General features: G+C 39.7%; 1 protein-coding gene, 1 long non-coding RNA gene and 1 pseudogene across 7 annotated transcripts; 1 reads left to right on the top strand and 2 right to left on the bottom strand.

The window, feature by feature from the left end:
• Window positions 1-36,876: 36,876 nt before the first annotated feature.
• On the top strand, window positions 36,877-58,092 carry LOC6539170 (protein gustavus). Of its 5 annotated transcripts, none has more exons than XR_005560004.2 (4): window positions 44,000-44,234; window positions 44,560-45,449; window positions 50,743-50,937; window positions 57,682-57,811. XR_005560004.2 is itself a non-coding variant. In XM_015189779.3 (3 exons), coding segments are annotated over exons 1-3 (1,032 nt in total). In that variant the 5' UTR covers window positions 36,877-37,004; the 3' UTR covers window positions 57,822-58,092. The 5 variants fall into 5 exon arrangements, 3 of the variants coding, with proteins under 3 accessions (XP_015045265.1, XP_039226219.1, XP_002086071.1); XR_005560005.1 differs by lacking the exon at window positions 50,743-50,937 and adding an exon at window positions 53,237-53,454 and having other exon boundaries at window positions 44,004-44,234; XM_015189779.3 differs by lacking the exons at window positions 44,000-44,234; window positions 50,743-50,937 and adding an exon at window positions 36,877-37,006 and having other exon boundaries at window positions 57,682-58,092.
• LOC120320513 lies at window positions 39,517-43,875 on the bottom strand. Of its 2 annotated transcripts, XR_005560007.1 has the most exons (3): window positions 41,682-43,875; window positions 41,504-41,607; window positions 39,517-40,982 (listed from the first exon to the last, which is right to left on the bottom strand). It is a non-coding gene; the product is annotated as an uncharacterized LOC120320513 (long non-coding RNA). The 2 variants fall into 2 exon arrangements; XR_005560006.1 differs by lacking the exon at window positions 39,517-40,982 and having other exon boundaries at window positions 41,139-41,607.
• A 486-nt stretch (window positions 58,093-58,578) lies between the features above and the next one.
• Window positions 58,579-63,153, bottom strand: LOC122319460 (annotated as a pseudogene).
• Window positions 63,154-72,089: the final 8,936 nt, after the last annotated feature.

Genomic DNA, 72,089 nt, shown 5'->3' with positions numbered 1-72,089 from the left:
CAACGAAAATCAAAAGCAGCAAACAGTCGAAGGCATGAAAAGCAACAGCAAAGCAGAAAGCGAAAAAACGAAAAACGGCGACTGCTGCTGATTTTTGATATTCGTCGCTGCGGGATTTTTACTTATGCTTTGACTGCGACTTCCCGATTTTTCAGAAGCAGAAGCAATTGTTCGCTTTCTGATATCGCTCGCAGCAGAAGCAGTGAAAAGCAAAAATATTGCGACTTCTGCTAATTCGACTGCAGCTTTTCAAACACTGACTGGGACACCTTTTCCTGGGGAGCTTTTACTTGGTTCCATATGTGAACTGGTCCTCATAAAACAGTGTATGTCCGAAAAACCCCTCCCGCCAGTCGTCGGAAAACCAGGCTGTTTGACCGATACTTGCGGACCCCACAACCTGCTGCTATTTGACTGATACTTTCGGAATCCACCAAATGTTGCGGTAGCTTGACCTATGCGCTTGGAATCCACAACAGTTAGCTAGTACGCTAGCAGCGTAAACCAAAGAAACTAAAATCGCGTCCGCCCCAAATTAGTCATAGAAAGCCGTAAGGACTCGAGCCTCTCAAACGACCTGGCTCCTTAGCCTAGTACGTTGGCAACGTCGATTTTACGCTTTCTGGTCAGTTCCCCCACACCCTCTGTCAAACAAACGATATACACGCAGCGCATCGCTAAATGCGTTACTATTATATTTTCGCTCCTATTTCCTTTGGACTCAACCTTCTCGAACAACATGGCAACTTGGACTAATACGTTGAAAACGTAAGCCACCCACAAATGATATATACGTTACTTAAAAAAAAATATCAATCGGAACTTAGTTGGTTGATATCATAGCAAGGAAATCTCCCATATTTTTGATTAGAACGCACAACTCATTTTCTCGCTTTAATTTATTCGCACTTGACGTTAGTATAATAAGCCTTTGACTGACTCTTTCTCCATTTGCGATCTGCCTCTTTGCATGTTGCTAGAAAGCCGATCTTGCGAAACAAACTTATTTACAATGTTGACATAGCAAACTTATATACATTGTGTGTGCATACTATCTACATATCCTAGTCTACTACAATTCGACCATCCCGACATTTATGATCTTCTGATCTTGTCGAAATTTAAACTTATAGCTATTACATGGTCTCTAGTCGATATTTGGTTTTTTTTTTTTACAATTTTCTTATACTTAATTATACAAATTAATTTTCTACTTCCTATCAAATGTTTAATATTTTGATTACTTCAGACACCTTGATATGGATTACGTGCCTATTGAAAACCTTCAACATCTTTAATCAAAAACCTATAATGTTTTATTACCCTTCCTATTACATATGGACCCTTTTGTTTGGGTATTAGCTTCGTAGCAACTCCTCATGTACTATCGAAATTCTTAACCATAATGTAATATCCAACTTAGTACTGCGTACTTGTTTTCTTCTTACTATTATATCTTTTTTCATTATCACTCCGCTCCTTTCTTTTTTATTTATTTTAAGTCTCTAATTTCACTAAAGTTATCTAACTCTTATTATTTTTGTCTTAGCTCATCAATAACTTTCCCCTTTTACTCAATTCCAAACTACATCTTGCTCGGAGATTGCGCTATACTTTTTTGTTTAATATTTTTCAAAGAAAATTCTACATCTTCAACAACTGCATCCCAATGCAATCCATTTTCAATGTCTGTAAATTTAGCGGTCATAGGCCTTACAATTCTATTGCATCTTTCTACCTGTCCATTGCCCTGGGGTGATTCTGTTGCTATCTTTTTGTGCTTAATATTATATTATTCCATAAACTATTATTCCATAAATCTTCGGATGTAAAACAGCTGCTCCTATCTGATACTATAATTTTCGGCCTACTATCTGATCCTTAATAATCCTTTAATACTACATTTACTTCTTTTGTGTTCGTTGTCTTTGTTGCATATTTTGTGAATTCGTTATCACTACCGTTATCTGCCGGTCCATAATGATCGATGTAGACTATCTCAAACGGACCGTTCCCCTTAGGAATGCTATGCAGCATTCCTTTTTCTTTTGAAGACTTTGGTGAAAACAATTCGTTTATGCCTAACAACTTTTTCGTTAATATTCGAAAACCAATCGGTCTTAACAATAGCATCAATAACCTTATCTCCCCCTAAGTGTCCTAATTGATTGTGATATTTGTATACCTTTTTTTTATTTCTTCTTGCACAAAGTAGTATATCTTCTTGCTATAAAGTACACCATTTCTCATTTAAAACAAGAGAGAACGCTATAGTCGAGTTCCCCGACTATCTGATACCCGTTACTCAGCTAGTGGAAGGGAGAAGGAGAGTCTTAAACACAGTTTTTGCCGGTTTGTAGGCGTTATAGTGGGCGTGGCAGAAAGTTTTTTGGCAAATCGATAGAAGTTTACAAGACCAATACAAAAATGAAAAAATATCAAAACATTTTTCAAAAGTGTGGGCGTGACAGCTTTGGGCGGTTTGTGGGCGTTAGAGTGGGCGTGGCAAAAAGTTTGTTGGCAAATCGATAGAAATTTACAAGACCAATACAAAAATGAAAAAATATCAAAACATTTTTCAAAAGTGTGGGCGTGACAGCTTTGGGCGGTTTGTGGGCGTTAGAGTGGGCGTGGCAAAAAGTTTTTTTGCAAATCGATAGAAATTTACAAGGCCAATACAAAAATGAAAAAATATTAAAACATTTTTCAAAAATGTGGGCGTGGCAGTTTTGGGCGGTTTGTGGGCGTTAGAGTGGGCGTGGCAACCTGAATCGACAAACTTGCGCTGCGTCTATGTCCCTGGAGTCTGTATACTTAATCTCAACTTTCTAGCTTTTGTAGTTCCTGAGATCTCGACGTTCATACGGACAGACGGACAGACGGACAGACGGACGGACAGACGGACATGGCCAGATCGACTCGGCTACTGATCCTGATCAAGAATATATATACTTTATATGGTCGGAAACGCTTCCTTCTGCCTGTTACATACTTTTCAACGAATCTAGTATACCCTTTTACTCTACGAGTAACGGGTATAAAAATGTATCTTCCGTTTTCTCTAACTTTTTCTTAAAATTTTGCAATTTATAATCTTTAACTTGACAAATAACTTATGTATCTTTAAAACTATAAGTTTCTATCACTAATATGTTCGTATTTCTGCTTAATGCATCTACATGCTGCATATGCTTTCCTGCTTTATGAACTACCTAAAAATCGTACTCTAATAGTTCTAATGCCCATCTCGCAATCCGAGGGTTTTATTCCACTCTATTTAACGTTAACGTTAATGCGTTGAAGTCCGTAACCATTTTAAATCTCTTTCCCTGTACATAAATTCTAAATCTTCTTAATGCATACAGGATGGCTAATGTTTCCAGTTCGATACTATAATATTTGGCCTCATACCTCGTCGTGGCTTTCGAGTAATAAACAAGAGAGAACGCTATAGTCGAGTTCCCCGACTATCTGATACCCGTTACTCAGCTAGTGTAAGTGCGAAGGACAGTTTTTGGCGGTTTGTGGGCGTTAGAGTGGGCGTGGCCAAAAGTTTTTTGGCAAATAGATAGAAATTTACAAGACTAATACAAAAATGAAAAAATATCAAAACATTTTTCAAAAGTGTGGGCGTGGCAGCTTTGGGCGGTTTGTGGGCGTTAGAGTGGGCGTGGCCAAAAGTTTTTTAGCAAATAGATAGAAATTTACAAGACTAATACAAATATGAAAAAATATCGAAACATTTTTCAAAAGTGTGGGCGTGGCAGCTTTGGGCGGTTTGTGGGCGTTAGAGTGGGCGTGGCAAAAAGTTTTTTTGCAAATCGATAGAAATTTACAAGGCCAATACAAAAATGAAAAAATATTAAAACATTTTTCAAAAATGTGGGCGTGGCAGTTTTGGGCGGTTTGTGGGCGTTAGAGTGGGCGTGGCAACCTGAATCGACAAACTTGCGCTGCGTCTATGTCCCTGGAGTCTGTATACTTAATCTCAACTTTCTAGCTTTTGTAGTTCCTGAGATCTCGACGTTCATACGGACAGACGGACAGACGGACAGACGGACAGACGGACGGACAGACGGACATGGCCAGATCGACTCGGCTACTGATCCTGATCAAGAATATATATACTTTATATGGTCGGAAACGCTTCCTTCTGCCTGTTACATACTTTTCAACGAATCTAGTATACCCTTTTACTCTACGAGTAACGGGTATAAATATAAGGTGCGATTTCTTATCGTCTTTACTTTGCAATAACACTGCACCAAAACCTTGTGCACTTGCATCTGTATATAACTCTATTTCATCCTTATAATAATATAAACCTAACACTGGAGCTTCCATTAACTTTTTCTTAAATGTCTCAAAGCGTTTTAACCCTTTTTCCTCATGGGTATGTTATTTGTATTTCGTCAATAAGTCATATAAAGGTTTTGCAATAGTTGAAAAACCCCTAATGAATCTTCTGAAATATGCACACAATCCCAAAAACCTTCCGGCACCACGCACCATATCTGGAACTGGAAAATCCATAATTGCTGCGATTCCCTTGTCAGTGGCCCCTATTTTTATTAAAAATCCTAAATATTGCACACTTGAGTGCAAAAAGTCAGACATTCTTAGCTCTAATTTGTTTCTCATTAATCTGTCAAAAACTGCTCCATGTACTTGCATATGTTTCTTAATTCCATTGCTAGCTATCAACATATCATCCATATATATAATAACTTTATCCTGCCTTATCATATCCTCGAAAATTTTATTAATAGATCTTTGAAAAACCGGCGGTGCATTTTTCAACCCATCCCATTTTTAACGGCATCCTTAAAAATTCGAACTGTCCTAAAGGTGTCATCAACGAAGTGCATTTAAATGATTCCTTATTATCTCCGGTTCTTTCGGTGTTACGTTATTAACATAACAACTTTCCACCAACTCAGTGAATTGACATCTCACATTATGATCTATCTGGTCACCTATTTGTAATCAATTGAGTCATATATTTCATTAATTTCAAACAGTTTTCTTTCCAATGTGCCTTTTTCAAAATTTGAATATTTTCCTAATCTTTTTCTACTCATGTTACTTAATCATTTGATAGTATTTATTTAAACGCTAAATCAATTCTCTCTTTGTTCCTGTGGTTGGCTCCTTTGACGCGCTCAACCACCCTTTTAATTGCGCCGTCGATGTACTGTTTATATTCATTTTCAAATGTTTGTCTTTTTGTTTTTATTTTAATATGGTCGTGATCGGCCCACTTCTCATATTGTAGAGATGAGAATATATTATATATATCCCCCCTTGAGTAAAACGCAAACGCACAACTCAGTTTCTCGCTTTAATTTATTCGCACTTCACGTTAGTAGCGAAAGGGTTTGACTGACTCTCTCTCCGTTTGCGGTCTGCCTCTTCGCATGTTGCTAGAGAGCCGATGTTGCAAAACAAACTTATATACAATGTGTAAGCATACTATCTACATAAGCTAGTCTACTAAAAAAAGTGATCTTAAAGTGATCTTCTGAAGCATTTACGCGTGTCAATAGTAAAAGAAATTAATAGGAGCGCGCTGACTCTACTTAAGTCCAATATTCTATAAATAGTCAAATTAATAATGACATTAAAAGACGGAAGTTATACCTATTTAGGTACCCTAATCTCCCAATACATAAATCTACTTTGTTGAACCTAATAACACTATAACATTTAATAAATACGACAAATCCTTTCACTGGCCGCCAATTCTGTTACGTCTGCGTATTAGTTCCCATGTCCTGGGTAAGGACTAAGGCCGAGGGAGGGGCATTCGATGTTCAGGCACCAGGTTGCCAACGTAAGCTCGTCGATTTTGAGTCGTGGGATCTTTGTAAGCCCCTCACCTCTCCAACATAACGACAATAGATATTAGAAGGGCCTGTTAAAGTTCGTACCGTTCGTCAGGGACCAGTCCTCACTGCCTCAGAAGCTAAGCTGTAGCTTGATCGTAAAATGATCGGGCAATGTTTCAGCCACATTCCCTCCTCTTCATGCTTCCGCATACCTGATGGATCGTCGCGGGTCGCGTAAAGTCCGTTAAACGTTATGTCATCGTTTCTGACCTTCTCCACTTCTCGCGTCAGAACAATATTAAACAATATTGAACATTGAACATTTAATGTCTATTAATGGAATATATTGCTTTCGGTTATCATTATTACAAAAATATACATATATTTACCCATGGTATACCCATAAAATTGGCACAAGCATATATGCATATATAAAAAATATAGAAAAACACGGAAACAGCGTTCCGTCAAACTTACCCCGGAGCGATATCTCGACGCGTTTGATCCTGGGTGTTGCTTTATATACTGATGGAATTATACTTACACCAACATGCAATTATACATACACCTACGTGTACCAAATATTACACAAACAAAAAAAGAATATACACTAAGTAAAGATCTAGACATGTATATATATATATATATATATGTATGTTTGTATGAATGTTTTCGGCGGCACGCTGCGGCCGCTGCCCGATGTACTTGTTTGGGAAAGTTATTTTGTCTTTGTTGATATCCACATAAATAAGCACCGGTTCACTTATTCTTTGATTATTTGTTTGTAGTAAGCGTGTGAGTTTTCATTGACGGATTGTTCTGCAATATACACTGCTGATATACGATCCGTTCCACACTGTGGTGGTGATCCCGATCGTTTGAAAATCCTTACTAGCATCAATAGTGCCAGTATCAATAGTGGCTGCTGCTATATATACTGATGGAATTATACATATATATACTTACGTGCACCAATAATTGTAAACCAAACAGTAACGTAATATACACAAAAAAAAAAGAATACACACTAAGTAAAGGTCGTCTTTCTAGATATATATATATATACGTTGGTATGAATGCTTCGGCCGCTACCCGATTCTCAGATTACTTGAATTATGCACTTGTTTGGAACTGCTGTTACTATGTCTTTGGTCATATCCACTTAAAAATATGTACCGGTTCACTTATTCTTTGTTTATTTGTTTTGCCGGCTTTTATGTTACGGACGGTATTAGGAAACTGACGGATTGTTTTCCTAGAATTGCTTTCCGAGAAGTGAACTCCCGAGAATCTCTGAATCTCGAGTATTGACTCTCGATAACTGAATCTTGACTACTTTATCGGTGGGCTACGATTTTTTTATACCGGCTTAGAGCTTTTTCTGAACTACTTCGGGCATCGGTCTTCTATGCCAAGTGCTCCCACCTAGGAGTCATATTTCCAGGTTTCCCCTATTTTGGAAGTCAATACCCTCTCGGTGAACTGTGCCCGTAAATGTTTTTTCTCCGACCTATTGAACTGGTCATCGGACACTCGTTTATGGTCGACTTGCATTTTCTTTGTCGCGTTCCGTCTGACTCAACGAGGTGGTATTACCCCTTTCCCTGCTTTAGATTCTGGTTGTGAATCTTCAAAGTCTTAGGATCTTACAAAAAGAGTGTACGTAACAGGCTCGAACTAATCGATGCGTTTACGCATGGTTTACGCCATTCTTTCAGTTGAAATATCATACCTGTTCTCATCAGGCGCCCATAGACGTGTGGCTGCGACCCACCATACTCTGCTGACTGTGCTAGCCAGGCTATGTGTATTTATGGAAAGACAGACTTAATCGGTCTTGATCTGTTTCCAAGATCTCCGTGTCCACGACATTTTTTTCAAAACCGTCGGTGTTCGCTTATGTTTTCATAAAGTTTTTGTGTTCTGCGAGCGTTCTGCGCGATGTTATTCTCTTCCTCGGCGCTGTTGAAAATGCGCTATCGTGCCAATGCATATAGTGCAAAGAGTTTCTACCACTATGCGCTGTTCTGTGGGACTTGCGGCTGTCTCCCGGCTTGCGTTGGAATTCTTCCACAAGGACACTATCAGGAATTCGTCCTTGCCCGTCTGAGCGTTGGATCTCATTTACTGATGTACTTCGCTTCGGTTTTCCATGGTTTTTTAAACACAGATTTCAAGCTCTGCAGCGATATTATTGGGGACGTCATGTCCTTTTAAAAGCTCTACAAAATCATCCTCGGCGATTTTGTGTTTCAACTTAAAGTGCAAGTTGTGCATGTTGGAACATAATCGCTGAAGGACTCGTTATACCCTTGTTTCCTCTTCATTAATTCTTTGACCTTCATTAAGTCACTTCGAGTTGTAGTAAAAGCCCGTTTCATTTCCCTGGTGAGCGAAATCAAAATCATAATCTTCAGCTCGATCCTCCATTAGTTGCCAATACCACTTACTTGCTGCGCCGACCAGCAGATTATGGAATTCTCTGAAAACTATCTGTCGACTTATTCCATATAATTCTTGTAACTTTTCCACACGGAATAAAAAACTCATCGGTCATACCGCGGCCGGTTCCGTCAAATTTTAAGTTCCATTTATCTAGCCGAACCCCCTTTGGTACGGGAGCTTGAAACGTTAGACTTCGATCTCCGCTGCTACGCACTGTTGAGCTTCGCCGTTCGTCTGAGCTTCCTAAATCGATGCATCTGGCTGTTAAAACACTCTTGCGCCACTTGTTCTGGTGTCGGGGTCTTGATACCTAAGCAAGCTATCCGTGGGGATTCTGTGTAGTCCAGGTGGTGGTGTCATTCTTGGTTTTTCCGAAAAGGTTTATGTGGCTTGTAAATTTGCGACGTTCTTCTTTAGAGCGGTTATTTGAGCGCTCATTTCCCATTGCTTATCTCTACTTTGTCTTACCAAATCCATCAGTACTCTTTCCCTCTTATCGGCAGCATCCGACCGTTCTTCCGAACTTGCCTGGTACCGCGGAAGCATGCTGGAGCGACCGTTAGGTGGTCCTAGGTGATCCAACCCTTTGGGTGCTTCATCCATTGTGTTTCTAATCTGATCGGTCAAGTGTCCTACCTCCTCCGGCTGGTTTCCGAAGTTTTTAAGACTTTCTTGATTAAGTGCCTCATATAGTCGGGGGGTGTCTCCCGCACTTGCACCTCGCGGTACACGACTCTCTTCTTGTGTTTGCGATCGGGTTACCCTCCCGGTGGAGGGTTGAAACAACACTTTTTTTGCCCGCTGTGTTTATGTATTTGGGTTTCTCTATTAAGAATCGTTTCCGGTGTTCTGCCTGGTATGCAGCTAAATATATGACATGATCTACAGGGAACGTTGCTGACTACAACTTCTTATAATATATAGGTAATTTAAGGTGCTGTTACGCCATTAATAAGTCTCTCCTCAGTCAAAAACTCGTCCGATATCTGAGCCGAAAAAAAAATAATTACCCGGAGCTGTTGGTCGTTGCCCTGACATGGTTACATCCGGCTAACCTGCCTCCGTCTTCCTATGTTTAGGGAATTTTTACTAGATTCCGTACGTGAACTGGTCCACCTTTTCCTGGGGAGTTTTTACGTGGCTCCGTACGTGAACTGGACGACTTCTTTCCTGGTGAGCTTTTACGTGGTTCCAAATGTGAACTGGCCCACCTTTTTCTGGGGAGCTTTTACTTGGTTCCATACGTGAACTGGGACACCTTTTCCTGGGGAGCTTTTACTTGGTTCCATATGTGAACTGGTCCTCATAAAACAGTGTATGTCCGAAAAACCCCTCCCGCCAGTCGTCGGAAAACCAGGCTGTTTGACCGATACTTGCGGACCCCACAACCTGCTGCTATTTGACTGATACTTTCGGAATCCACCACCCGCGGTAGCTTGACCTATGCGCTTGGAATCCACAACAGTTAGCTAGTACGCTAGCAGCGTAAACCAAAGAAACTAAAATCGCGTCCGCCCCAAATTAGTCATAGAAAGCCGTAAAGACTCGAGCCTCTCAAACGACCTGGCTCCTTAGCCTAGTACGTTGGCAACGTCGATTTTACGCTTTCTGGTCAGTTCCCCCACACCCTCTGTCAAACAAACGATATACCCGCAGCGCATCGCTAAATGCGTTACTATTATATTTTCGCTCCTATTTTCTTTGGACTCAACCTTCTCGAACAACATGGCAACTTGGCCCAATACGTTGAAAACGTAAGCCACCCACAAATGATATATACGTTACTTAAAAAAAAATATCAATCGGAACTTAGTTGGTTGATATCATAGCAAGGAAATCTCCCATATTTTTGATTAGAACGCACAACTCATTTTCTCGCTTTAATTTATTCGCACTTGACGTTAGTATAATAAGCCTTTGACTGACTCTTTCTCCATTTGCGATCTGCCTCTTTGCATGTTGCTAGAAAGCCGATCTTGCGAAACAAACTTATTTACAATGTTGACATAGCAAACTTATATACATTGTGTGTGCATACTATCTACATATCCTAGTCTACTACAATTCGACCATCCCGACATTTATGATCTTCTGATCTTGTCGAAATTTAAACTTATAGCTATTACATGGTCTCTAGTCGATATTTGGTTTTTTTTTTTTACAATTTTCTTATACTTAATTATACAAATTAATTTTCTACTTCCTATCAAATGTTTAATATTTTGATTACTTCAGACACCTTGATATGGATTACGTGCCAATTGAAAACCTTCAACATCTTTAATCAAAAACCTATAATGTTTTATTACCCTTCCTATTACATATGGACCCTTTTGTTTGGGTATTAGCTTCGTAGCAACTCCTCATGTACTATCGAAATTCTTAACCATAATGTAATATCCAACTTAGTACTGCGAACTTGTTTTCTTCTTACTATTATATCTTTTTTCATTATCACTCCGCTCCTTTCTTTCTTATTTATTTTAAGTCTCTAATTTCACTAAAGTTATCTAACTCTTATTATTTTTGTCTTAGCTCATCAATAACTTTCCCCTTTTACTCAATTCCAAACTACATCTTGCTCGGAGATTGCGCTATACTTTTTTGTTTAATATTTTTCAAAGAAAATTCTACATCTTCTACAACTGCATCCCAATGCAATCCATTTTCAATGTCTGTAAATTTAGCGGTCATAGGCCTTACAATTCTATTGAATCTTTCTACCTGTCCATTGCCCTGGGGTGATTCTGTTGCTATCTTTTTGTGCTTAATATTATATTATTCCATAAACTATTATTCCATAAATCTTCGGATGTAAGACAGCTGCCCCTATCTGATACTATAATTTTCGGCCTACTATCTGATCTTAAATAATCCTTTAATACTACATTTACTTCTTTTGTGTTCGTTGTCTTTGTTGCATATTTTGTGAATTCGTTATCACTACCGTTATCTGCCGGTCCATAATGATCGATGTAGACTATCTCAAACGGACCGTTCCCCTTAGGAATGCTATGCAGCATTCCTTTTTCTTTTGAAGACTTTGGTGAAAACAATTCGTTTATGCCTAACAACTTTTTCGTTAATATTCGAAAGCCAATCGGTCTTAACAATAGCATCAATAACCTTATCTCCCCCTAAGTGTCCTAATTGATTGTGATATTTGTATACCTTTTTTTTTATTTCTTCTTGCACAAAGTAGTATATCTTCTTGCTATAAAGTACACCATTTCTCATTAAAAAAAATGTATCTTCCGTTTTCTCTAACTTTTTCTTAAAATTTTGCAATTTATAATCTTTAACTTGACAAATAACTTATGTATCTTTAAAACTATAAGTTTCTATCACTAATATGTTCGTATTTCTGCTTAATGCATCTACATGCTGCATATGCTTTCCTGCTTTATGAACTACCTCAAAATCGTACTCTAATAGTTCTAATGCCCATCTCGCAATCCGAGGGTTTTATTCCACTCTATTTAACGTTAACGTTAATGCGTTAAAGTCCGTAACCATTTTAAATCTCTTTCCCTGTACATAAATTCTAAATCTTCTTAATGCATACAGGATGGCTAATGTTTCCAGTTCGATACTATAATATTTGGCCTCATACCTCGTCGTGGCTTTCGAGTAATAAAATATAAGGTGCGATTTCTTATCGTCTTTACTTTGCAATAACACTGCACCAAAACCTTGTGCACTTGCATCTGTATATAACTCTATTTCATCCTTATAATAATATAAACCTAACACTGGAGCTTCCATTAACTTTTTCTTAAATGTCTCAAAGCCTTTTAACCCTTTTTCCTCATGGGTAAGTTATTTGTATTTCGTCAATAAGTCATATAAAGGTTTTGCAATAGTTGAAAAACCCCTAATGAATCTTCTGAAATATGCACACAATCCCAAAAACCTTCCGGCACCATGCACCATATCTGGAACTGGAAAATCCATAATTGCTGCGATTCCCTTGTCAGTGGCCCCTACTTTTTATTAAAAATCCTAAATATTGCACACTTGAGTGCAAAAAGTCACATTTGTACATTCTTAGCTCTAATTTGTTTCTCATTAATCTGTCAAAAACTGCTCCATGTACTTGCATATGTTTCTTAATTCCATTGCTAGCTATCGATATATCATCCATATATATAATAATTTTATCCTGCCTTATCATATCCTCGAAAATTCTATTAATAGATCTTTGAAAAACCGGCGGTGCATTTTTCAACCCATCCCATTTTTAACGGCATCCTTAAAAATTCGAACTGTCCTAAAGGTGTCATCAACGAAGTGCATTTAAATGATTCCTTATTATCTCCGGTTCTTTCGGTGTTACGTTATTAACATAACAACTTTCCACCAACTCAGTGAATTGACATCTCACATTATGATCTATCTGGTCACCTATTTGTAATCAATTGAGTCATATATTTCATTAATTTCAAACAGTTTTCTTTCCAATGTGCCTTTTTCAAAATTTGAATATTTTCCTAATCTTTTTCTACTCATGTTACTTAATCATTTGATAGTATTTATTTAAACGCTAAATCAATTCTCTCTTTGTTCCTGTGGTTGGCTCCTTTGACGCGCTCAACCACCCTTTTAATTGCACCGTCGATGTACTGTTTATATTCATTTTCAAATGTTTGTCTTTTTGTTTTTATTTTAATATGGTCGTGATCGGCCCACTTCTCATATTGTAGAGATGAGAATATATTGTATATATCCCCCTTTAGTAAAACGCAAACGCACAACTCAGTTTCTCGCTTTAATTTATTCGCACTTCACGTTAGTAGCGAAAGGGTTTGACTGACTCTCTCTCCGTTTGCGGTCTGCCTCTTCGCATGTTGCTAGAGAGCCGATGTTGCAAAACAAACTTATATACAATGTGTAAGCATACTATCTACATAAGCTAGTCTACTAAAAAAAGTGATCTCAAAGTGATCTTCTGAAGCATTTACGCGTGTCAATAGTAAAAGAAATTAATAGGAGCGCGCTGACTCTACTTAAGTCCAATATTCTATAAATAGTCAAATTAATAATGACATTAAAAGACGGAAGTTATACCTATTTAGGTACCCTAATCTCCCAATACATAAATCTACTTTGTTGAACCTAATAACACTATAACATTTAATAAATACGACAAATCCTTTCACTGGCCGCCAATTCTGTTACGTCTGCGTATTAGTGCCCATGTCCTGGGTAAAGACTAAGGCCGAGGGAGGGGCATTCGATGTTCAGGCACCAGGTTGCCAGCGTAAGCTCGTCGATTTTGAGTCGTGGGATCTTTGTAAGCCCCTCACCTCTCCAACATAACGACAATAGATATTAGAAGGGCCTGTTAAAGTTCGTACCGTTCGTCAGGGACCAGTCCTCACTGCCTCAGAAGCTAAGCTGTAGCTTGATCGTAAAATGATCGGGCAATGTTTCAGCCACATTCCCTCCTCTTCATGCTTCCGCATACCTGATGGATCGTCGCGGGTCGCGAAAAGTCCGTTAAACGTTATGTCATCGTTTCAGACCTTCTCCACAACTCGCGTCAGAACAATATTAAACAATATTGAACATTGAACATTGAACATTTAATGTCTATTAATGGAATATATTGCTTTCGGTTATCATTATTACAAAAATATACATATATTTACCCATGGTATACCCATAAAATTGGCACAAGCATATATGCATATATAAACAAGAGAGAACGCTATAGTCGAGTTCCCCGACTATCTGATACCCGTTACTCAGCTAGTGGAAGGGAGAAGGAGAGTCTTAAACACAGTTTTTGGCGGTTTGTAGGCGTTATAGTGGGCGTGGCAGAAAGTTTTTTGGCAAATCGATAGAAATTTACAAGACTAATACAAAAATGAAAAAATATCAAAACATTTTTCAAAGGTGTGGGCGTGGCAGCTTTGGGCGGTTTGTGGGCGTTAGAGTGGGCGTGGCAAAAAGTTTTTTTCAAATCGATAGAAATTTACAAGACCAATACAAAAATGGAAAAATATCAAAACATTTTTCAAAAGTGTGGGCGTGGCAGTTTTGGGCGGTTTGTGGGCGTTAGAGTGGGCGTGGCAACATGAATCGATAAACTTGCGCTGCGTCTATGTCTCTGGAGTCTGTATGCTTAATCTCAACTTTCTAGCTTTTGTAGTTTCTGAGATCACAGCGTTCATACGGACGGACAGACAGACGGACAGACGGACATGGTCATATCGACTCGGCTATTGGTCCTGATCAAGAATATATATACTTTATATGGTCGGAAACCCTTCCTTCTGCCTGTTACATACTTTTCAACGAATCTAGTATACCCTTTTACTCTACGAGTAACGGGTATAAAAATATAGAAAAACACGGAAACAGCGTTCCGTCAAACTTACCCTGGAGCGATATCTCGACGCGTTTGATCCTGAGTGTTGCCCTTTGGTACGGGAGCTTGAAACGTTAGACTTCGATCTCCGCTGCTACGCACTGTTGAGCTTCGCCGTTCGTCTGAGCTTCCTAAATCGATGCATCTGGCTGTTAAAACACTCTTGCGCCACTTGTTCTGGTGTCGGGGTCTTGATACCTAAGCAAGCTATCCGTGGGGCTTCTGTGTAGTCCAGGTGGTGTCATTCTTGGTTTTTCCGAAAAGGTTTATGTGGCTTGTAACTTTGCGACGTTCTTCTTTAGAGCGGTTATTTGAGCGCTCATTTCCCATTGCTTATCTCTACTTTGTCTTACCAAATCCATCAGTACTCTTTCCCTCTTATCGGCAGCATCCGACCGTTCTTCCGAACTTGCCTGGTACCGCGGAAGCATGCTGGAGCGACCGTTAGGTGGTCCTAGGTGATCCAACCCTCCGGGTGCGTCATCCATTGTGTTTCTAATCTGATCGGTCAAGTGTCCTACCTCCTCCGGCTGGTTTCCGAAGTTTTTAAGACTTTCTTGATTAAGTGCCTCATATAGTCGGGGGGTGTCTCCCGCACTTGCACCTCGCGGTACACGACTCTCTTCTTGTGTTTGCGATCGGGTTACCCTCCCGGTGGAGGGTTGAAACAACACTTTTTTTGCCCGCTGTGTTTATGTATTTGGGTTTCTCTATTAGGAATCGTTTCCGGTGTTCTGCCTGGTATGCAGCTAAATATATGACATGATCTACAGGGAACGTTGCTGACTACAACTTCTTATAATATATAGGTAATTTAAGGTGCTGTTACGCCATTAATAAGTCTCTCCTCAGTCAAAAACTCGTCCGATATCTGAGCCCAAAAAAAAAATAATTACCCGGAGCTGTTGGTCGTTGCCCTGACATGGTTACATCCGGCTAACCTGCCTCCGTCTTCCTATGTTTAGGGAATTTTTACTAGATTCCGTACGTGAACTGGTCCACCTTTTCCTGGGGAGTTTTTACGTGGCTCCGTACGTGAACTGGACGACTTCTTTCCTGGTGAGCTTTTACGTGGTTCCAAATGTGAACTGGCCCACCTTTTTCTGGGGAGCTTTTACTTGGTTCCATACGTGAACTGGGACACCTTTTCCTGGGGAGCTTTTACTTGGTTCCATATGTGAACTGGTCCTCATAAAACAGTGTATGTCCGAAAAACCCCTCCCGCCAGTCGTCGGAAAACCAGGCTGTTTGACCGATACTTGCGGACCCCACAGCCTGCTGCTATTTGACTGATACTTTCGGAATCCACCACCCGCGGTAGCTTGACCTATGCGCTTGGAATCCACAACAGTTAGCTAGTAATCTAGCAGCGTAAACCAAAGAAACTAAAATCGCGTCCGCCCCAAATTAGTCATAGAAAGCCGTAAAGACTCGAGCCTCTCAAACGACCTGGCTCCTTAGCCTAGTACGTTGGCAACGTCGATTTTACGCTTTCTGGTCAGTTCCCCCACACCCTCTGTCAAACAAACGATATACCCGCAGCGCATCGCTAAATGCGTTACTATTATATTTTCGCTCCTATTTTCTTTGGACTCAACCTTCTCGAACAACATGGCAACTTGGCCCAATACGTTGAAAACGTAAGCCACCCACAAATGATATATACGTTACTTAAAAAAAATATCAATCGGAACTTAGTTGGTTGATATCATAGCGAGGAAATCTCCCATATTTTTGATTAGAACGCACAACTCATTTTCTAGCTTTAATTTATTCGCACTTGACGTTAGTATAATAAGCCTTTGACTGACTCTTTCTCCATTTGCGATCTGCCTCTTTGCATGTTGCTAGAAAGCCGATCTGCGAAACAAACTTATTTACAATGTTGACATAGCAAACTTATATACATTGTGTGTGCATACTATCTACATATCCTAGTCTACTACAATTCGACCATCCCGACATTTATGATCTTCTGATCTTGTCGAAATTTAAACTTATAGCTATTACATGGTCTCTAGTCGATATTTGGTTTTTTTTTTTTACAATTTTCTTATACTTAATTATACAAATTAATTTTCTACTTCCTATCAAATGTTTAATATTTTGATTACTTCAGACACCTTGATATGGATTACGTGCCTATTGAAAACCTTCAACATCTTTAATCAAAAACCTATAATGTTTTATTACCCTTCCTATTACATATGGACCCTTTTGTTTGGGTATTAGCTTCGTAGCAACTCCTCATGTACTATCGAAATTCTTAACCATAATGTAATATCCAACTTAGTACTGCGTACTTGTTTTCTTCTTACTATTATATCTTTTTTCATTATCACTCCGCTCCTTTCTTTTTTATTTATTTTAAGTCTCTAATTTCACTAAAGTTATCTAACTCTTATTATTTTTGTCTTAGCTCATCAATAACTTTCCCCTTTTACTCAATTCCAAACTACATCTTGCTCGGAGATTGCGCTATACTTTTTTGTTTAATATTTTTCAAAGAAAATTCTACATCTTCAACAACTGCATCCCAATGCAATCCATTTTCAATGTCTGTAAATTTAGCGGTCATAGGCCTTACAATTCTATTGCATCTTTCTACCTGTCCATTGCCCTGGGGTGATTCTGTTGCTATCTTTTTGTGCTTAATATTATATTATTCCATAAACTATTATTCCATAAATCTTCGGATGTAAAACAGCTGCTCCTATCTGATACTATAATTTTCGGCCTACTATCTGATCCTTAATAATCCTTTAATACTACATTTACTTCTTTTGTGTTCGTTGTCTTTGTTGCATATTTTGTGAATTCGTTATCACTACCGTTATCTGCCGGTCCATAATGATCGATGTAGACTATCTCAAACGGACCGTTCCCCTTAGGAATGCTATGCAGCATTCCTTTTTCTTTTGAAGACTTTGGTGAAAACAATTCGTTTATGCCTAACAACTTTTTCGTTAATATTCGAAAACCAATCGGTCTTAACAATAGCATCAATAACCTTATCTCCCCCTAAGTGTCCTAATTGATTGTGATATTTGTATACCTTTTTTTTATTTCTTCTTGCACAAAGTAGTATATCTTCTTGCTATAAAGTACACCATTTCTCATTTAAAAAAATGTATCTTCCGTTTTCTCTAACTTTTTCTTAAAATTTTGCAATTTATAATCTTTAACTTGACAAATAACTTATGTATCTTTAAAACTATAAGTTTCTATCACTAATATGTTCGTATTTCTGCTTAATGCATCTACATGCTGCATATGCTTTCCTGCTTTATGAACTACCTAAAAATCGTACTCTAATAGTTCTAATGCCCATCTCGCAATCCGAGGGTTTTATTCCACTCTATTTAACGTTAACGTTAATGCGTTGAAGTCCGTAACCATTTTAAATCTCTTTCCCTGTACATAAATTCTAAATCTTCTTAATGCATACAGGATGGCTAATGTTTCCAGTTCGATACTATAATATTTGGCCTCATACCTCGTCGTGGCTTTCGAGTAATAAAATATAAGGTGCGATTTCTTATCGTCTTTACTTTGCAATAACACTGCACCAAAACCTTGTGCACTTGCATCTGTATATAACTCTATTTCATCCTTATAATAATATAAACCTAACACTGGAGCTTCCATTAACTTTTTCTTAAATGTCTCAAAGCGTTTTAACCCTTTTTCCTCATGGGTATGTTATTTGTATTTCGTCAATAAGTCATATAAAGGTTTTGCAATAGTTGAAAAACCCCTAATGAATCTTCTGAAATATGCACACAATCCCAAAAACCTTCCGGCACCACGCACCATATCTGGAACTGGAAAATCCATAATTGCTGCGATTCCCTTGTCAGTGGCCCCTACTTTTTATTAAAAATCCTAAATATTGCACACTTGAGTGCAAAAAGTCACATTTGTACATTCTTAGCTCTAATTTGTTTCTCATTAATCTGTCAAAAACTGCTCCATGTACTTGCATATGTTTCTTAATTCCATTGCTAGCTATCGATATATCATCCATATATATAATAATTTTATCCTGCCTTATCATATCCTCGAAAATTCTATTAATAGATCTTTGAAAAACCGCCGGTGCATTTTTCAACCCATCCCATTTTTAACGGCATCCTTAAAAATTCGAACTGTCCTAAAGGTGTCATCAACGAAGTGCATTTAAATGATTCCTTATTATCTCCGGTTCTTTCGGTGTTACGTTATTAACATAACAACTTTCCACCAACTCAGTGAATTGACATCTCACATTATGATCTATCTGGTCACCTATTTGTAATCAATTGAGTCATATATTTCATTAATTTCAAACAGTTTTCTTTCCAATGTGCCTTTTTCAAAATTTGAATATTTTCCTAATCTTTTTCTACTCATGTTACTTAATCATTTGATAGTATTTATTTAAACGCTAAATCAATTCTCTCTTTGTTCCTGTGGTTGGCTCCTTTGACGCGCTCAACCACCCTTTTAATTGCGCCGTCGATGTACTATTTATATTCATTTTCATATGTTTGTCTTTTTGTTTTTATTTTAATATGGTCGTGATCGGCCCACTTCTTATATTGTAGAGATGGGAATATATTGTATATATCCCCCCTTGAGTAAAACGCAAACGCACAACTCAGTTTCTCGCTTTAATTTATTCGCACTTGACGTTAGTAGCGAAAGGGTTTGACTGACTCGCTCTCCGTTTGCGATCTGCCTCTTCGCATGTTGCTAGAGAGCCGATGTTGCAAAACAAACTTATATACAATATGTAAGCATACTATCTACGTAATCTAGTCTACTACAAAAAGTGATCTCAAAGTGATCTTCTGAAGCATTTACGCGTGTCAACAGTAAACGAAATTAATAGGAGCGCGCTGACTCTACTTAATACCGTTCGTCAGGGGCCAGTCCTCACTGCCTCAGAAGCTAAGTTGTAGCTTGATCGTAAAATGGTCGGGCAAGGTTTCAGCCACATTCCCTCCTCTTCATGCGTCCGCATACCTGATGGATCGTCGCGGGCCGCGCAATACGATCCCCTTTTGTCAAGGTTGTCCGTTAAATGTTATGTCATCGTTTTTGACCTTCTCCACTTCTTGGATCAAAACAATATTGAACATAGAACATTTAATGCCTATTAATGGAATATATTGCCTTCGGTTATCATTATTACAAAAATATACATATATTTACCCATTGTATACAAATTAAATTGGCACCAGCATATATGCATATATAAAAAATATAGGAAAACACGGAAACAGCGTTCCGTCAAACTTACCCCACTTTAATCAGGAGCGATATCTCGACGCGTTATATCCTGGGTGTTGTTTTATATACTGACGGAATTATAAATACACCAACGTGCAATTATACGTGTACCAATTATTACACAAACAAAAAATGAATATACACTAAGTAAATATCTAGACATGTATATATATATATATATATATATATATATATATATGTATGTTTGTATGAATGTTTTCGGCGGCACGTTGCGGCCGCTACCCGATTCTCAGATTACTTGAATGATGCACTTGTTTGGGAATGTTATTTTGTTATTCTTGATATCCACATAAAAAAGCACCGGTTCATTTATTCTTTGATTATATACATACACGAACATGCAATTATACATACACCTACGTGTACCAATTATTTGTAAACTGAATTCTCAGATTACTTGTATGGTGCCTCCGGGGATAGACTTCCCGAGAGTATAGTCGCGAGGTTGAAATCTCGAAAAGGGACGGTGTCTCGAGAATTGAGTCCCGACTACTGACTCTTGAGTATTGACTCCCGAGTATTGACTCCCGAGTATTCGTTCTCAAGAGCAGAATCTCCAGTCTTGACGCCCGGGTATTGACTTCTTTATCGGTGGGCCACGGTCCTTTTATACGGCTTAGAGCTTTTTCTGAACTACTGCGGGCATCGGTCAAGTGTTCCCACCTAGAAGTCATATTTCTAGATTTCCCCTATTTTGGGAGTCAATACCGATCGGTGAACTGTGCCCGTAACTGTTTTTTTCTGCGACCTATTGCGGCCGCTGAACTGGTCATCGGACACTCGTTTATTGTCGACTTGCATTTTCATTGTCGCGTTCCGTCTGACTCAACGAGATGGTAGTACCCCTTCCCCTGCTTTAGATTCTGGTTGTCAATCTTCAAAGTCTTAAGATCTTACAAAAAGGGTGTACGTAACAGTCTCCAGAATTGAATTAGCAGTACGAAGCTTTCCTGGACGGCTATTTGCAACGTGCACATATGGAACCGCTAACATCGTCTCAGGCTGAAGAGACCCCAGAATCCCTGCTTCAATTTTCGCCTGCTGAATAAAGATCCAGCGCTTTCAAAACAGATGCTTGAGAATGGTCTCCAACGCCCATCCCTACCATGAGAACACCATCATCCATGAGGAGCTCGGGATTCCATGGGTGGTAGAAGAGATCTATCGTCACAGAGAGATACGCAAGAAGACAACCACCTGGCCAGAGATTATTCTGGACAACAGAAGATATACATTTAACCTCTACACAAGTACATCTTAGGTACTTGCCTTATACTGAATAGATAGATGTTTTGAGCCTATCGAGCTCCTCAACAAGCCGTGGATTCATCAATCAAAATTCTTGGTATTCAATGGAAACCAGGAAAAGACGTCCTGTGTATCAATCTAAATGACTTCAACGCAACCGTTTTTCCGACGAAAAGAGAACTCTTGTCGCAATTATCAGGAGTTTTTGATCCTCTTTGACTGGTAGCACCGGTCACAGTTCTGCTCAAGCTCATCTTCCAAGAAAGCTGGTCAAGTGTCCTGGAATGGGACGACCCGATTCCTAAAACTCTACGCACGCGCTGGAGAGCCTTTGTAGAGGATTTGCCATCACTTACGTAATGCCAAGTCCCACGGTATATTACGTCACCGTTTCGAGACGTTCAGCTACACAGATTTGCCGACGCATCCACACACGCCTATGAGGCGATAGTTAGTTTAAGTTTTGCTTATATATTAAATTTTCCCTTTCACTTAAGAGACTAACAATAAGTTTTCAAATCTTATTTTTTTGTTGATATTGTCTCAATGACAAGTTTTATTTTAAGGTCTCTGTGTATATTCTCGTTCTGAAGATGCCATGGAGCTCCAGTTATGAATTTCAGAATCCTTGACTGCTTAGGGAAGAGCCAGTGTAGATTTGCCATTGTCTTTAGTCCCAGATGAGTACCGCTTGTCATCAGCTTGTGGTATGCACGTGTGGTTCATAACCAAGGGCGGCAACTTTGTTTTTTAGGGTAAGCGTGACATTATTATACCTGTTACTCGTAGAGTAAAAGGGTATACTAGATTCGTTGAAAAGTATGTAACAGGCAGAAGGAAGCGTTTCAGACCATATAAAGTATATATATTCTTGATCAGGATCAAGCCAAGTCGATTTGGCCATGTCCGACTGTCTATCCGTCAGTCTGTCCGTCTGTCTGTCCGCCTGTCTGTCCGCCTGTCTGTCCGTCCGTATGAACGCTGAGATCTCAGGAACTACAAAAGCTAGAAAGTTGAGATTAGGCAGACTCCTAATAAGACTTCAGATTAATTGACGCAGCGCAAGTTTGTCGATTCATGTTGCCACGCCCACTCTAACGCCCACAAACCGCCCAAAACTGTTACGCCCACACTTTTGAAAAATGTTTGGATATTTTTTCTATTTTTATCGATTTGCTTTTTGACTTTTGCCACGCCCATTTTAACGCCCACAAACCGCCCAAAACTGTTACGCCCACACTTTTGAAAAATGTTTGGATATTTTTTCTATTTCTATCGATTTGCCAAAAGACTTTTTGCCACGCCCATTTCAACGCCCACAAACCGCCCAAAGCTGCCACTTTTGAAAAATGTTTTGATATTTTTTAATGTTTGTATTGCTCTTGTAAATTTCTATCGATTTGTCAAAAAACTTTTTGCCACGCCCTCTCTAACGCCCACAAACCGCCCAAAGCTGCCACGCCCACACTTTTGTAAAATGTTTTGATAGTTTTTCATTTTTGTATTTGTCTCGTAAATTTCTATCGATTTGCCAAAAAACTTTTTGCCACGCCCACTCTAACGCCCACAAGCCGCCAAGACTCTCCTTCGCACTTCCATTAACTGAGTAACGGGTATCAGATAGTCGGGGAACTCGACTATACCGTTCTCTCTTGTTTGTTTTGTTTTGGTTCTTGTCCGCTTTTGCTTTGAAGAGACGGTGTGAGTGCACTTGCTTTGGTTTTTCATGGTTCAGCAGAAATGTAGACCGCTGTTGGTATTGAGCATAGTGTTGATGTTGTTGTTTTAGGTGCAGTTGCAGTAGATATCGAGATTACTAAACTAGTACGACGGTGAAGTATGCAATGTTCCATTGGAGAGAGAGTCGGCGCTCGTCTTGCTCTTTTTTTCCGCCAAACGGGCAAGTGAGGCAGCACAGTTGCTCTGGCAGCGCTACTTTATTTGTTCGATCGGTTGGCGGCAGTATCGGCTAGGCCACCTCCGCGTTTTTCGCGATCGGTGGCTAGCACTTTCAGCTGTTTAGTTAGCCGGGCCTTTCGCCAAAATTGTTTTTATTTTACAATTGACCGAAAAAAGAAGTGTGCAATCCTTGTTTTTCCACCTGTGAACGTGCAGCAAACACGGGGTGCAACTTCGGTGCGACTTGCCATACTCTTCGAATATTTCGTCGTTAGAAATAGTTAAATTTCACGTTTAAAATCACGTTTGGTTATGGCGGGTTCTTATACCGTTAAGCACTTTGAACTTGCTTGTCGACTGTGACCACTGGCAGATTTGCTTCCACGTAAAAAATGAAGTGCTAATTGAAAGTGATGACGTCATCGACGTCGAAATAAAACAGGTTTATTCGAGGGTTTGGGTTGAATTGAGAGAATTTAGCTTAAAGTTTGCGCGTCCCCGGCTAACGCCAGCGCTGTTGGCTGGTAGACCAAGAATGGATTTCGTACGCGCGTTTGACGCACGCATATCTCCTGGACAAATGATTCTGATGTCAGTGTTATTTTAGATTCAGTGTCTGGTAACATCCTGCAAGTCGCAATATTACCCCTGACGTCGAGGACGTCTGCAAGGATGTTGGCAAAAGTGCTTGCGAGCCTTCCACTATAAGAGTTTCAAGGGTGTGTTATTTTAAGCTATTTTCAGGAGCAGAAGCGATCCACATATGTTAAGTTTAATGCTTCAATATAATTACCGCCTTTTCTTGGCTGTGTTGAGTCATGAACAAGCATGCCATACTTATGGCGGCAGGTCCGACACCTGTATTCTGATGTACATTATGCAGGCATATGCGTGAGACTGAGACAATTGATTTTTTTAAATTCATCAATTCCCGGTGTGATACAATTGTTGACACCTAACTAACGGATGATCCTGCGTGCACGAGTATATTTTAACTCCTCCCGCCTTAGTGGTGCATCAGCGTGGTGCGTGACAGCTGATCATCGCCGTCGTTATTCGTAGTCCTGTGCCCGTAACCCGCAAGGCTCGCATTGGTTATAATCGATGGCGTAAACATGTCCGAAAAATTGTTCCTATCCCCATAGTTCCTAGAAAAGGGTACTGCTTAAGTGGCATATGTAGAATAATGCTTCTTCTTATAAGCATCAAAGTAGTCGCCAGGGTTTCCCCAAACATCATCCACAATCTTGATGGCATTATTATGTGCGAGAGTAATTTCGATTCTGCATAAGCCTCTGCATGGCGATCGAGAATAGTAAACGATTCTATACGAAAAAGGAGTCTGTAGTTCACCGCTCACAAAACCGCAATTAGGTCCCACATTCAAATATCAAACGCGTTATATACAATTGATTTGTTCGAGCCTTGGACAGTGACCGCGGTACGAGTGCAAAAGAGAGCAATGCGAGTGCGTTGATAGAATAAATGTGACTGCTTGTGACTTTCTTAATATGTAAATAAGTTACCGTTTAGTGGTCATGAAAAATTAATAGGTAAGATATGGATAGCAAAACAGCACGAACTCCACGGTCCATCGGCCTGGAAGTGGGTTGCGGTGTCTGGGTAATTATGACTGGGACGAAAACCTAAGTTCGGAAAACAACATGTCAAAGAATAGCATCCATAATAATCCGATCAATACGAAACACACGAATCGTACTTATAATCGTTAAACACCATTCCTTTATTTTCCGACAGTTCGTGCTCAACATATTTTGCAGAAATTCATGAGTCTCGGAAGGAGATAACCACTAATCAGCATATTTGGCGCCAGCTGAACCACTTCAACTGGGATGGTAGAAATATCCAGGAGGTAGGTAAGATTGGACTGTGAACGTATAAAGAAATTTACCTGAATAAAACTTTTTATTGTAAAAACCTATTTCACCGAGTCTCTGTATTGAAGGCATTAAATTGAAGAAATATCCAAGGATAACGCTGGATATGCTCCGCACCCTAAGGGAATATCAGCGCGGGCATCCAGAAAGAGTTGCCCAATATGGGACGACTTAACTGGCGTCCAAACAGGGACAGTCCTTTTTTTTAGAGGACGGTGCCAATAAAGGAAAAAACGAGCTACGATCCAATAAATGAGTGAGGCCGGATAAGAATGTCAAACCGCCCACGAAATTGTTTTTGTTTTGGTTCGGCTTTGAGTAATAATACCCGTTACTCGTAGAGTAAAGGGTAAAACGAATTCCGTTTTCGTTGAAAAGTATGTAACAGGCAGAAGGAAGCGTCTTGATCAGGATCAATATCCGAGTCGATCTGGCCATGTCCGTCCGTCCGAATCAACGTCGAGATATTTTTTTGTTAGTCTTGTAATTTTCTATCTATTTGTCCAAAAACCACTCTAACGCCCACAAACCGCCAAAGACTGTCAGTGTTATAATTTCTCCTAGCGTTCTCTCTTGTCTTTCATCCTTTTCCCTTTAAATAAAAAAGAAGCAAAATAATAAATTAGGAATTATTTTTTTAATAATGCGTGAATAAAAAGCAATTCGAAAAGTACAAGGCAAAACGCCACGTTTTCCAAATGCGCAAATTAAAGTAAGAAGTTTGGAAAAGGGATTCCTCGATAGTATAGTGGCTAGTGTCCCGCCTGTCACGTGGGAGACCGAGGTTCAACGAACCGTCGGGAAAACTAAATTTGTAAAAGTGCCAAAATTTAAAACGAGAGTGGATTTTAATAGTTAATAAAGTTGACATTAGAAGTGGTTAACAAAAAATACATTGGAAGGAACATTTCTCTCCTTTTGTTAAATTTTAAATAAAATTCCTTTTAAACAAGTATGAGGTTATAAAAGACAAGCTCCTTTACCGGTCGATTGCATATCCAACAGAAAACAAGAGAGAACGCTATAGTCGAGTTCCCCGACTATCTGATACCCGTTACTCAGTTAGTGGAAGGGAGAAGGAGAGTCTTAAACACAGTTTTTGGCGGTTTGTGGGCGTTAGAGTGGGCGTGGCAAAAAGTTTTTTGGCAAATCGATAGAAATTTACAAGACCAATACAAAAATGAAAAAATTTCAAAACATTTTGACGTTTTGACCTTCAAATTTTCTCCGAGTTTACGTGCTTAATTAATCATATTTTACCAATTTCGTGTTAAGATCGCCAGCCTATTTCACTGCATACCAAATTCGATATCATCTATATATTCTGTGAATTGTTTACGTTTAAAAGACTTCTTTTACTTCGCTTAATATTTCTCAAAACTTTAATTTCCCGTTTTAGTCAACTAAATACTATATTTTGGAAACATTGGGACCACTAGCATTGTCTTTGTTATATTTATACTTAAGTAATGATATTCGTAGCTTTTCGGAATTACCATTGTTCCTGTTTGAAATATAAGGTATCCATTTATTTCACTGCGCGGGCTTACTTCTATATTACTGCATTGCACCATGGTGATAAGAAGTATCATACAGATAAGTAATATGGAAAGTATGTGACATTGTTTTGCTTTCTTCGGTGGGTCAGGAATTCACAACCAGAATCTAAAGCAGGGGAAGGGGTACTACCATCTCGTTGAGTCAGCCAGAACGCGTCAAAGAAAATGCAAGTCGACAATTCAGCGGCCGCAATAGGTCACAGAGAAATCCTACTCCAGTTACGGGCACAGTTCACGAAGGGGATATTGACTCCCAAAATAGGGGAAATCTAGAAATATGACTCATAGGTGGAATACTTGGCATATTCCAAAGTACTTGACTTGTGTCTTCGGGGTTAGCATGGATGAGTTAATCTTTGGGGAGACCCATAGCGACACCTTGTATCTTTTGGTGAAGAGAATGAGGTCCGTCTTGTCCGCGTTTATGGTGAGTCCTACCCTTTTCGCCCACTCACACATCTCCCTGAGCGTTGATTCCATAATCGAGCTGAGTCTCGATGGACAGACTCCCGTGATAATTATGCTTATTTCGACAGCATAAGCTGTTATCTATGGGGCCTTCCCTTCGAATGTCTTGATCAGGTCATCTACCACCAGATTCCACAATGCCTCCTTTCCCCATGGAGGCGGTTCCCCAATCGGATTGTACCCGTCTACAGCTTAGAGAATTTCTTATCCACAACCTGATAGCGGGGGGCGTGTTGTCCACTTCTAGGCGGTCCATAATAGCGTCTGTGGTCACGTTGTTGAATTCTCCGGATATATATACACAAACACTCCACACTTTCTCAATGGTGGCTACTAACGAGTGTAGTGCCGTCTCCACTGATTTACCCTTCGTGTAAGCATGATGGTTGGATGACAGTAGTCGTCCTGCATCATTTCTGATGTATACGTCCAGCAGCTTTTCTAACGTCTTTAACGTGAAAGAGGTGAGACTAATCGTCCTGTAAACCTTGGAGCTCATATGGCTGCACTTTCCTGCTTTTGGCAGGAAGACAATCCTAGAGGTCCTCCATTGGATAGGGATATAGCACGTGCTTAGGCACGCTGTGAATATAGCGTGTAACCATGGGGTGAACACTTCTTTAGTCACCTGTAGCATGGCTGGAAATATTCCATCTAGTCCCGATGCTTTTATTCCCGTAAAGGAGTCAATAGCCCATTGGATTCTTCTAGAGGATATTAGATCTGTTGGGAGATGCTCTTCTCCAGTTAAGAGGTCCTGGTGCTTGCTGGCATCGGATATCTCGGTACATCCTGGGAAGTGGCCATGCATTAGTGCTGTTAGGGCCTCTTCGCTGCCCTCAGTCCACTGTCCGTCCTCGCGTTTGAGCTGACTCTGTACGGTTGGCAGCTTCGATAGCAGCTTCCTGAGTCTAGCCGTTTCTGGGGCCGTCTCGATTTTGGAGCAGAAGTTTCTCCACGAGCTACTTTGTGCCCTGCGTATTTCTTTATTGTAATCCCTGAGTAGGATCTTGTATTCCCCGTTGACTACATCATTATTCGCGTGTTTGGCGATTTGGAAAAATTCTCGGAGGTTATTGCGTAGAAGCGAAAGAAGCCATTCCACCAGGGTGGCCTGGTCCTCTTCCTGGCTCTAGATGTCGGGAATGCTGCGCGTTGCGCATCTAACAATTCCCTGGAGAGGGTTTCTAGGGACTTTTCTATGTCTTCAGCGGATTTTACTAGGCCCGGGCCAGTCGCGAGTCGTGTCAAGATTGTCTTCTTGAACTTCCCCCAGTTAGTGTTCCGAGGGTATCTAAAAGAGGTTGTTTTGGGAGTGTTCGAATTCGTATAAGAAATTGTATGTACTTATGATCTGGGAAAGATGGTCTCTCAAGGACTCTCCATTCTGAAACCATAGCACTTTGTCCCCTTACGAGTGTTAGGTCTAGCACATTCGAGGAGGTGGGGCCTACAAAGGTGTGCTCTTACCCCACGTTAGCTATGCATAGGTTGGTTAATATTAAAAAGTTTAGGAGTGACACCTCTGTCGTTGATGTCGAGGCTACCCCATACGCAGTGATGCGCGTTGGCGTCTGCACCCACGATCAGTTGTTGTTCGTTCGGGCTGGCTTCCACCATGCTCCTGAGTTTCTCCGGTGGGGCCGTTCTGTCATGTGCCATGTAGCAGGAAGCTACCAAAAGGCGATTCCTCTCGCTCTCCAGCATCACAACAGTCAGGTCATCCGTGCTGTAATGAGACATAAGGTTAGCATGCAGGCTCTTCCGCACAAGTACGGCGGCTCTGTTTCTGCTTACCGATGGTGTGTAGAAGAGGTTGTAATTGGAGGACTTTAGTCCGGCGACGGCATTGCCCGAGGCAATCCATGGCTCTTGGCCCAAGTAATGTCGGCGGACCCTTGCTCCAGGGCGATGAGGAGTTCCGCCGACGTGACCTTGCTTTTATGAAGATTGAGCTGCAGCACCCAAAGTGGCATGGCTACTGAGCTCATCTCCATTCGAAAGGTTGACTGTCTACGTCAGGTCTCCGTCTTCATCGTCCGTCTCGTTTAGCGAGAGTCCCTGGGCGGCTTCCGCGATGGTTTCCAGACCTAGGTCCTTCTCCACCTCGCCTGCCTTCAGGGTGTGAGCATCCTTATCCCTGAGATGTCGTTTTTTGAGGCGCTCCCGTACCTTGGATATAGGATGTCCTCTGCCTCTGGGATTAGCTCCCTGTCCACCACCTCCAGCTGGGCCCCCTCCCACAACGCCTCCATTTGGCAGACCGTTTCAACCACCCGGCACCATCAAAGGTGGGCATGGGGGCCTCAGGAGCTTCCTCCATCCGTGCAAACAATGACTCAACGAATCGCGCATGCACCAACTTCCACCGCGGCTCGGTCATCTTGCCGGCTTCGTCGCTTCTGTCGATGAGTGCCACGATCAAGTGTCGTTTGGTCGCCTCACTCACTTTAAGCCTCTTCTCGGGCTTCTTCGCTTTCTGGGGGGGGGAGGGCCTGCCTCCTCCGACCCGCGTCGCCGCTTGCTTCGCGGTGCGTCCTTATTGGCGCTCTCGGTTGAGCGTTGCCTCTTGTTGACAAGCGACTCCCCCACCTTGTTGGCGAATCCGCCCGTTGATGCCATGTTGGGGAGGTTGGCGAAGTGCAGCCTACCCTCTGCGACCACCTACCCTCTTTCTTCACTTTATGGATTATAGGTTTTAACAAGGTCAATGTTGGGAATGAATAGAAACCACATTATCCCAACAATTATTTTATTTGTTTTGGGTAATTTAAACTAATTCCGTTAATTTTATTTGGATTGCATTTGATGCCGTTTGTTTTTCAGTTTCCTTCTTTATGAACTCACATTTATTTTGCTGCAGTTTTAAATTAGCATTCCTGAGTTTCCCAAAGACCTTTCTTAGAGACAGTATATGCTCCTCCAGTGAAGTGGAGTAAATTATAAAGTCATTCAGCTATACTAAACAATCTTTGTAAATTAAATCTTCCAAAAGATGGTTCATACATCTCTAAATGTGGCAGGGTCATTTTTCAAACCAGAGGGCATGTGTGTGTATTTTAATAGTGCCCATACTTATTTGAAAAAGAGGTTTTCGCAATGGAATTTTCGTCCATCTGAATTTGGTGAAATCCCTTGGCTAGATCAATAGTTGTAAAGTATTTGGCATCGTCCAAGTTTATCTAATATTTCATCCATTCTAGGAATGGGAAATTTGTCGTTGACAGTTACCTTATTGAGATTCCTGCCTTCTTGGGGATCACCTAAATAGCGGAACAATGAGGTGATTCGACTTGCGAATTATTCCTTGTTCTAGCATATATACCTCCTGATCAATGCGTTGGGGATATTTATAAGGTTTACGATAAACTGGTTCTTCATGCTAAGTCTGGATGACATTTTTAATAGTACTTGTGAAGGTTACATTTTTTCCTTCTTTGTACTGAGTTTCTCTATACTCGAGTCTGTACTCGTCACAGTTGCGTAATTTATTATTTATCGCGAAGCTGACTATATCGTCATCGACGGACTTGGGATCAAAGTGCTTTTCATCATTGTCCACTGTGTCACTGTTTATTCTTGGAGTGAGACATTTTGCGGTATGCGGTATCCTCCTCCTATTGATTTGGTTTAAGCTTCTGTTTAAGGCACTAAGGTGCGGAACCTGATCCAGCAAGTCGATTTCCACTGAATCTTTGTATAAATTGCCTTTAGAGTGGTCATCAATTAAGAAAGGGCAACTCCGGAAATTACGGTGCCGGCGAATCCAAGCACTACACTTTGTTTCACTTTGAAAACAGCCTCGTCTGCTTTCCTCGAAATATCTCAGCTTACTGAAGCCCCATATTTATCTAATCATGCGATAGAACCCTCTGCATTGCCTGGCCCATTTTTAGCGTTTATTGCCCACGATTTGGGCAAAGATACGGCACTTCCAGCCATTGCTTCTACTTCAGAAATCAATATTATCCGCTAACCTAAGAATGCGATCTCGAACCTCCGAGTAAATGACTTTAATCACTGTTGTTATTGCATTCAATATCAGCCCAGATTTAACATCGATGTTTCTAATTGAAACATCCCCCAAAACCTTAAGCTCGAGGATCCAGATTTCAATCGCCTTCAGCGCTTAGATTTATTGATCGGCGCCAGTTTATTTTACGATCTGCTGGGCGTTGGTAAAGTCAAGCTACTGCCGGGATTGCCTAATTCAATAGACTCGAAAGAGGACAGCACCACCACTAACCTTCGCGTCGTTTTTAACGACTAAGCGTGTACTTCTCCTAAAACGATGTTCTGATGGCTGGTCCAGTAATTCAGCAATTGCAATCACAGGAGACATCTGTAAAATGTACCAGTGTGTCAGGGATTCGCCTGAGGATAGTTAGCCCCAGTGCATTTTGTGTAGAGATTCTCCTCAAGACGATCTGTGCATGTTCAAGCCATATACTGTTACGTGAGGCACGAAGTCTGCTTCCTACCTAGCTGTTGATGAGAAGGCACCATTTCCAGTGGGTGCTGATATTCTTCGCCGGGACTTTTATGTTGATCATGAGATATTAGGCGCCAGCTCCAAAGAAGACGCCATCAACATAATACATCACTCTTGTAAAAAATATGTAATATGTATGTATATTATTAATAATATATTTTAATATGTAAATTAAAAGTTCGACTGTGGTGCTTTCTTGGATCCGGCAGGGGCCATCAAGATTCAACGTGATTCTTCGAGTAGTTGGTCGACTGAAGAAATCTTCGTTGGATTTCAATGGCCGCCATCATCCTACCAAAGGATCAACCAGTTACTTGGCCATTAGGAATCACGCTCATGAGCGCAACCTACATCCTGGTCCTCGCGGTCTTCTTAGCACAATTCGATCCAAATATTGGACTATTGGGGGGACCGAAACCGACTCTACCCCAAGAGCGTTTAGGTGTATCTCATTTTTTTGAATGGTGGACCGCCTCCATCGTTTATCGAGTCAGATGTGATACTTCAGACGTGTGGTCTGGAAGAGTTTTTAACCTTACTGCAACAGCGATCAAAGTAACGTTGTTAGTTGTAAATGACATGGTCCTCGTTAAGGATGAAAACTTGCCGCCCCTGATGTGGCCTTTAGCGATTGCCAAAATTGAAGACACAATTAGTCTACTAGTCTTTCGTTATCTATGCAGCTCAGCTGCGTCAGCATCTAAGTTTTTTCCACTCGCGCGCTCTCTCTTTATCTATTGTACTTCTGCGTCTGCACCGTTCGGCAAGGAAGCCCCCAAGCCATCCAAGCCCATAGAGGTCAAAAAGCGACCTCCAGGGCGATCTTTTGCGGAGATCGCGAAAAACCACATTCTCCTGGGCGTGGTCGAGAGAAACGACCCGAGTGGCAGGATTCAACGAAACAAGTGGAAGTGGGTGGAGGCAGCCTTATCCACAAAATGTTTCGAAATCTTAGCAAAAGAATCTGGCCCCCCACCTGTCTGCAAAGACGTGGGATGGTTCCTAGGCAGCGTCAAGGTAATCGCCTGTGACGACGAGCGGAGCTATACAAAGCCGCAGTAAAGGAGCTGGGGAAGGTGTATGAAGGCCCCGGACTTGTTGCGCCCAGCTGGTCCAACGTACCTTGCCGACCCCGTCCAAGGATCTGGATCCCGGCATCCATCAAGGCGCCGGACCAGATCCTCACCATGCTGCAGCGATGCAACCCGCACCTTTCTATTTCGGACTGGCGAGTGGTGAAGGTCGACGAGATGGAGGGGCCAACAAACCAGGCCATCCTCATCCTGAACAAAGAGTCCCTAGCTTCCATTGAAGCCGCTCATGGGGAGCTAAACTTCGGCTTCAGCTCAGTGACCATAAAGGTCTACAAATCGGACTCCGCCAAGGAGGATCAGGAAGGCGGTGGAGGAGTCATCGCGGAGATTCCCGCCGAGATCGAGGCATAGGAAGCCGAGGACGGCTACTCAACTGATCCTCCGCAGCCTTGCAAACATGGGTCCAATGACAGACCTAGACACATCGGACGAGTAGGGACCCGATACAACCGTGGTGGAGATGCCCACAGCAGATGTCCGTGAGGCTCCTGCAAATAAACCTCTTCCACAGTAAGGCAGCTTCCGCTACTCTTCAACTCCATCTGGCTGAGAATGGAGTCGACATAGTCCTGATCCAGGAACCTTGGACAGTGGGAGGAAATGTTTCATTAAGGACTAAGGAATATAAGCTTCTAACAGGTCCCAGCGAATGTAAAGTAAGGGCCTGCATCTTAGTCAAAAAGCACCTTAGCAGTTTTCTGCTTCATAATTACAGCGATGCAGATAACGCGGCAGATACCGTGGAGAGTCAGCCATCTCCGTTCCGAGTGCTGTCATCGTAAATGGAAAGCAAGAGCCGCCGGATGAGTATGGTATGGAGACTGGTAGAAGACATCGAAAAGCAAAACAATAAAACTAATAGGCTGTGATGCTAACGCCCACCATACACAATGGGAAAGTACAGACACAAACGACCGCGGTGAGTTCTCTTCATATGTAATAAAGGTAATGACCCCACCTTTATCATTAAGAACCGAAAAGAGGTAATAGACCTAACTCTCGTCTCTAAACCACTATTAGAAAAAGTAACTGGAGGGTGCTAGATAAGAACTTTTTCTCGGACCACAGGTATATATAATATAAACGACCCTCACAATCAACCCCTCAAAACCAGCAGTTTTCACAAACCCAAAGAAAACAGACTGGCAAAAACGCAAAAATATTTTAAGGGAAAAAATCCCAACGGGTCCCCCTACATACCCCCAAACCATTTCTAGTCTAAACGAACTAGTTTTAATTTTCACAGAAACCTGCACCACTTAAAAAGGCCTGCCCCAATAGCAAGCCCAAAAGAAAAAGAAAACCTGGTCAGCAGACTGTCCCCCCTCCGAATAGACTGCAAAACCCTTTTTAACAGGGCCAAGGCAGGAAATGAGGAGGCCCTGTGGAACGCCTACAAGAGAGCCCTTGCTAACTACAAAAAAGCCATCGGGAAAGCAAAGCGATCCTCGTGGCATTCCTTCTGCTCAGATATTGAAAATACAACTGATGCAGCCGGACTTAGAAAAATCCTCTCCCAATCGGTCACAACCCTAGGCTACCTTAAAAGAGCAGATGGCTCCTGGACCAGCACGAGTGAGGAATCTCTGGAGATACTTCTAGACACTCACTTCCCAGGAAACAGCCAAAACGCTCTCATCTCCCAACAAACAAACGCCACACTGGCAAGTATCGAACTGTGCATAGACCCAAAGGTCCTCCATTGGGCCATACACAGTTTTAAGCCATACAAATCTGCAGTTACAGACAAAATCATACCCGCACAAATCCAACATGCGGGAAATATAGCCATAAACTGGCTCTTAGACATTTTTAAAAGGTCCCTACTGTTTGGACACCTACCGCAATCGTGGTAGTCCCGAATTGTCTTTATCCCCAAAGCAGGGAAACCATCACACACCCCAAGGATTTCAGACCAATTAGTCTGTCATCCTTCCTTGAAAGAATCATCGGCCAGCATCTGAGATCAACTCTCAATCCAAGTCTCATCACAGACACACAACACGCCTACAAGAAAGGGAAATCGACAGAGACAGCACTACACTCTCTCGTCTCCAAGATAGAAATATCAGGGTACGTGGCGTAATACTTGACAGGAAACTGAACTGGAACTTGAGCCTCACCGACAGCTACAAAAAAGCTTCAATAGCACTCTTCACGTGCAAGAAAGCAATAGGGCTCAAATGGGGTACGTGGCGTAATACTTGACAGGAAACTGAACTGGAACTTGAACCTCACAGACAGGTACAAAAAAGCTTCAATAGCTTGTGGTATGGAGGCCGGCTCTGAAAAAGATATCCAGCATAAAAATGCTAGCAAAGATGCAAAGAGCCGCGGCACTCTGCATCAGCAGTGCTTAACGCACCACCCCAAACGAAGCCATACTCAACCTCCGAGCCCAGATCTAGCTGGCATGGAACAGGCTACAGTAGCGGCAATCAGGCTTAGAGATACCAAACAGTGAAACCCACAAGAAGCGGGTCACTCATGTATCCTAAAAAACATTCAAATGGGGACTACCAGGACACACTACTGCACTCCAACGAAGTACATACAAACACCGTTCAACACAATCATCCCAGAGAGGAACGAGTGGAACTTAAAGACACCTAGTCCCCAGAATGCTATATGCTTCTATACGGAAGGGTCAAAACTACAGAACAAAGTAGAAGGAGGAGTTTACTCCGAACAGCTAGGCCTACGCATCTCGTTTAGACTCCCCGATCATTGCAGCGTCTTCCAAGCTGAAGTAGCAGCAATAAGGGAGGCCCTAAAACACTTGAAATCACTAAAACCGGAAAGCTTACACGTGCACAATTTCAGTAATAGCCAAGCAGCTATCAATTCAATTGGCTCAATCTCAAGCCACTCAAAAACAGTTTCGAATTGCCGATCATCTCTACAGGAGATGACACAACAACTCGTAATCAGCCTTATATGGGTACTCGGACACAGGGACATAGAAGGCAACTCCATCGCAGATGAACTAGCTCGAGAAGGCACTACCGCGCCACTCATACAAGAGATTGAGGGCATGAGTATGCCTTTAGCTACTTGTAAACTACTACTTGGGGAAAACCTAAACCGAAAAAAACAGACAATATGGGAAAATACCACACACTGTCGGCTAACACGCCAAATATGGCCAAAAATAAGCTCAAAGAGAACGTCAAAACTTTTAAGATTGACCAGAGCAAACCTCAGCACTGCTATGAGAGTCATCACAGGGCATTGGTTGATAGGCACGCATGCCAGAAGACTAAATGCCCCGTATAATGATGTCTGGCGTAGCTGTAGGGACGAAGAAATGGAAGAAACGGTAGAGCATCCAGCACTGCAAGCGAAAAGACTTGCTCAATTAGGAAGCCGATTCCTTATAGACACGTCCGACCTGTCCGACACCGATCCACATCGGATAAAAAAAACTTCATCAGCGCCTCTGGCTGGGGAAACTGCTAACTTCACTTGAACCTCGACGGGCAAAAGGGGAAAACATACACGGTATCACAATGGACCTCTAATGTTCTAAGTGCGTCGGATAACCGACAGCCGGTAAAAACTAAGCTAACCTAACCTATTATATATACATATATTTATGTTAAAAGCATTTAAATGATTAACAAATTTATATCACACTAGAAAGAGGTACCAGATGACATCGCAGAAAGCGCTGAAGCGACACTTACATTGCCATAACTTAAGTTATAGACCGGTATGTTGTGGTTATAAACGAACATAACGTGGAAAGAAGGACCCCGGCTTTCAGAGATTGAATGTGAATATTTTATATTTTGTGTATAAATTTAAAATCTAACGTCAACGAAAGCTGTTGTATAGTTCCGCGCAAATAAAATACATTTAATATACATATGGAATTTATTTCCCACCCGTTAGGCCCCTCACTCTGCTATTCTATAATAAAATGGGAAAAATTCAAAACAATTTTTAACAGCATCGGCGTAAGTGTCACATACCGATAAGAAACAGCAAGACAGATAATGGTTTTTATGGAGTATTAAAGTGACCGGCCCTATAGGCATCAATAAGACACAAAAATTTCAATTTGCATTTTTTTTGCTATATCTGAGTCTTGAAAAGTTCACGGCTTAACTTAGAAAAAGTCCTGTCAAAACCGTCGCCTTTTGAAAGTTATTTTATGTCCACTTTCAGATAATAAATAATTTTGGAGAATCATCCATATGATAAATCCCAGTCATTCTGCTTGGGTACAGCCTGCAGAATTTATACACAAGACAAAAATCGTTACATGTCACAACACTGCTGATGTATGCCTTTATATATGTGTACATACATATGAATATTTTGTGCATCAAAGGTTCCTGACTGATATTTTGCTTTATGTGTTGTTATATTTTAATCATAGAAAATCATCAAGAAAAAAGTAATGTAAGTATTTTGAAACTGATAACTGAACTTTAAACAAATCTAACCATCGGTATTACTAAGTTTATTGTAGATATGTAATGTAAATATATATGTACATATTTATAAACATTTAACAACTAAAATGTCGATTTATCAGATAAAAATAATTATATGTGAAAATATAATTATGGAATTTATTATATTCTATCTGCTCGGTTAGACTTTGTATAAGTGTAAGAATATTAATTCACTCCCATAAATCTAGGTACTGATGTGCGAATTTTGCAGCACACTTATAAAGACACATATGTATAGGTAGTTTCACACAATCTTAAAGAAGATTCGTTGAAAATAAATACATATGTATATCATAGGGAAGGATGCATTTCCGACTGCAAAATGCGATGCACTTTTCACAAATTTGTTTTTTGAAAAGTTCCGATTCGTCGCAAAAACAACTCAGTTATTTGCTAATAACTTATAAGGTAACGTTGAATACGAAATGTTGGTTATTGTATGAAAATTACATTAAATTCAAGGCAGCATAATAACTTTTCTTTTAAAGCTACCGGTTTATTTCATACATACTCAAACATAAATAAATATATTTCTGAAACACGCGCACAGCGTTCTGTATAGTATTAACCGATACCTAATGGTAAAAGTAAATAAGTAACAGGTAGGAGAACCCGTTTCCGTCTGCATTTTTGATCAGGATCACAATATCAGTCGATCTGGCCAACTCCTTCCTTATAACGTCAATATCTAGGGCATCTGACGCAGCGCACGTGTGTACGTGTATGATGACGTACATATGTATGTATGTAGGTCCATTAACGAAAAAGATTCTTCGTACAATTTAAATATAAAATTACAATTTTTAAATTATCGTGTATCGTTATCGTTATTATATATATCGAATTTTAGGAAAAATTATGTTATTTTAAAATAATGAATAAAATTATTTATGTATTTATCTTAACTTAACACTAGGAGCATTAGCAGCTAATGCATTCCGCTTTCTACGGATTTTCTGCGGTGACAGTGGTTTATACAGAGTGAAAGGATAATATAGTTTTATATTTTATAAATTAAACAAAAAGGTCTTAATTTGTTGTTGCTATCGTTCGTTGGGTTAGCAAGTACGGTTATTGTGTTGATTGATTGAAGGGCAACTGTTTTATGAAAAGAAAGGGAGGGACAGTTAACTATTTTTTGCAGAAAGGGCATATGTTGGGAGGGATCTGTTTATGTAGTGGTCATTGGTAGGGTAGGTTTGTCCAAACCTGAGCCGGCTCATAAGGATATGTGTTGTGTGTGTTGTAGGAGGAGTTTGGCTTGGTAGCTTGAAGGATGAGCTTGTACATGGAAGTTATGTTGTTATGCAGTTCTCTTTGTTTGGTATCGACGTATTTCATATGTGGCGAGAAATGTCTGTGCGCATCTTTAGCTGTTTTGTCGGCGTATTCGTTGCATAAAGCCAGTACGAAAATTGTAGGCGATTAGAAATAGAATGACTGAGATTGGGGAACCTTGTTTAATGTCGTTTTTGAGGGGAGTGCTGTTGGATAATTTGGTAGCGTTTAGTGATATTGTAAAGAGGTGGCCCTTCAGAGAGAGGGATCTTGTTTCGGTCTACGTATAATAGAACAGATTTTCTCCTTACAAATCCGAGCTGGTGGTTATGAATAAGTTTGTTGGTCAAAACAAACCACCACTACCGTTTACCTACATATAAGTTTATCTAGAACTTTATCCAGGTATGAGTTCAGGGATTTGGGTCTGCATGATTTGGCTTCTAGTATCGGTTTTGGTGGCTTTAATATAGGAAGGACTAGGCTAACTTTGTAGGCTTGAGTTATGTGGGAATGCGTTGCGTTGGCCTTCTTTAACTCTTTCTTTCTTTCTTTCTTAACTATTTCTTTTAAGTATCTTCCATTTATTGTTTTTCCATGTTTTTAATAAAAACAAGAGAGAACGCTATAGTCGAGTTCCCCGACTATCTGATACCCGTTACTCAGCTGGTGGAAGTGCGAAGGAGAGTCTTAAACACTGACAGTTTTTGGCAATTTGTGGGCGTTAGGGTGGGCGTGGCAAAAAGTTTTTTTGCAAATCGATAGAAATTTACAAGACTAATACAAAAATGAAAAAATATCAAAACATTTTTTAAAAGTGTGGGCGTGGCAGCTTTGGGCGGTTTGTGGGCGTTAGAGTGGCCGTGGCAAAAAATTTTTTGGCAAATCGATAGAAATTTAGAAGACCAATACAAAAATTAAAAAATATTAAAACATTTTTCAAAAGTGTGGGCGTGGCAGTTTTGGGCGGTTTGTGGGCGTTAGGGTGGGCGTGGCAACATGAATCGACAAACTTGCGCTGCTTCTATGTCTTGGGAGTCTGTATGCTTAATCTCAACTTTCTAGCTTTTGTAGTTCCTGAGATCTCGACGTTCATACGGACAGACAGACGGACAGACGGACGGACGGACAGACGGACGGATAGACGGACATGGCCAGATCGACTTGGCTATAGATCCTGATCAAGAATATATATACTTTATATGGTCGGAAACGCTTCCTTCTGCCTGTTACATACTTTTCAACGAATCTAGTATAACCTTTTACTCTACGAGTAACGGGTATAAAAAGTTCCTGGTTCCTGGTTACTGTTACAGAGTTGGGTATTGAGATTTGAAATATAAGATTTTATTGCTAAAGAGTTCAGTGTTTGTTTTTTAAGGTTAAAAGAAGGTTTGGCAATGAAACTTGGTGAGGAAGGGCGAGGGAACATTTAAATAAGGATTGGAAAGTGGTCGCTACCATTAAGGTAGTCGATCATATTCCATTTAGTTTCGGAAGCTAGTTCGGCAGATACAAGCGAAAGGTCTATATGCGTGAACGTGTTGTGGGTTGAGTATTGGGGAGGAGATTTGTCGTTTAGGAGAATAAATCTGAAAGATCTATAAATGTTTGGCTTTTGAGTTGGCTCTGGGGAAAGCCCAGTGATGATGCCAGCTTGGATGGGTGAATTATTTCGATGGGTATGGGTATTATTATTTTGCAGGTTCTTAAGGCAAAATTGATATATAGAATAACGTTAGTTTTTGAATTATTCGAAATACCGTTTCGAAATCATGGTTTAGTTGGTCTTGCCTGTGGGAGAAAGATTTGTGCACTAAAATGGATGTGTCACCGAATGCATTCGAACAGAAACTGCAGTCCATTTTAAAGTTTATGGGGATATGAAGGGATAAGGTATGGGATGTGTGGGTTTCCTGAAGGGCATTCATGTATGGTCTAAACTATTTAATTTGTAATATATTTATCATTAAAATAGTTAAGTGGGGGTATAAATTGGTTGGTAAGATTAGTAAATTTCCATGTCGCAACAGGCGCTAGACGCGTCCCCTGGATTGGTTTGTTTGTTTTAGATTGCTAATGGCGAATTTTATTACCTGCTTTGTGCGATGCAATTATGCGTTTAGATGTATTGATGGGGATGCACGGGGTTTGGGGATTGTTTTTGATTAGTTAAAGGTAAGCTTATACTTTTTAGTTTACTATTTTTTGAAGAAGTTAGATCTGCGTATGATGATGGAGTCCTGGAGGGAGGAGATTCTTGTTGTTCTTTGGGTTTGTTGAGATGCTGAGGTTCTGCGTTTCGGATTAGGTCAGTGCTTTGGCTGATTTGTGGTTTTTGGTTACTGATGCAAATGGGAGCGGAGTGGTTTTAGTGTTACGAGTCCTAAGAATTGTAAGGGCAGTTTGGTTTTAGCATTTGTTAGGGATCTTCACTACAATTGGTACATTGTGGGTCCGCAGTTGTAGCAAGTTTAGTTGTTTTTACAAGTTTTGTACAAATGGCCCAATTGGAAGCAGTTATTGCATCTAGTTAATTAAGGAATGTACTCGCGGATTGAGGTTCTTTGATAGCCAATCATTACATATGGTGTACGTGAGAGTTGAATGTCAATATAATAAGACCAGTGCATTGCATAAAACTGAAACAAAAGTACAGTATAATTTTTAAAAAAGCGTACTTTATGCCTTTATTGCTAATAACTCAAGAAAGAGAAGTTTCATATGATAAAAGTTCTGTAATCTAAAGGGCAAAGGGCGAATCATCATCGTTAAAGCCATTAAAAAATCGAAAAAAATAAAAAACATTCTCTTTACTTTTGTACAAATTTTACAACTTATACAAATCTTAAAAGTAACGGTTAAGGTAACCGGTGTTTGATATAATATGTTGTTGCAGCCAAACATTAAATTACGAAGCCTATGGCAGTACTTTTAGAATTTCTAGTCATTTATATAGTTTTATATTTAAGGTGGTTTACAAATAAAATATTTAAAGAGCTTTTTAAAATCTTCGGACGCGACCATCTTAAGCTGTACATATCACAATAACTCGTCTTTTGGCCCAAAGGTTCATTATCCACTATGATTATAATGTCTCCAAGAGACAGTGGTGGTCGTTTAAAAAATTATTTGGACCGTGATCATTTGCGTGTATTCTTACCGACCCCTTCCAAAACTGGTCTGCTAATTCGTTAATCTGACACTAGCGTTCGAATCACATGTAACCAGTAGTCGTAGCCATCTTCAGATCCAAGCAGTAGGCGCCTTGAGGGATACAAAGGTTAAATAAAAGGAGTTTATTATTATGTATGTAGTCTGCACTCATTAAGGGGAACTACCTTTAGAGGCCGATAAAGAGTGATCTCGGAGATAATCAAATAAAATTTGTTTTTCAAAGGTGAAACTTGGTTTTCAACAAATTTTACAAGGGTCTTGTAAGTCATATCGTCGCTGATAAATTTCGAAAACATTTTAGTTCATCGACGACAAAAAACCCTCCAGAGCAAGAAAATGTTTGGTTTGTTGAGACTAAAATCGGTTTCAGGCTTAAATTGTAAATAATATATGGATTTATAAAGAACGGTCTTCATTGACCTACAAAGCGACTGCAAAAAAGATATTTTTTCCCATTCTCTAAAGGTGGGATTCCTCCTTGATTACAAGCTGTTAAATCATACAAATTAATTACATACGGATGTTCGAATTTTTGATAATCCCAAAAATAATAAAATTACAACTACTTCATCTTATCTTCTTCCAAATGTAAAAGCTTTAGTGTTTCATTTTTAGCTACCAGAGACGATATATATTCATTCAATTCGGGTAGTCATAATGACCAAACAATGTGGCGAGACGTTTCTAAGAAAAGGAAAAGGTTTTAATATCTTTTGAAAAATTATATATTTATATATTTATTTTAAGTATGAGTAAAAATAAACATATGAGGTTAATAGGGTTAGTCTAATGACTAAAAATATACATATGCGGTTAAAATTTGTTTTCTTTACTTTATTTATATTTAATTATCTATATTAAAGGTTAGTCCCGCAAAAACTTAAATTACATTTACTCAGAAATCGATTTTATATATAATAACATATATAACAGACTCCGTTCAGTAGTTTAAAACCATAGTCGGGTGGTTAAATGCGGTTATTATTTTTATTGGTATTAAAACTGGATGCCTAAACGAAATCGGTAAAACTAATTTAAGATCCACAAAAATAAAGTGAGTTCCGCAAAAAACGTTTAAAAAATCTGAGGCTGGTTATAGCTAATCTTCCAAAACAGCCACGCGGTTAAAGAATAGGACATATGTAGATAAATTTCAATAGATCGAACAGTTTCGAAAGCCAAAGGGCGTGCTAACAAGACCTGTTGGAAATGTTGACTGAATTTGGTGATTCTGGAGTTGGGAAAGCGTTGCGAAAAGCCTTATTGGAACCTGTACAATGTGCGTTCAAAAAGTTACGTGACTTTTAAAATTTCGCGGGCAATGTACTTTCAATTATAGATTTTTATGTTTTGTTATGTTGATACACTCTTCCCGAACATCTGTGACAAGAATCAAGTGAATGGCCTTTTTGGTGAGAGAGGCGTTAACGTTATAAGTGTTTTGCGTGCTCGTCAATTTTTTAGAATCAAAAAATATGGATCAAAGGATTTGCATAAAATTTTGTGTAATAGCGCCGAGCACTTATAACCTTTACGCCAAAAGCTAGAATTCTTTTCTATCAATTAGATTGTAATCTACCAACTGTTCCTATGACGGTCGATTTTGATTTAACTACAGACATGGCTATATCGACTCTTTATACTGAAAACTTCTGACTTTGCATCTGCTGCAAGGAAATAGAACACAATTGGAACACAATAAATAAAGCCGAAAATATTTGTATGAGAACGAAACTTTTGTGTTTCTTGCCGTGAAACACAATACATTCCCTATTTAGCGCATATTCACATTGAGCCCAGTTTGAACTAGGTATTTTTACTTAGTCAAACGATTTCATTTACTTTTATTAATTTTAAGATCAATTTGAAAAAAATAGTTTAAAGCACATAAACAAAGAAAGTCCCACAAGGGTTCTAGGATCTGTGTTTAGAGATATTTTTTCACTTAATTTTCTTTTAAAATTCTAATGAAAGTGTTATCGGGAGGAGTCTTGTTTCTATTGGCCTCAAATTGAGGTGCCGAAATTGTAGAGATACCATAAATTGATTTTTTCAGTCATTTATATATCGAAAAATAACATTACGGGATAAAATACTTCACATTCAGGTTATATTTATATCTCTATCTTATTTGTTTCCGCTTTTGCCCTAAAAATTCAAAGTTAATTGTAGATTGTTTATAATCCTATAATCCACATGCTAAAATTTAGAGACATAGACGACTTCGGATCTGTATCTTTGAATTTGTAATATTGACGTAAAACTTTTTTTGTCTGTGAAATTTTAGTATTAATAAAAAAAAAAAAGATAATCACTTAGTTAGATAACTTTCTAGATTAGCGAGAACGAAGGTTTTGTATTAATAACAATTTTAGTATTTAACGAAAATTGTATCGTGTATTTCGCCCAAAGAAAATCTTTTATGATTGATGCCATAAACACCCTGTTTTGTTGGCTTGCTTCAGTAATACTGCTTGTAAGCCTATATATATTGTGATCGGACAACCCGTGTGTTATCTTAAATAGCAAATTTTTGTATTTAAGTTGGAAAATAGTTGGTTTTTTGCGTTTATATTTTAAATAATTTCTACATATTTTTGTGCATAATGAACATCACTATTTTACAACTAAGCAAGAAAAGAAATTAACTTCACTCGGTGACGCCATTTTGTAAAACTTTTTATACACTCCTTATAAATGGAATTTGGTAAAAAAAGGTAAATTTTTTTGAAGTCTATTGCCAATTTAAGTAGTAAATATTGAATATATTTTGTATGTGTTTTGCTAAATGTTTAAAATATGTACAAAATGTTTTAAAGTATTAACCAAGTTTGTCTGCATTATTGTTTAAAGGTAATGTAAAGTACATGGAATGTAGAAGTGTCTTTAACTGCGAATGCACATATGCATATACATGTCTATTTATGTATGTATATGTACATTTTTATGTTTATATATGTTCGTATGCACACTCTTTTATGTGTATACATAACGTGTTTCATATCAAGGTAACACAAAATCGTTATTTTTATTTCTTTAAAGGTATAAGGGTGGTCGGACACCTTCTATTAGGTCCAGTGAAAGGCGTCGTCCTCAAAGTGTTTCATCAATATCCACACTATCCCCGAGAGTTGTTTTGTCAAGATTGGAACCGAGGGAGTTTGAACGTCTTCGACTATCCTACAAAGTTGCAATCGACCAAAGAAGATCCAGAAGCTGCCGTGGCATGAACATGGGTCAAAAAATTAGTGGCGGAGTCAAAACAGTTAGTCGTAATGATTCACAGTCTACATTCAAACCAATAATACCAAGAGAGTTACAAGCTGATTTCGTTAAACCTGCGCGAATCGATATTTTACTTGATATGCCGCCAGCATCTCGAGATCTTCAATTAAGGCATTCATGGAACTCCGAAGATCGGTCTTTAAACATTTTTGTAAAAGAGGACGACAAGTTGACATTTCATAGGCACCCAGTGGCTCAAAGTACTGATTGCATTCGCGGAAAAGTCGGACTTACAAAGGGATTGCACATTTGGGAAATTTATTGGCCAACAAGGCAAAGAGGAACACACGCTGTTGTTGGCGTATGCACTGCAGATGCACCATTACATTCAGTTGGATACCAAAGTTTAGTCGGATCAACTGAACAAAGTTGGGGCTGGGACTTAGGAAGAAATAAATTATACCATGACTCAAAAAACTGCGCTGGAGTCACATATCCAGCCATTCTTAAAAACGACGAAGCTTTTTTAGTTCCAGATAAGTTCTTAGTAGCGTTAGATATGGACGAAGGAACACTAAGCTTCATTGTTGATCAGCAGTATCTCGGTATTGCGTTTAGAGGACTGCGAGGAAAAAAACTATATCCAGTTGTTTCGGCGGTTTGGGGACACTGTGAAATAACAATGCGTTATATTGGTGGATTAGATCGTGAGTACATTTGAAATATTTTATTTAATTTAAATATGACGATACTAGGTTCGTTGAAAAGTATGTGACAGGTAGAAGAAAGCGTTTCCGACCCCATAAAGTATATGCATTCTTTATCAGGGTCACTAGCCAAAACGATCTGGCCGTGTCTATCTTTGTGTCTGTCAGTTTGGGTGAATGCTGTGGTATCGGGACGAGATAAAAAGTTGAGATTAGGTATGGCGATTCTAGTTAGGCCTATATATGTGCAAGTTTCCATGCCCATATATATATATATATATATATTTGTGTATACTTTTATATATATATAGTCAAAATAATGATAGTGCCCACAGACTTTTCAAACAACAAAACAATAAACATCTTTTGCAACGTTTTACATTTTTTTTTTTTATCAATGAAACTTAACATACAGCTTTGTTCATTGAAATATCAGTGCTTATGATCTAATTAAACTATGACTTACACTTTTAATGGAAAAATTTTCTTTATAATATCATTAGGTATTTTCAAACAACTCAACAAATGTTTCCCTCTTTTTTCTTCAATAGTTTTGAAAATATGGACAAAAACAACAAAAAAGACCCACTAAAATAGCAGTGTTATAAAAAAATATCAACAAAATTCTACCTGACTTAGACATAACATTGTTTTTCTTACTAATATTTTGATTGGGGTCTAATATTTTGTTGTATAGCCTATGTTGCTGGCATTGTGTCCACCAAGTCCCTGCATCGTTGGGGGGAAATCTAAACTCATGCATCCTGCACAACTTGCCAAAGGTCAGTATTAGAGCTCGGGGAGTTCTTCAACACATAATGTTTAATGTCGCCCCACAGGTTTTCGATCGGTTTTAGATTGGGAGATCGTGTTTATTAGGTTTATTAGGCCAGTTTAATTGGGTTTTGGCGAAATCTTACCTCTGCCTTTGACTATGTGGGGACACTTAAATTTTCATTCTGTAGTCGTCGTCGAAGGATTAACCTTGCTCAAACGCACTTTGTGTCGATCCTCTGTATCTTAGGTTTATGGCACCACAATTTACGGGCTTCAAATCATATTTAATGGCATTAGATCCTTTCTAAGCTTATTTTTTTTTAATTGATTGTCCTTTTAAATATACTAATCAACTTAACCAAACTCACTTTTTGCAAAATATTGATCATTTCGAGACTTTTCGTTGGACAAACCCAGACATTTTTATTCTAATGATCAGCTTAAAAATTGTGAATTTGCTCAACAATATAAAGATATAAATAAGCATAACTTGAAAAACTAACGGGACTTTCTTTTTTTTCTACCTATACAGCCCATTTTACAAAAATTAGTAAAAAAAAAAAGTTGCTCACGAAAAGGGATAGTTTCTCATCCACTGTTATTTTAATGAACACAAAAAACATAAGGTTAATTCATTTGATTTCTCAGAAAAAAAAACAAGAAAGAACGCTATAGTCGAGTTTCCCGACTATCTGATACCCTGACAGTTTTTGGCGGTTTGTGAGTGTTAGAGTGGGCGTGGCAAAAAGTTTTTTTGCAAATCGTCAGAAATTTACAAGACTAATAGAAAAATGAAAACATATCAAAACATTTTTCAAAAGTGTGGGCGTGGCAGTTTTGGGCGGTTTGTGGGCGTTAGAGTGGGCGTGGTAAAATGAATCGACAAACATGCGCTGCTTCCATGTCTTGGGAGTCTATGCTTAATCTCAACTTTCTAGCTTTTGTAGTTACTGAGATCTCGACGTTCATACGGACAGACACTGACACCACTTAATGACATCGACTGGATTAGTCGCAAAGCACTAGTTGGCAAGTTTACTGAAATGAAAAATGACTTTGGAAAATGCATAAGACTTTTCAGAAAGAAATAATAGTAGTGCATTTTTTTAAACAGCATCACAGCCAAATTAAATCTATGTAATAGCCCTATATTTAATGTTTATTTTAGTATTTTGTTGAATAGCCTTTTTTTCCGATAAAAGACGCACAGCGCTTATGCATGGAATCAACTAAATTCTGCCATCCTTGCACAGGAATAGAGTCCCATAACCTTTGTACAGCTTCCCAGAGTTCAAAGCTATTACTCGGTTTCGTTTCTGAGAGTGATCTCTTTACGTCACACCACAAATTCTTACTTGGATTGAGATCGGGTGACTCTGCGGGCCACTCCATGACATCGCATTGTTTGACTGCGAAAAGAGAACCGAAAATAACTTAACGTTCTGAGAGAGCAGAGAATTACCGTCACTTGTGTGAAAAAATTATTTGAATATGCTAGGGCATAGTGGAAATAATGAGAAAAAACTTGTTGCTTCACCGGCACTACTATTATTTTGACCGCAAGTGTACATACATGAATATGTGTAAGCATGCATATACATATGTACATATACATACATATATAAGTAGGTTTAGATACACCCTACAGTACCAGTCCCAAAGGAATCCTAGGGTGTCTCTAGGAATCCCGAGGATTTTTCCATACAAATCAGCAAGGAATTTCCATACAACAGGCGTTTGTGACGAGGAATCACAAGTTCCCGAGTAAATTCCTGGGTAATATCGAAAAATAAGCAAGGGTTTTCTCGTGGAATACAAGATGAATTCCTAGGGAATCCCGTTAGTATTCCTCGGGAATCCCTTTAGTATTCCTCGGGAATCCCTTTAGTATTCCTTGTGAATTTCCCGGGAGTTCCTTTATAATGCTCCTCTTCAATCCCTCGGGAAAATACCTGTAAATCCAGAAAAATATTCCAAAAAACATAAAAAATGGAATTAAATGTTAAATAACATTTTTATTTTTTCTTTTATTACATTAATCTTTTTTGTTTGCATTGTTTTCTACACATGCCAGTGCTTTGGTCCAAGGCTTTCTCCGCTGGCTGCTGACTTCTAATGTGCTCATGCTATCTGTACAGAAAAATATTTTAATAATATATATTAATATCATGTAGTTTGGAATTTAGTTTATCAATGCGAAACACTACTTACCGGTTTTATACATATATTTGTCGGAGCGCTAAAAGTTATTTTATGATTGTGTAGCGAGTCCCTTGATAGCTTTTTCAATTGTTCTTCCACTGCTTGTGTGTTCCTTCTTAACTTTTTCCTTAGAGAAGAACCACCACGCTAAACCAGGGCCACACTCGATCTTTTTGTATGTCAAGATCTCACAACCAAATACAAACCGTCCTATCGATTAGTATCGTAAGCAAGTTGTGTCGATAAGGCGCTCATTTCAAAATAACATTTCCTTCTCCGATACGGCCATTATGATAAATTACACGCCCTCGTGTATGAGCTACGTCCTGCCATAAATCAGAGATTCACACACTGCATTCAGACTTCAGTTCTAATTTTAATGTGACAATCAACTTAGTCTTAGTCTTAGTCATTAACATCGTTGTTTTCCTTTAACATAATCTTTAGTTTACATTAACCAACGTTATACTTCATCACTTGTTCTAATACTTCAAGTTCTTAACTATTTCGTTATACATCTTTCTCCTTAAATCCTTCGTTAAAGATCTTTTTTTTTTAATTTTTCATATTTCAAATCAAAGTATTCCTTAACTTTTCATAATACAACTCAAATCTTTCTTTTAATAATTCTTTAAATTTTTCTCTCCATAGTTCAACTAATTTAAATTCAATTCAATTCATTCGTTTCATTTCTTACTTAATTTCTCTCTTCTTTTATTTCAACTTTTAATCATTCTCTTTTTTTTTTTATTTTCTTTCCAAACAATAACATCATTATAATACCACTCTAGGGTCAGGTACCGCCACGTAGCCATCGACAACTGTGTATTTCCATACACCTTCCGCCATTCTACTCTCTATTTCAACATCTCCATTCACTTTCTCTTTCATCAACTTCCATACCGTCTCTTTCAACGGCTTCACTACTGTCTCTTTCAACAGCTTCCATACCGTCTCTTTCAACGGCTTCACTACTGTCTCTTTCAACAGCTTACATACCGTCTCTTTCAACGGCTTCACTACTGTCTCTTTCAACAGCTTCCATACCGTCTCTTTCAACGGTTTCACTACTGTCTCTTTCAACAGCTTCCTCTGACAGGCTAACATCGATCTCCAGCTCGCTTGGCACCTGCCCATTTGGAAATCTTCTCAATCTTTCATGCGCATACTTATAACGTCTATTACCCTTCATACTCTTTAAGGTATATCTGTCATTATCCAATACTTCTGTAATCTCAAATGGACCTCTATATTTAGCATCTAATTTAGTCTGGTTTCTCTCACTATTATTAAGCAACACAAAATCTCCAACACTAAATTTTACTACCTTAGCTCTGCCTTTTTCAAACCTTTCCTTCTCATACTTTGCCGATCTTTCTATATTTTCTAAAGCTTGAGTTCTTATCTTGGTCAGATCTATTTCTGTTTCTGGATCATGAATTGGAACAAGACCTAAAGGACGAGCAACCTTTCCCATTAATAATTCTAACGGGCTCGCTTTTGTTATCTTATTAGCAGTACAATTAATAGCTAACTGCACGTTTGTTTCAACAGCTGTCAATAAATTTTTTAAGGTACTCATAACGGCTTGCTCCTGTTGCTATCAAATGTAGTTTTATGTTTTGGGAAGAGCAAAATTCAACAAACTTGGCACCTGTGAAACTTCTTCCCTGATCAGCCACAATACGAATAGGGACTCCAAACAAAGAAATTGATGATTTCAACGCCATTACACAACTTTCTGCACTTAATGTGAAAGTGTGGTAAAGATAAACGTACTTGGTAAATGCATCGATCTGTACAATTACATATTCCTTACGATCGCTTTTACCACTAAGCTTGCCTGTTATGTCTATGTGGATAGTATGCCATGGAACGTTTATTTTGGGAATAGGATTTAATTCCATTTGTACTTTCCCAGAGGATGATTTGGAAACTCTGCACGTTATGCAATTTTCAACAAATCTTCGAACATATTTGGCCATGCCCTCAAACCAATAGTAATCGTATACCTTGTCGAGTGTTTTCTCCCAGCCCAGATGCATCATGGATTCATGTACTTGGTTAATAACCGACCATCTAAATCCGCGAGGCACTACTGGCAAACACAGCGTCTTGCCATTTCTTTGTATCACTCTATACAAAACTCCACCTCTCAAATCATATGTCTTAGACAGCTCGAATGGTAATTCATCATCGTTCAACTTGGTAATGATTTCTACAATATCTTGATCTTTTTGTTGCTCTGCACGAATCCAATCCTCAGATACTTCAGTTAATTCGATTCGCTTCTCAACGATCTTTGCATATTCAGGGGAATTTTCCGGAGGAAGTGGATTTCTGGAAAAGATCTCAGCATGGGCCATACGCTTGCCTTCCCTATACTGTATATCAAAATCGAAGGACTGCAAATAAGCCCACCAGCGATAGACTCTAGGCAACAACTCAATCTTATTTCGTGATGATTTTAACGAATTACAGTCAGTGAATATTACAAACTTTCTGCCATGTAAGTATTGCCGAAAATGCTTAACAGCATTAACCACGGCAAGTGTTTCCAACTCATATGAGGTATATTTGGATTCACATACACTTGTTGTCTTGATATAATATTCCACTACATACGGTTTATTTTCTATTCTGTGTAAGAGTATAGCACCATATCCGATTGCACTGGCATCGGTATGCAATTCGATTGGATACTGCGGGTCAAAGATAATTAAGACAGGTTTATTTGTAAGAATGTGAATAATTTTTCTTCGAATTGCCTCGTGTTCTGTACTCCACTCAAACTTATTTTTCTCTGAGGTGAGAAAATATAAAGGCTTCATTAGCTGAGAAATTCCGGGAACAAACTGTCGAAAGTACGAGGCTAGCCCAATAAACTGTCTCAATGTTGTTACAGACCTCGGAGGGGGCAAAGCATTCAGAGATTCTACCTTGCGATTATTTGGGCTAATCTCCCCTGCTCGTACTTCAAATCCTAAATATTAGACAGAAGTCCGTAAAAAGAAACATTTTTCAACATTAAATGAGAATCCAGACTTTGATAAAATATCCAAAACAATTTTTAGTCTTTCAAGTGCCAATTCCTTGGTTGGAGCTACAATCATTATGTCGTCCATATACACAATGACATACGAATAGGCGAGATCACCCAAGGCCTTTATGACTGCTCTTTGAAAAACTGACGGTGCATTCTTGAGTCCGAATGGCATCGACAGGAACTCGTACTGTCCATCAGGGGTGACGAATGTCGTATATTCGACAGAGTTCGGATGCATAGGAACTTGGTAATATCCACTTGCCATGTCTAAGCAGGTGAAAAACTTTGCACCGCGCAGCCTGGCTATCTGATCAGATATTAAAGGCAAGGGAAACTTGTCGGCAACTGTATTGGAATTCAATTCTCTATAATCCACGCAAAGTCTGGCTGATCCATTCTTCTTCTTCACCAATAGAACAGGGCTCGCAAAAGGGGAGCTACTCGGTCTGATAACCTTGCAATCTAACAATTCTTGAACTTTTTGTCGAACTATATCTCTCTCGCTGGGACTCAATCTATATGGTCTTCTCTGTACCGTTTTGGTCTGATCAATCAATCGAATTTGCATTTCACCAGAATTGACGCGAGTCTGAGACGTACCCTGTATAAAACAATCTGAGTAGGAGTTTAACAATGTTATTATTTCGTTTTTGTTTTCTCCATTTACATTGCTTTCTTTTATATCAAATGAGTTGTCTATGAATTTAGAGCACGTTTTAACAATTTTTGTTTCATCGTTAATTATTTCAACCCCTTTACAAGATACTACTGCAGCATATCCCTGAGCCAACACTTCTCGTCCCAGTACAATATTATTTGACATACAGTCATCAGGTACAACATGAAATGTTACATTTAAACTATTTCCATTAATAAGAATATTGTTATCAATCTGCATTGTACTACAAACATTTGCATTTCCGATACCTTTTAAGCTAACTACGTTATTTACTTTTCTACCGCTTAGCTTCTCTGCAAAACTCTCTTTAACCAAAGAGCACTCTGCTCCAGAATCGAAAAAGATTGGAAAGTCCTCACCTCGTAACAGCATACTTGTCTTCGGTTCATCCACCACGCACAGCTCAGCTCTCTTTTCGTTCCGCAATCCAGCTCCACCGCCTGTCATATTTTTAGGGCATTGTGAGGCTATATGACCTTGCTCTCGGCAACGATAGCTAGTTATATTGTCTTTAAAATGCTGCTGAAATGGTTGGCTTCCTCGTTGATCCTGTCTCGACATGCCGGCGCTCTGCTTCTTGTTTCGGCAATTAATCATTTGGTGCCCCATCTTTCCGCAAAGATGACACTTCAGCTTTTTTCATGAAAGTTTCCCAAAAGTTGGAACTCCCGGTTTTTGATAACCTGTAATTTCAGTTCTGCTTTGATTAATGTCGAGAGACTACATCATTAATCTGTCATTAGACAATTCTGAGTGTTGATTGGATATATTAGAAAAGAAAGAAATATATTTGTTATTTATCCCTTTTCATTACTTTCTTTATATACCCAAAGTGATTTCGGAGGTTGTAAATGCATCGCGTGATGACTTCAGTTTTAATATGGATTTTGTAAGACTTTGCGTTCAGTGGATGTCGAAACAATTTTTCGTTCATATCGCCTTAGCTCTGCAGAATAATCATAGATGTGAGCGCTTTCACTTTAACGTGCAGTTTTTAGCCACCTTTGCAATCCTGATTTGTGTATTCCTTACAACTTGGAAAAGTGCGACCGCAAGATATTTAAGTTTTTTTACGGTTTCCAGGTTCCCTTCATCCAGCAGTCAGTGTTCGTTTTCCGCCGGACGACTTCTTATGAGGGATTCTAGCATAAATCCCAAGTTTTTGACAGATATGTACTTTTCCATATGGTGTTGCTTTACAACATTTTAATCGAATACTGCTTTAAAGTCCACATGTATATCGGCTTCTGTATGACTGGCTGTAGCAGCGAAAAAAATTATGTACTCCCGCCTAAAAGCAGGTAAAAATTCACTCAGAATTAGGTATTTCATCCTAATCAATTAGGCGTAAGCACTATTAAGGGGAAAATCTTCGAAATAGCCTTCGGGATTGACACGATCGTCCTCTGCAGTGGCGGGGTATAGCTTTTTTTTTTTATTAAAATAATTATTGTTTTTCTAAAGCTTAGTGTGTTTAAGGAGGTCGTCTACCCTGGCGCTCAACTTTTTGAAGTTCTAAAATTTTCGAAATTCCATATCTTCAAAACTGGACATGGTCAAAAAAAAGTAATTGGTGGTCAAACATGGTCAAACGATTCCACCTTTCAAATTTCAAAAATTCGATTTTTGCGGACCCAGCTTCTTTGAGCTGTTTGCTCGTCGTTGAATAGACCACTTCCCGTGCAACGAGGTCAAACGGTCGTAACAATATTTTAGCTTGAGAACCTTGAAAAATTTTTTTTTAAACTGAATTTTGACGACCGTTTTGAAAAAAAATACTTTTGGGAAAACGCGTTTAAAGATAAACGATAAAATTACACGATGGCAAAACTGACAATTTAGTCAAACTTACGAATTATCTATTCCAGCACCATACAACTCCTTACTCTTCATTTTTGGCGTTCCAGATCAGCTACTTTCATCTTTTTACGAATAATTCTCGCATTTTTCACCACGTCGCTGATCCTGCGCTCCGAGCGCTGTATGCGTTCCTCGTCCAGTCTCGCTCCACTTGCTTTAGCTTGCGGCCCCAAAGTGATTTCCAAAACATCCATTGTTTTCAGAATGCCCGAAAATCCTTCGTTGTAAATAATGACAGCGAGATGAGTTGCGATTTCGACTACATCTTTCCCCGAATGTAGGTGTTTTGGAGCCAATATCCAGATTCAGCTGTTCAACGATTTATTGTTGTTTTGGGTGTATGCACCCAAGCAGCGCTCCAACAATGAATTTGCCGACAAATCCGTGTAAATTGGCTTTATCAGTTTCACGATCAAGGGATCGATGGGTACTCTCTTGTGAGTGCAATCGGCCACGGTCCCTGCCGCTTTCGCCTGACGCCACTTGCACCAACTGTTCTCGCCAGGGAGACACTTCTTGTGTTGCGGTTTTTTGTCTGAGGAGCAACAATGTTCCAAAGATGCCCCAATTTCTGTTTTCATTTTATCGACAGAATCAAAATTTCTGCGTATTGAAAGGCCATAGAATTTGGTTAATTCACCAATCAGTTTATTAGTCAGTTTGCCTTTGCCATTCCCCCCAACGCCATTGTTTGCTTTTTTCAAATTTCTAAGTCTCGTCCCCATTCTTTCTTCGACATGACCAAAGCATTCATTTTTCTCAACAATTACTTCATCGTTGTATGGGTTCGAATAAAGAATCCCATTAAAAGTTTTACTATCTCCGCCAACATAACAAGCGTATTTTACCCCATGCCTCGCGACTGATCGTTGAAACATTTCCATTTTTCCCGCGCTTCCACAGTGATTAATTGAGCTATTCTCTTTATGTTGTTCGTACCATGATTCATACTCTTAAATATTTTCTTTCCCGCAACTTTGACACTTTAACTACTCTCAACTACAGTATCGATTGCCACTGTAGATTCCGATCAAAGTAGAAACGCGAAACATCGAAGAGAAACCTCTCTTTTTCAATGTACCGTCCCCCGAAACAGTCAAACGATCAATTGGTTTACCGTGTTCTACATTGAATTGTTATACCCGTTACTCGTAGAGTAAAAGGGTATACTTCGTTGAAAAGTATTTAACAGGCAGAAGGAAGCGTATCCGACCATATAAAGTATATATATTCATGATCAGGATCAATAGCCAGCCGAGTCGATATGACCATGTCCGTTTGTCCATCTGTCTGTCCGTCCGTATGAACGCTGAGATCTCAGGAACTACAAAAGTTAGAAAGCATACAGACTCCAGAGACATAGACACAGCGCAAGTTTGTCGATTCATGTTGCCACTCCCACAAACCACCCAAAACTGTCATGCCCACAATTTTGAAAAATGTTTCATATTTTTTCATTTTTGTATTAGTCTTGTAAATTTCTATCGATTTGCCAAAAAACTTTCTGCCACGCCCACTCAAACACATACAAACCGCCAAAAATTTTCAGTGTTTAAGGATCTCTTTCTCCCTTCCACTAACTGAGTAACTAACAGATAGTCGGGGAACTCGACTATAGCGTTCTCTGTTGTTTTCTTTATCTACAGCTATGTCCAACGCGATATCATATACGGCGCTTGCGGCGGTCGCGATGTTGCTGAGGCACGCGTAATATGTATTTTTGGAAAGTCCGCCAAAAATGTCCATAAATCCGAAAAAATGTATTAATGATATCAAAACCAAGACCCTTTAAACGGAAGACAAAGACAAACCGACGATTAATCTCATTAGCGCGATTTATTGGGCATGAATGGACCTTTTTATCCTCACACAATTTACACTGCATGAGAATCGTAAACGCCAAACCTTCCTTCCCAGTCATGCAAAACTAAATTCTCCCGTGGCATTCTTTGCATATCACGTTTTCCGAAATCGACACAAAAACCGACACGAACTCCAAAATAAAATACACGAAGCCTGTCGTTATTGCAGCTTGCAGAGAGTGATTCCTCTTCAACTTCTTTACCGACGTGCTGACGTACGACGTCTCCTTCTCGGAAAAATGAGGGTTAGGTGAATTTTTTTTCGAGTATTTACCGCCCACACGATTACCGCCCCTTTTGTTTTTTTTGTCCATTTCTTTTCTTTTTTCACAACGAGCAAAACTACCGCACAAGTGACAAACACTCAGAATCATACAAAGATTACTCCCGTCATTCGGAATAATAGCCGGCCGCGACACCTGCTTCTGAGTGATGTGAACAGGCATTGCGGGCCTATGTTTGAGGCTCGATCTCTTAAGCCAGCATGCTTTCGATCAAATCTGTTACAGGTTATGTTCTTATTTATGTCTAAATTAGAAATATGCAAAAAAAATTAGTTTTTTCAAACTGCGAAGGTAGACGACCCCCTTGAGATTGCCTTGAAAGAAGTTGTTAGGCATGGGACGAAATTCAATTATATATCACCATTTATAAGTGAAGGCATATTTATTTCTTTTCCACATTAAACGATTCTTTTGCCACTTCGACCAATGTGTGTATTGTTTTCGCTTTTCCCACCTTAAAATCACCATTAGTTAAAATCATTTTTTTTCTTGCACAGACGGCCATACTATAATTGGTCTGAGTTTTTATTTTCGTTAATCTTAAAGTATACTCGTAGAGCATACTAGATCATTCATCATACTCTACGAGTATACTAGATTCTTTGAAAAGTGTGTAAGAGTCAAAAGAAAGCGTTTCCGACTATATAGAGTATATATACATATTCTTAATCAGGATCAATAGCCGAGTCGAACTGGCTATGTCCGTCTGTGCCTGTTTATCCGTATGAGCGTCGAGATCTCAGAACCTATAAAAGCGAAAGTTTGTTAACTGATGTAGCCACGCCCACTTCTGGAATATGTTTTAATATTTATACCCGTTACTCGTAGACTAAAAGGGTATACTAGATTCGTTGAAAAGTATGTAACAGGCAGAAGGAAGCGTTTCCGACCATATAAAGTATATATATTCTTGATCAGGATCAATAGCCGAGTCGATCTGGCCATGTCCGTCTGTCCGTCCGTATGAAACACAGTTTTTGGCGGTTTGTAGGCGTTATAGTGGGCGTGGCAGAAAGTTTTTTGGCAAATCGATAGAAACTTACAAGACTAATACAAAAATGAAAAAATATCAAAACATTTTTCAAAAGTGTGGGCGTAGCAGCTTTGGGCGGTTTGTGGGCGTTAGAGTGGGCGTGGCAAAAAGTGTTTTGGCAAATCGATAGAAATTTACAAGACCAATACAAAAATGAAAAAATATCAGAACATTTTTCAAAAGTGTGGGCGTGGCAGTTTTGGGCGGTTTGTGGGCGTTAGAGTGGGCGTGGCAACATGAATCGACAAACTTGCGCTGCTTCTATGTCCCTGGAGTCTGTATGCTTAATCTCAACTTTCTATCTTTTGTAGTTCCTGAGATCTCGACGTTTATAAAAAGATACATTTGCTATGTTCACGGTAGATTTACTTTGCACTGTGAAAAGTACCAAATCTTATAAGTTTAAGCATTTAGAGTTCTTAAGGTTTTCATAAAATATATATATATATATTACAAAAAAAAAACAATTTCTTACTTGTATCTTTTAAGCCGAACCTTTGCCTTTAATGGATCTTTGTCGAAGAACAATTCGTCAAAAAATTGGTCGCACGAACTTGGAGGAGCGCATTCAACAGCTTCAACTTCCTTTATCAATGAAAACTTATTTATTGTATAAAAACCGTAGATAATAGTTTTGTTAAGTAGATGGAGAAGCAATTTCAATTTTGCTGCATGTGATGAAAGCAGCAAAAACAAATTGTGTTAGATTATAATAGTATTAGATCAATGTTTGTCTGTCCTCCAACAGGAAAATCATAGGTATACAATTCGTAATAATACTTTACTTTAGCTGTAAAGATATATTGAATATTAAGAAGCATTCAAATAATAGTATGTACACGGAATGACATCTCACATTTTGCAATAAATTGGAGAATCGTGTTTCTTCATGTAGCATTATTTAAAAACTATACTCACTTCGTGTTATATAAAAAAGTATATTTGTAAAAATATTAAAACCTAAAACCGCAGTTTTACTTAAAATATATTTATGTATAATTAATTGTACGATAAAAAACTACAAAAGTAATTGGTTTAATTTTTTATTAATATATTTCGGGAAAAAGCTTAAAGTATCGTAAATTTTAATTAAAATTTGTAAACTGATTTAAATTTCTAGGCAAAAGGCGTGAGGACACAGAAAATTCTGGAATTGCGCAAATTACAATTACAATGTTGCCCGCTACCTGCTGAGTAGTATTCAATAAAATTATATTAAATTGTTACATAAAAGTATGTAACGACCTTAAAATGAAAGTTGCAATATATGTTTTATTTTAGAAATTCATAAACACCAGAATTTGCTTATGCGTTGTAGATTATTTTATAGATTTACTTTCAGTTGGCATTACGGTTCGTCCATCTGAGCAGTAAATTCGTTTAAAAATGGACCGTTTTCCCACTGTATTTTCTTATTTTCTTTCTTAAATATAGAATATAGCATTGACGAAGACACGCATGGGTTAATCAACCATCGAGAAATTGGATCTGTGTCCATCTACTTTATGAAAGATTTTGTGGAATGATCAAGAAGAAGGATTTTCATAAGAGAATTTTATTTAGCGATGAAGCGCACGTCAAGCTACGTCAACAAACAAATCTGCTGGATTTGGAGTAACGCTAATCCTCAAGTGTATCTCAAAACACATCCAGATATCTGACTGGTGCGATTTATGGGCTGCTGGAATCATTGATCTATACTTCTTCAAAAACGATAATGATGTGAACGTTACAGTAATGGTGATCGGTATAGAGCCATGCTTATTGCCGAATTGAACAACCATTATGTCCAGGAACTGTGGTTCCAACAAGACGGTGCAACATGTCACACAGCTCACAATCGATTTATTGAAAAACGTGTTTGGTGACCGCCTAATTTTAGGTTTTGGACCTGTGATTTTCCTTCCAAATCTTGTGATTTAATACCTCTAGACTACTTTCTATAGGGCTATGTAAAGTCATTGCCTAAGCCTCAAAATGACACCATTCGCCGTGATATTGCCGATCTACGGCCACAAAATGTTGAAGTCATCGAAAATCGGACTACATCCGAGCCAGAGGTATCGGTCATATGCCAGAAATCATATATAAAATGTAATGTTACAAGATTTTCGTTCAGATAAGGTATTCACTATGGTGTTATTTTATATATGTATTTAGAAATTTAGTGTTGCGTAATATCCAATTTATGTGTATTCTTTTAGAAAACTAACATGCATTCTCCGTCTTTCGCGGAATATAACTAATAAGCTGCTCCATGCTGAAAGCAGATTGTACTTCTGAGTGTTGTTTTTAGCCACAAGCTTGGAATTACATATATAGGCAGTTTTGATTTTAGTCACAGCGAACTTTTCGAAATATGGCGCTGCAATTAATAAAACGCGTTGGAATCCAAGAAAGATAAAGGAAATAGGAAAAAAAAGTAATTTTGTTAGTTACATTCATAAATACATATCTTCCCAGCCAGCTAGGAGAGCTTTCTAATTGAGCAAGTCTTTTCGCTTGCAGTGCTGGACAGTGGCACAGAATATGCTCTACCGTTTCTTCCATTTTTTCGTCCCGACAGCTATGGCAGAAATCATAATACGGGGCATTTAGTCTTCTGGCATGGGTGCCTATCAACCAATGCCCTGTGATGACTCTCATGGCAGTGCTGAGGTTTGCTCTGGTCAATCTTTAAAGTTTTGACGTTCTTTTTGAGCTTGTTTTTGCCCATATTTGGCGTGTTAGCCGACAGGGTGTGGTATTTTCCCATATTGTCTGTTTGTTTCGGTTTAGGTTTTCCCTAAGTAGTAGTTTACAAGTGGCTAAAGGCATACTCATGCCCTCAATCTCTTGTATGAGTGGCGCGGTACTGCCTTCTCGAGCTAGTTCATCTGCGATGGAGTTGCCTTCTATGTCCCTGTGTCCGGGTACCCATATAAGGCTGATTACGAATTGTTATGTCATCTCGTGTAAAGATGATCGGCAATTCGATACCGTTTTCGAGTGACTTGAGATTGAGCCAATCGATTTGATAGCTGCTTGGCTGTCACTGAAAATGTTTACATGTGAGCCTTCCGGCTTTAGTGTTTTTAAGTGTTTAAGGGCCTCCCTTATTGCTGCTACTTCAGCTTGGAAGACGCTGCAATGATCGGGGTGTCTGAACGAGATGCGTAGGCCTAGCTGGGGGTCGGCCAGGTGTTCGTGAGTTCCAATCGTCCCTCTCTGGGATGATTGTGTTGAAAGGTGTTTGCATGTACTCCTTCAGTAGTAGTAGTCTGTCCTGGAGGGGACTACGAGGGTCGTTTGATAAGTCCGTGACTTTTTGTATTTGCCGCGCACCTGCTCTAAATACAACACTGCTCCTGTCAGCAGTTATCGATTAACAGCTGACTGTAAAATTTTGAGAAAGCTGCGTTTTTTGGTTTGCGTTTTATAGGCATTGAAAGCAGACGATCTCGTGAATTTTAACGAAAATGGAAAAAAGTGAATTTCGTGTGCTAATTAAGCATTATTTTTTGCGTAAAAAATCCATCACCGAAACCAAGGAAAGACTTGATAAATATTATGGGGACTCTGCACCATCAATTTCAATGGTTAAGAAATGGTTTACTGAGTTCCGTTGTGGTCGTACCAGTACAAGTGATGCCGAACGTTCAGGTCGCCCAAAAGAGGTCGTCATGCCAGAAATCGTCGACAAAATCCATGGAATGATATTGGATGATCGGAGAATGAAAGTGCGTGAGGTAGCTGAGGCTGTAGGCATCTCAACTGAACGGGTACATCACATTTTACATGAATATTTGGACATGAAAAAGCTTTCCGCGCGATGGGTGCCGCGATTGCTCACACACGACCATAAGCGCAACCGTGTGACCATTTCAAAGGAGTGTTTGGCGATGTTCAACCGTAATCCAAACGAATTTTTGCGCCGTTTCGTTACCGTAGACGAAACATGAGACCAAAGAACAATCAAGACAGTGGGTTTCTCCGGGTGAACGTGCACCAAAGAAGGCCAAGGTGGGTCTGTCGGCCAACAAGGTCATGGCCACAGTTTTTTGGGATGCACAAGGTATCATTCACATCGATTACCTTGAAAAGGGTAAAACGATCACCGGCGAATATTATTCAGAGCTTTTGGACAGATTCGATATTGATTTGAAGCAGAAACGACCGCATTTGGCGAAAAAAAAAGTGCTGTTCCATCAGGACAATGCACGGGTGCACACGTGTGTAGTCAGCATGGCAAAATTTCATAAATTGGGCTACGAACTGCTACCCCATCCAGCATATTCTCCAGATTTAGCCCCCTGTGACTATTTTTTGTTTCCAAACATGAAGAAATGGCTCGGCGGTAAGAGATTCGGGTCAAATGAAGAGGTCATCACAGAAACAAACGACTATTTTGAGGGCCTTGAGAAAACCTATTATTTGGAAGGAATAAAAAAATTGGAAAAATGCTGGACTAAATGTATAGAGCTAAAAGGAGATTATGTTGAGAAATAAAACGCTTCTTTGACGAAAAAAATATATTTTATTCAAAAAGTCACGGACTTATCAAACGACCCTCGTATTTGAATGTTTTTTAGGATACATGAGTGACCCGCTTCTTGTGGGTTCCACTGTTTGGTATCTCTAAGCCTGATTGCCGCTACTGTAGCCTGTTCCATGCCAGCTAGATCTGGGCGGGGAGGTTGAGTATGGCATTTAGGGCTTCGTTTGGGGTGGTGCGTAAAGCACTGCTGATGCAGAGTGCCGCGGCTCTTTGCATCTTTGCTAGCATTTTTATGCTGGATATCTTTTTCAGAGCCGGCCTCCATACCACAACCCCCCCATACAGTAGTATTGGTCTGACGATGGTCGTATATATCCAGTTTACTATATAGGGTGTCATGCCCCATTTGAGCCCTATTGCTTTCTTGCACGTGAAGAGTGCTATTGAAGCTTTTTTGTACCTGTCTGTGAGGTTCAAGTTCCAGTTCAGTTTCCAGTCAAGTATTACGCCACGTACCCCATTTGAGCCCTATTGCTTTCTTGCACGTGAAGAGTGCTATTGAAGCTTTTTTGTACCTGTCTGTGAGGTTCAAGTTCCAGTTCAGTTTCCTGTCAAGTATTACGCCACGTACTCTGACTTTTCTATCTTGGAGACGAGAGAGTGTAGTGCTGTCTCTGTCGATTTCCCCTTCTTGTAGGCGTGTTGCGTGTCTGATCAGACTAGGGTTGAGAGTTGATCTCAGATGCGGGCCGATGATTCTTTCAAGGGTCTTTAGTAGGAAGAATGACAGACTGATTGGTCTGAAGTCCTTGGGGGTCGTGTGTGATGGTTTCCCAGCTTTGGGGATGAAGACAATACGGGACTCTAACCCACTTCCACTTGTTTCGTGGAATCCTGCCACTCGGGTCGTTTTTATCGATCACGCCCAGGAGAATGCGATTTTTCGCGATCTCCCCAAAGGATCGCCGTGGCTGTACGCGTTGCCGCTTTGCCGAGGCGTCGGAGGGAACGTCCTGGGAGCGCTCCCTCTTAGGTGGAGGTCGCTTCTTGACCTCTGTGGGCTTGGGTGGTTAGGGGGCTTCCTTGCCGAAGTTTGGCAAAACGGATCTAGCCCATTCCACCTTCTTCATCCATTCAGCCGATGGAGCTGTTTTCGATCTCTCCTGGCTGCGTAGGATTTGACCTGCAGATCGTTTCTCTGCGTAGATGTGTTTGCCTTTACCGGTTGCGCCTGAAGGGGGCATCATGGCACTAGGGCCTGGAGATGTTCCCATGGCGACGGTTTTGGGCGGCTTGCACTCAGTCGCCTTACATTTGAGGCGGGGTTCACCCGAACCCGATCCTGTGGTGTTGGCCAGGCAGGTGGGCTCACTCGCCAACTTCGCTGCCTTGAAGTTTGTACGGCGAGACTCAGTCGTCCCTGCCGTTTGAGTAGGTTTTTTGGGAGATCCTGACTCCTTTTTATTTATTTTTATTGACTCCATGTGATTCCCACGAGTTGCGGAGAAAAGGAGGATCCACCCGGGCGGAGGCTTCTTAGAACAGGGGGTCGCCAGGTACCCTGAGCTCTCCGTTTGAGACCCGGGCCCTCAGGCTTCCAATTTACGTATATTGCCCACAAACAACACTACGAAAAGTAAGAGCAACAATAAAAACTGCCTTTAGAACTGCTTTGCCGCATTTAAAGCGAGACCTATTGACAACATTCTTAATGAAAAACGCGCAGACCAGATAGAAGATGGAACATCCACTTATAGCCAAAGAAATTATTAACTTAAAAGACATACTAAAATATATAAAAACAAGAGAGATCGCTATAATCGAGTTTCCCGACTATCTAATACCGTTACTCAGCTTGTGAAAGTGCGAAGGAGCTATTTTAGCACTGACCATTTTTGCAGGTTTATAGGCGTTAAAATGGGCGTGGAAAAAAAATATTTGACAAATCAAAAGAAATTTACAAGCCCAATCAAATGTGACAGCTTTAGACGGTTTGTGGGCGAGGTAAACAGTTTTTCTATTGAAATTTGAAAATTACAAAAAATATCAAACCAATTTTCAGAAGTGTGGGCGTGGCAGCATGGGTCAACAAACTTGCGGTGCGTCTATGTCTCTGGAAACTTAACATCAACTCTCTAGCTACATACAGACGGACATGGCCAGATCGACTTGGCTATTGATCCTGATCAATATATATATACTTTATACTTTATATGGTCGGAACCGGTTTCTTCTTCCTGTTACATACTTTTTAACGAATCTAGTATACCCTTTTACTCCATGAGTAACGGGTATAAAAACCAACACAAAACAAAAATCCTATCACACATTACGAAGAATTAAGCTTGGTATTAATCATCATCCCCAACGTAACAGCATTACCACAAATAATAAATAAGGAAGCGTTTCCGACCATATTAAGTATGCTGAGATCTCAGGAACTACAAAAGCTAGGAAGTTCAGTCTAAGCATACAGACTCCAGAGACATAGACACAGCGCAAGTTTATCGATTCATGTTGCCACGCCCACTCTAACGCCCACAAACCACTCAAAACTGCCACGCCCTCAATTTTGAAAAATGAGTTGATATTTTTTCATTTTTGTATTAGTCTTGTAAATTTCTATCAAAATTAGCTAGCTGAGTTACGGGTATCAGATAGTCAGGGAAATCGACTATAGCGTTTTCTCTTTTTTTAAATCAAAGCGGAACCCATGAAGACTCACCGAAAGTCATTAGAGCGCTAACCGACAACTACTACTAGCCATTAAGGAACCAAAACATACAAGCCACGCATTGCATTTGTGTGGTCTAAAAGAGAACCAGGAGCGAAGAAATTCATTTGCGCCGAAGATTGGACAACAACCCCCACTCGCGACCCAAATACCTTTACAGAACGTAAGTTCCATGCAACGGAGGATCTTTGACCCACGACTTTATCACGTCCCAAGTCCAGCAATATACCAAAATTTATTGCCTTTGACCGGTGCTAATCAAAATACTGCACTCCACCCCTATATACTAACCCCACAAAACTTCTATATTCCATACCAAATGCAAATGCCACACAGGGCCAACAGCAAGTAGCACCTCGCCCACCATTCGCACCGAAACCATACCCAAGACCGACACCTATGGAAGTCGATAAACAGACCACTGGCTAACGAAGAAGCTGGGAAACGCCCCCCTCCTCAAGGCCAGTCTGGTCCTACACCCAAATAGCATAGGCAATTTTACGTTACCACTGAAGAGCCGGGGTCAGATAGAGAATCAGAGTATGAAATGTCATACCCTCCGGAAGGGCTCGAGTAAGCTTATGTTGAACAACAAGGGGTAGCGGAGTTAACGGGCGTGTTAACAGAGGAGAATGAATACCGCATTCGTAGATGTAGCCGATATCAAGGTTTTAGACTAAATAGTTCTTCGTTATCTTACATCAATTGTGGTACGAAGAACGGAAAGACTTTTAAATTCTTAATAGATACAAGATCTAACCAAAACTACATACAAATAAATCTAGTTGAACGAACACCCTTTCTATGCAAGCTCTGTGGGCGGTCTAACAAAGACCACCCACCATACCTTCACCAGTTCAATAAAAATCATACCCAAATTCGATTTTTGTATAATAGGAAATGACACTTTAAAACGGCTTACCGCTGACATCGATGATAAAAATTACCTTTTGATCATATACGGGAATAATAGGGTAAACATTAAACAGGGCAGCTGTGCTTAACAACATCAAAGTAAGCAGAAAGAACACATGGACTCAATCATCAAGAAACACGCCGAGTTATTCGCTGAACCCGACAAAAATTCACTTATACCACCAAAGTAGAAGGAGAAATAAGAACTTAATGGGATTTACCGATGTATAGCAAACAAACCCGCCTCATTAAGACCTGAGGTCGAAATACAAATGAACCAACTGCTATTAGATGGCATTGTAAGACCTTCACGGTCAATATAAAACATTCCAGTATGGATAGTCCCCAAGAAAACTGATGCGTCGGCAGAGAGGAAGTATACGATAATCATAGATTATCGAAAACTGAACTCTGTCACCATGTCGGATAGGTTCCTTATCCCTGAGATCGGAGAAATAATCGCACAATTGAGCCACAACAGAAATTTCTTAGTTTTAGATCTAAAAAGTGCATTCTATCATATCCCCCTCAAACCAAAAGACATAGAAAAGACAGCATTCTTAATAAACGGAGGAAAATACTAGTTCACATATCGACGATATCATAGTTTTCAGTCGGTCCGAGTCCGAACATGCCTCGCACTTAAGTACCATATTCGAAACACTAAGTAAGGCCCACCGGACTCTATCCTTTGCTCTGAACGCAAAAAGTAATAATGCGAAACTGAAATGCTGGACGAGCCACCTAGAAGAGTACAACCACGAGCTTAGATGCAAACCTGGAAAGATCCAAATATCCAATAGACACGCAAGTGAATTCCACAGCGCTCAGAAACCTTCACATAACCTGATACCAGTAGAAAATGTACCGATCAACCAACCCTTCCCAACTTACCACCGACATATTGTAGAAAATAGTATTCAAAAGGATTCAAGAGGAAAGAAGATCTAATTCGGATCATAAAAAATTGATTTGATCCAAAACTTGTAAATGGCTTATTTATCGCAGAAAAATGGGAAATGATGGGATAAAAAGGCTCATAGGAACACTGTACAAATAATAAGCCAGTTCTTTTTCCCAAGCCTCCGAAAAAAAATCGAAGCGATAGTGATAGTGATAACATGCGAAACTTGCAAATTATCCAAGTAAGACAGACACCTTTCAATTTAACAAACTCCGATATCTACTTATTCGGGCCGGACATTTACACCACCTAAAAGCAATTGGTACTCACAGCCATAGATAAATTTTCTTAATACGCCTAAGTTAAACCACTAAAATCAAAAGCCTCAGACGTCTTGAAACACCCGCTAAAGGAATTAATGATAGCATTCGGTATGCCTAAGTTGATCGTTATGGATAACGAAAAGCATTTAACTCCGTTAACATAAAGTTTTTGCTGCAAGAACAGATAAAAACAAATCTCTACACGACACTACCTTATTCCTCTACCAGTCGAGAGATTTCACTCTCAAAAAGTGGTCCATAAAAAAATAAAATAACAGAATATTTTTCCTTTCGGTTACTATTCTTGCCAACATGTTTTGGCCTCATGACCATACCAGATTATTCACACTCACAGCTGTTAACCATCAAAATAGGCTTCGGAGCAATTCGGAACGGCACATTCAAGAGCATGCATATGAAGCAGCGTTCCACAACCTATCAAACCAGGTTAACGAAATAGTAATATCTAATCTATTATACCCATTACTTGCATTCGAACTCTTGAAGGCAGAAGCAAAACTCAGAAGGCTCAGCCCATTCCAAAGGAAAAGAAGGTCAATAGAAATCATGGGTACAGCTTGGAAATGGTTGGTCGGCACGCCGGGCCATAAGGATCACTAGATAATTACAACTAAAATAAATGAAGAACTAGAAAACAATACCAAACGAATGGTAATAAACAGGGTACTAAACGATAGCAAATAACAAACACAATAAAAACAGAAAAAGATAATCCTAATTCAAAAATGTCAAAACAAAAAAATCACCACACTAAAATATAAGATCCGCGCCTTTGAAGAAGAATTAAATAACCTAATTTACGCTTTAGACTGGGCGAAAACTAATAGCATGAACTCATTAGGAATTTTAGGAATGAAAGAACTATGCGAATCCCACAATGACAAAATAATTTGCAATAGAAATGATTTAGTAGATTTAAGCGACGACAAATGTTTCACGCACTTGCTGAAAAACCAAATACCACAGTGCAGAATAATAAATAGACAACACGTGCCGAACCATGAAGAGGTGTTCACCGGTACGCTCCTGTTAAACGACTTCGTGGGAATAATCGAAATAGACATGGAAAAAATTGACTTGTACCCCCCTGTTGCAACTAATGGCAAAGAAAACAAAAGTAGACGAAGTATTATGTCTACAAATGTTAAAGGAAGTCAATATAAACAATACAAATGAGCTGGAACGGTTAAACGGAAGTCACAGCATCAGCATAACAGCAAACCTCACAACCAAAAAGGCAACACTCATAGTTCTGCTGGACGTGCTGCTAGCACGATTCATAATCAGAAAAAGAAGTCGCCAATTAACCCTCAAGGGGAAGCAGCAGCCCAAAAAGGCCAATCACAATATAAAAAAAGCTGTGCGATGTACATCGAGGACGTCCGCTTTTAAAGGGCGAGGAGTTAACAACACTCCTGCTGCGCACCAACGAGAAGAACCGTGGAAATGCTGGCCAGCGTAGCCTAAACATCCGCAACGTGAGCTATTGCTGATCAAACCTAAGCCGCGGCCAGCTAGAACACCAGCAGCGACAGCACCAGTAGCAGCAGCGACAGCGGCAGCAACGGTGGCGGCTCCCAACAGCAGCAGCCCGAAATATCTGCCACGAGCGTTTGGTTAGCAAATCCCAAGCCGCAGCCAGCTACAGGAACTCGACACAAGCGGCGATAACACAAGCAGAAGCAGCGACAACAGAGGCAGCGACGGCAGCGGCTCCCAACGGCAGCAGCCTTCTTAGGATAAACTCTTTTTGTATTCATTTAGTTCTAATAAAAAACCGAAAGAATAAAGATATTTTATTTTTATCTCATAACCAATTCTAAACTTAATTTATATGTTAATAAAGGAATATATGAAAAACATGAGCAAATCAAACCTGCCCTTTCTGAAACGACAGGTAATAATACACATACACTTGCAGCTCACTAATAATAATAAAAAAACAACTAAAAGCTTATTACCAACCCAATCCAAACATACCAAAAATGTATTTCAAGTTCCCCGGTTATCTGATACCCGTTACTCAGATAGTGGAAGTGCGAAAGAGAAATTTCAGCACAGACAGTTTCTGGCGGTTTGTGGGTGTTAGAGTGGGCGTGACAGCATTGGGCGGGTTATGGGCGTTAGAGGGTGCGTGACAAAAATTTTTTTTGCAAATCTATATAATTTTACAAAAAAATTAAAAAACATTATTCATTAGTGTGGGCGTAGCAACATGGCTCAACAAATGACTATGACTAGATCGACTCGACTATGATCCTGATCATATGGTCAAAACGCTTCTGTTGGCTGAAGTTCTAGTATAGATTATTATTATTATTATTATTTATTGTTTTTTTGTGGAGGAAAATGTAAAGTCTAGTGTAAGTTAGTAAGGCGAAGGCGGGAGCATAATGAAGAGCTCTTTGCAAATTCGCCTCGCCTTCGCCTACTTTCGTTAAGCTTGGCTCTAATTGTGATCATGTGGAAATATAAGTTATATCGAAATTTGAAACCGTCAAGCTCTCTTCGTCACCGCGAAAAAATTAATTATATTTGCCAACAAAGTTATTGCTTTTTATAAAAAATTATAATTAAATTTAAAAAAAAAATTGTAATTATTAGTTAATAATGAGACAAGAAACCGAAAAAAAATGGATGGACAGCTCGATTATGAGAATTTTTCCCTTTAAGAAAATGTTAAAATGTTCGAGAAAAGGAAATTGTCGAGAATAAATGGTAGTAAGTTCTCGTTCGATTTTTGGATCTTGAAATCTATCTCCGGTTACCATCCTGATCAATCGGGGAACATCAGTTATTGGAAGATCTTAAAAAACTTACCACTAGCAGACCCTAATTTCTATAAATCACAAAAAATGAATAGGAGTACAATCATTTTTCGAATTGCTAGCTCTTGGTCAAATTGGATAAGGTCCTGGCCAGAGCTCGCAAGCAACAGTTGACCGTTTCTCGCAGTCACCAAAGAACAGTTTTTTGCGCACCACAAAAAGTCATACAAGAGCCGTACACCAAAGTCTCTTGAACGAACCAAAAACCAATAGCGGTTTGCAAGGAGCGAAGAAAATAAAAGTATTTTGCCTTTGTATGAGTGTATGATCAGTGTACTTGTATGTATATCACACTTGCTTTTGTGGTTTCGGTGCGTTCGGAGTGTTATAACTTTTGTTATTAATAAGTTCAGTTTTTTTTTCAATTAAATGCAGAACACAATAAGTCAAAGTGCAATGTTTGCCGTGTGAAGCTAGCCGGCTCCCACATACACGATGAGTCCTTCTTTTTTTCGCTTTTCTGCTGACGTTGAATGAGCGAGCGTTCAGTTGGATCGCTTTCTCTGAGTTATGTTGTGTGAGCATAAGAAGAACCACGAAACTGAGAGCAGTCAACAGAAAAACAAAACGAAGAGAAACGAAAAGTTCTGTTCAGAGCGAGAGCACGCGCGCATCGTCTTTTACGGTTGTGTTAGTAAGCAGACCGAAAAACGAAAAGCCGTTAGAATCGATTGACAGCACTCTACAGAAATTTCGGTCACTGAGGGAAGTGCGAAATCCAAGTAAAATCCTGTCGCCTTAGCACAAGTTATAAAAGATTATTACAGGAAGACTTCTAAGGTATTGCCACTAGGTCGGTTTAAAGTAAGGCTGCCATTTAAGTCCGCTCCAAATGGGTTGGGCAACTCCTTCAAGGTTGCAAAACGGCAGTTTTTGTCGCTTGAGCGAAGGTTGTCTCGAGCTCCTAACATGAAGACCATGTATTTGGTATTCATGAAAGAATATCTTGCCATAGGTTATATGTCGCCTACAGACAAGAAAATCCTACCACTCCACATTATGTTATTCCCCATCAATGCGTGTTAAGGTCCCAGAGTACATCGACAAAATTGCGCGTCATGTTCGATGCTTCTTGGAATACGTCGTATCAGGGGGCCGTAAATGACATCCTGATGGTGGGGCCTACTATTCAAGAAAAGTTGTAGTCCACGCTAAAAATGTATAGCCTAGTGATAGTTCATGAAGCGGATAGGAAGTTTTAACTCATAGTGTGGAAAATAGACCCCTCTGAATCCTTGAGATAATACAAGCTTAACACTACACATATGGTACTGGACCAGCCCATTTCTGGCTATTCAATGTTTAAAAAGGTTGAGTGAATCTGCAAGATTTGCATTCCCTATAACTGCTGATGTAAATGGATCCGATTTTTACGTCGATGACATGTGCTGACTAATACATAGTGACTGGTGCTGCCTCTCCGAGGTATCAGTAACACCGAAGCTGTTTAAGTAGACTCGGCTTATTAAGTCCCATTGTGATTAAAGGAAAGATCCTATTGCAGGAACTTTGGCTTAATAATTAAGACTGGGATGATTCGATTCCGATGCATAGGGAAACAGCTTGTAATACGCTAAAAAGCACTTTGTCTCAATTGGATGAGATTTAAATTGTTCGGTTCGTGCATACTACCCCATGTCACCAGTACAGTTTCATGCATTTGCCAACGCATCCATGAGAGCTTGCCTTTATATTCGTATCCAAACTGCCAAAGGTTATAAATTATTATTGTTGACCTTAAAGTCGATAGTAGCGCCGCTCAATACCATGTACCATATGTGGCGCTCACCTTCTCGCAGATCTCTGTCATAGATTCAAACCCTTTTTAAAAGCTATTATTGAACGAATTGTAAACTGGTCGGATTCTAATGTTTCTCTTCACTGGATTCGACTTCATCCGATTCGATTCGTTGTCGACATTCGTTTCAAAAAGGGTAGCGGAGTCTCATGAAGGCCCCTATTTATGAGGGTTAAAGAGGAAAACTGGAACAAGAATGCGCATTTTGACTTCGATTACGTCTTGCGACCGGAAGCAAGGAAGACCGTTTTACCGCTGCTGTGCACACTTCCGATTTGCTGGATATCATCGAGGAATTCTCGTCACTCCCCAAACTGCTTGGAGTTTTCGCCTATATGTTCCGCTTTATTAGAAAATGCAAAGACGAGCGTATTGAGAGTCCGGGAGAGTTTTCCGTAAGAAAAGTATTTAACAAATCGGACTGACTAGCGGCCTAGCTGGTGAATTTCCATGCGACTTAACGTAGAAAACCAGAGAAGTTCGTTGGATAATTTATTGCGCGGGCGTAGCAAGAAGGCTCCACATCAATTTAGCGTCTTTCCGAGCAGCATCCGAAATTTACAACGATGCAAAGGGCGTTTTACAAGTACCTTACATTCATTTGTTTGCATCGCATCTTCATAATTTCAGTATTTATTTTAACTTAAATTTAATACAATACAACTTAAAAACTACTGCTCCAACATTCCGTCCCCGTTGAAGGCCTCCGGCGCTTTAATCTCCTCGATCGGAGCATTGTTTATTGGCAGCAATGCCAGCTTGTGGATGGCGCACTTCATGACACCTCCTGAGGTCCGTACCTCCGCCACCCGCACTCTACCGTCCTCGCCCATTGTTGATGCTACCACGCGGCCTATTAGTCACCGTTGCGGGGCCAAGTTGTCCTCGTGTACGAGC

Source organism: Drosophila yakuba, chromosome 2L (genome assembly GCF_016746365.2).
Source record: "Drosophila yakuba strain Tai18E2 chromosome 2L, Prin_Dyak_Tai18E2_2.1, whole genome shotgun sequence".
NCBI classification, from domain to species: domain Eukaryota; kingdom Metazoa; phylum Arthropoda; class Insecta; order Diptera; family Drosophilidae; genus Drosophila; species Drosophila yakuba.
Note: the sequence above shows the minus strand (reverse complement) of the source record. Positions and strands in the feature narration are given on the sequence as shown.

Excerpts from the sequence above, each read along its gene's own strand:
- LOC6539170 (XM_002086035.4), top strand. The coding sequence starts at position 44,215 with ATGGAATTTGGTAAAAAAAG. Across the intron at positions 44,235-44,559 it reads ATGGAATTTGGTAAAAAAAG|GTATAAGGGTGGTCGGACAC; the intron begins GTAAATTTTTTT and ends ATTTCTTTAAAG. Across the intron at positions 45,450-57,681 it reads TTATATTGGTGGATTAGATC|CCGAACCTTTGCCTTTAATG; the intron begins GTGAGTACATTT and ends GTATCTTTTAAG.